The sequence below is a fragment of the Mustela putorius genome, unplaced genomic scaffold, assembly GCF_011764305.1.
Source record: "Mustela putorius furo isolate JIRA1106 unplaced genomic scaffold, ASM1176430v1.1 tig00003896_pilon_pilon_pilon, whole genome shotgun sequence".
Lineage (NCBI taxonomy): Eukaryota > Metazoa > Chordata > Mammalia > Carnivora > Mustelidae > Mustela > Mustela putorius.
In genome coordinates this window covers 15,005,341-15,077,429 of record NW_025422045.1, presented here as the reverse complement: position 1 = coordinate 15,077,429, position 72,089 = coordinate 15,005,341, and the positions used below count along the sequence as shown (strand labels likewise).

Sequence of the window (72,089 nt, the reverse complement as noted above, 5' to 3'; positions counted from 1 at the left end):
AAACTGAATCCAAAGTAAAGAACTGGAATTTAGAGATCTGTGGGGCACTATAGAAAGTAACATACAAAGTATACACATACATATATTAGTATATATAATGTGCATATATGTTTTATATATGTATATAAAATATATTCAAATTTACCCTTTCAGTTTTCCTCCCAAACTGTCTACAAATACAGTACTTATGATCTTATATAATGGCAACTTTATCCTTGGAGTTTCTTAGGCTACAATACTTGGAATCATGCTTGACTTCTCTATTATAATTACAACCTATAATAATCTTCAGGTAGTCCTGTTAGCTCTAATTTCAAACTGTATCTGTAGTCTGACTGCTTCTGTCTTATAGTGTACATTTGTGAAATGAGCCGTCATCAGAGCTGGTCTGAATTAGTGAACTTGCTCCTTATCTAGCCTCTAGCTTCCATCCTTGTGTTTTCCAACAGGAGCAGTTAGAGCTGTTCTAATGCCTATCCTCTACTCAAAACTCACACTCACGACTTCACACAGAAGCAAAAGCCATGTGCTGGTAATGTCTTACAGGGCCCTATAGGACTTTTGCTCTACCCACAATTGTTTATCATCCCAACCACTCTCCATCTTATTCCACTTCAGTCCCAGGAGTTGTTTAACAACCTCAGGCAGTAGCCATCTAAGTGTTTCCGCACTGGCTGTTCTCTCAGTGTTTTGCTTTTCCCAGATGTACACATAGATACTCCCATGTCCTCCTTTAAGTCTTTGGTCAAAAGTCACCTTCTCAAGGAAACCTATTCTTAACATCCTATTAAAAAAAAAAAAAAAAAAAAACCCTCTGGCATTCCCACTATCTCTTATCCTGCTTGATTTTTTTCCATAGCCTTATTGTAAATTACCATCTTGGTTTTGTTCATGTATCTGCATTTTCTGTGAGAATGTAAATACTGTGAGGGAGACAATGGTCAATTTCATTCATCAATGCTTTGGAGAATGTGGACTACATGTATAGCTTGGTGTCCTTTTTTAAAAAACAAAACACCATGAACGTTTCTTAATATATTGAAATGTGTGTTGAAAACATTATTTTTGTTATTATATTCTATCACATTGATCATTAATTCATTTTATGTATTTGGGAAAAATGAAATGGTTATATTTTTCATATATTAATCCAACTCTTTGGTAGACATCTTTTTATTTTAAGACTTTTTATTTATTTATTTGACAGAGATCACAAGTAGGTAGTGAGGCTGGCAGAGAGAGAGGGAAGCAGGCTCCCTCCTAAGCAGAGAACTCGATGTGGGACTCGATCCCAGGACCCCGAGACCATGACCTGAGCCAAAGGCAGCGGCTTAACCCACTGAGCCACCCAGGCGCCCTGGTAGACATCTTTTATCACAGAAATACTAGGTAGAGGTCTACCGGCATTTTTCAGGGAGCCCAATTTATATTTCCCAAGTGTCTGTCCAAAAGTTGTACTGACTTACATTCCTCTTAACAGTGAGGGAGTTGGCCTTACACAGCTTAAGAATATAGATTCTAGAGCCCATGCACCTGGTTAGAACATCAACTCTGCTACTGGCAGTGTGTGTCCAGACACATTAGCCTCGGTCTCCTCATTTATAAATCAGTAATGATGGAGTCTCTCTCATTAGACTGTTTTGAAGATTAATTGAAAGAATCAACTCGACATAGCACTGGCATACAGGAAGTCCTCAAGAGATGTCAGGTGTTATTTAAATTTGTATTGTTACTTTTATTGTGGAATTATCCATTTCCATTAGACCTGACCATGAGTTTGATGTATTTATTCCAAAACTAACATATGGATAAAAGTATGCCTTTTTAAGTTTTATTTATTGAGAATAACTTTCTAATGTTTATTGGCCTATTAATCCTTTTCCTTTTAAAAAATTTATTTTCCTAAATTCTTTCCACTTCTTTCCCTTCAGGTTTCCTTCACTTACTGATTTATAAATACTTTTTCTGTCTAAAGTATATTAGGGCTTGGTCATCAGGGCTAAAATAGCCACACTGGAACTTTGTATAAATTAGAAATGAAGTGCATCCAAGGGGAAAGCCCAGGCCTGTTTAGGATATATTGTTTGTTGGATGGTTGGGGCACAGGCTGGATGTCAGCCCTGATGGGCCCTTTGTCTAGTAGGCCTTGAACACTTTAAGTCTACACAACTCTCAGTAGTGACTTTGTGGGTCTCAAGATTGGAAATCAAGTTTACAAACTTGTGGTTGGATTTATACTGCTTTTTGTTTGTTTGTTTGTATGTTGTGGTGCTTCCTAAAATACAAATCTTTTAAAATATTTACATATTTTTGTGTATTGTTATTTTACTTTCTGAATTTTTCTATTACTGGCTTGATAGTTATGGTATCTGTCAGGGTTTTCAGGAAATAGAAGAGGAAAGGGACAGAGAGAGACAGAGACATAGGAAGAAAGGGAGAGATTTATTACAAGAAATGACTCATGTGTTTTTCAGAGCCTGCAAGTCTGAACTCTGCTTTGTGGACTGGAAGGCCTGAGTCCCAGGAGAGCTGATGGTACAGATGAAAATCAAAGACCATGTACTGGAGAGTTCTTTTTTGCTTGGAAAGGTGAGTCTTTTTGTTCTATTCAGGCCTTCAGCTAATTGGATAAGGCCCACCTATCTTTTTTTTTTTTTTTTTTAAAGATTTTATTTATTTATTTGACAGACAGAGATCACAAGTAGGCAGAGAGGCAGGCAGAGAGAGAGAGAGGAGGAAGCAGGCTCCCTGCTGAGCAGAGAGCCCGATGCGGGACTCGATCCCAGGACCTTGAGATCATGACCCGAGCCGAAGGCAGTGGCTTAACCCACTGAGCCACCCAGGCGCCCCAAGGCCCACCTATCTTATGAAGGAAAATATGTTTTACTCAGAGTTCACCTGTTTCAACTTTAATTTCATCCAAAAACACTCTCCCAAAATGACACATAAAATTAGTCATCATGTTTAGGCAACATTTCCCTACCTCTATGCAAATATTCACTTGTTTTAGCTGTCATGAGCTTCTCCATTATTCTTGGCTTGACATAGTTTATTTGTACCTAAATAACTAAATAATGACTATATATCAAAAACAAATAACATTGATACACAAAGTTTACTTCTACAATTTTTATCATTTATGGTTTGTGTGCTTTAAGTAGAGAAACAACTTAGAAAAGTTTTGTGATTCCTTTTAAGTGAAATAAACTATCTGAAGCCAATATAGAAAATGATACTTTATACTACACCCAGATACTGAATTGGCAGTGAAATGTCTCATAAATGCAATTGTGCTTATATACACAATTTAATATGGAATTGATGTCATGTCAGTCGTTGTAAATGTGATTATCAATATAATATGGAATTGATGTCATGTCAATAGTTGTAAATGTGATTATCATTCATCAGAACATTCAAGATATTTGTAATCAGCATGCAGCCTTTAGCAGAAGGGCCTGAATTAACTTCAAAATGATTTGAGGAGGTAAGTGGATAGCAATTATAAATAATGTGCAAAGTAGCCTGGATACCAGGAGATTTCATTATTCATGACTATATGAATCTGAAGAAAGCAAATATTTTGGCACATACCAATGTGATGTCTCAAAGTATTGTGCTTGATGAAAGTTACATAGAATAATGTGCAAGGTTGTCAGATTTTCAGTATATTTTAAAACGTAACTTGTTAACCTATTGCTAAAGGAAAAGTACATTTTACAGTGTATTAACTAGATAAAGATACATATTATCCTGCTTAAACTATTAAAATAATTGTACCTGTGTTCATAGAATCTGACATCTTTAAAATCTTTCTAGCTTTGTCACTCAGGGAAATGAACGTGACTTATTAGCAAAAATTTCCACTTGAACATATTCCTCAAGCTCCATATGGTAATTGGCTATCAATGTCCCATCTTTAAGGGATTCTTAATTTGACAGGAGAGAGAATATAGATATTTCTGTCTGAAGTCCAAAGAAGACTCATATCTGAAATCCTCTAACTTCTTCTTTTTTTTTTTAATTTTTATATCCTCTAATTTCTTAAAGTGATGATTTTCTGGAACTGTTTTCCAGGAGGAGGAGAAAGAACTTTTTAAATCCTCTACAAAATAAAAAACTCTTATGCTTTCAAAAGTTCTGTTCAGGGAGAGGGGTTATGGACATTGGGGAGGGTATGTGCTATGGTGAGTGCTATGAAGTATGTAAACCTGGTGATTCACAGACCTGTACCCCTGGGGATAAAAATACATTATATGTTTATTTTAAAAACTTAAAAAATAATTTTAAAAAGTGCTGTTCAGGTGTAGATTTGAAATATAATTCGAGGGACCGGCAGCACCAGCAGTGAGCATCTAACTCCAGGTTAGTAAACAGCCTTTGATAGACATTTAGTGAATGTGTGTCTGAACATACAAGTCAACCAGAGACCAATTCATTCCATTACTTTTTACATTAAAATCATTGGAGGAAATAACATTAACTTGTCAGGTAAACAAATTTTGTCATTGTTATATTTGTTTCCTAAGTAGCATTTGCAGGTATACAAAATTAATCTCATTTGTTTCTGATTATAAATTTAATATTTTAAAAACCTCTAAATGGCCTTGGTAAATCATGAAGTGCTTTCTGAAATCAGAGCCCTATTTAAGTTCATTTAGTCTCACTTCTTTAGACATCCATTTTTACAAGAGCTTGATTGATATAATTTACGTACCACAACGTTCACTCATTACCACTGCATAATAAAATGACTTATAGTACATTTACACAATTGTGCAACTATCATGAATATCAAATTTTAGAGCATCTTTAATTTAATAGCAATTAAAAAGATTTCTTTGGTTTTTGTTTCCTGGGTTTTCCATTTGATTGTTTTGAGTTTCCACTCATTTAATTTCTAAAACACACTAAATGAAACCCAGTTATGTTTTAGGTTTACATGTGAAAACTTTTGTGGCCATAAAGGAAAAGAATACCGATAAAGAACAGCCATTATGGTCTGTAATAATGTATGCTAGCTAGTGTCAGTGTCATCTAACAAAACTTGTGAAGACATCCTGAATTATGATTATATCCATTGTGTACACAGCACTCTTTAACTTCAGATATATAATCTCATTCTAAAGAAGGATAGCACCTATTCCTAAGAAGTCTTGCAATTAAATCTTTTAATATAATCCATTTATAAAAGTTTAAGAGGAACAAAAGAATCTGAGTCTCTGTTATCCTTACAAAAACCTGGTTGAGACTGGTGCTATTCACTAAAACAGGTATAATAAACATGAATTCCTTTAGATTTTTTATTCTATCACAGTATCATATTCACATCATTAGAATATTTCAGATCTGGGACATGTAACTTTAGCTCCCATAAGAAGACTTCCCAAACTATTACTCCATGTTATAGTCCTCAATTTCGTAAAGGGCCAACATAATAAAAGTTCATACAAAGGACAGTTCTGTGTCATTTGTGAAATTACTCATGAAGAATTCTGTTCAATGTCTTTATAAAAACGTTTATACAATATCTTACTCTTAGGGAGAAAACTGGTGTACCACCTAATTACTCATGATATACTGATAATGAAACCTATCCATCCCATCCCTGTTCTTCTGCAAGTTCAGAGCTACATTCATACTCAAATGCTGAACTTATCAGTACTCATGTATACTGTGAAAGCTACCCTATCCCCCAAATTATTGGGTAGGTTTTATGCTCTGGCTCATGTTGAGAGGTTTTGGAAAATATTTCTTTCATTGAAGCCATTCTAAAATATTTTCTTAAGTAGTTTATACACAAGAAGTCTACAAATGAATTGGATCATTGGCTTTTTAATCCCAAAACTAACTGATCAATAGAGATGACAAGAGCAGTAATAAAAATGTGGGATTGAGAGAACTGTATGAGCCTTAGTTAATTGATTTATTTCCTTTCGTACTGATGGCTTTATTAACTGAATTAAGTGGGAATGGAAAACTGTCAGTGTTTCATAGACATGGTCTGAATGAGTGAGCTTGTGAATGAACAAATAATATGGAAGGAGGAGATAGTTCCACTATTATCAGAAGTCTGTGAAGGAGACTGGGCTGTCTGGAGGGTAAAGATTTCAAAGCAAGCATTGTGGAGACGGGCTGCATAACTCCATAAATTTGTTAAAAAAGCATTAGTTTTTACACTTAAAATGGGTGAATTTTGGTAGGTAGGAACATTTTATCTTAATAAAGTGGATAGTAAAAAATTTTAAAAAGCAAGATTTTAAGCAGCCTTAACATGGAAGACAAGTAAACTGTTGTTGGGAGTGGCTTTATCATTTTTGTATTATAATTTATATATGGTTTACAAATTAAAATTACATTCAGATAAAATTAGGTGATCACTTTCATGTGCCTGGCAGTTGACAGGCCCTTTCATGTCCACCTCCTTTCTTTATATAGACTCAGGACACAATCTGAAACTTGAGATAATGGAGCTGCAGAATTATGCCTTGTGTCAGAATTTGTGTTGTATGGACTCTGCACTTAACAACACTTCCAGCATTTTTTCTTTATATTTTTCTCTGGGATCTATGTGGCCACTGTGCTGGGTAACCTCATTGTGGTCACTGTAATTTCTGACCCCCACTTGCACTCCTCTCCTATACACTTCCTGCTGGGAAATCATTCTTTCTTAGATATACGGCTAGCCTCATTTGCCACCCCCAAGATAATCAGGGACTTTCTTAGTGATCGAAAGCTCATCTCCTTTAGAGGATGTATGGCTCAAATCTTCTTCTTGTACTTTATCAGTGGGGCTGAGATGGTACTTCTGGTTTCCATGGCCTATGACAGATATGTGGCTATATGCAAACCTTTGCATTACATGACCATGATGAGCCGGAATACTTGCATGGGCCTGGTGTTGGTTTCATGGGTCATTGGATTTGTGCACTCCATCAGTCAAGTAGCCTTTACTGTGAATTTACCTTACCGTGACCCCAATGAGGTTGACAGCTTCTTCTGTGACCTTCCTCTCGTGATCAAGCTTGCCTGAATAGACAGCTATGTCTTAGGTATACATATTATATCAGACAGTGGGTTGCAGTCCATGAACTGCTTTGTGTTCTTCTCGGTCTCTTATATTGTTATTCTCACCACTGTCTAACAGCGTGCTGCTGGTGGTGTATACAAAGCACTCTCTACTTGCTTTGCACAATCATGGTAGTCACACTCTTCTTTGAGCTCTGCATTTTCATTTATATGTGGTCTTTCAGTCAGTTCTCTGTGGACAAGCTCCTGTCTGTGTTTTGTACCATTTTTACTTCACTCTTGAACCACCCCCCTTATCTACACAATGAGAAATAAAGAGATGAAAACTGCTATGAAGAAACTGGGTAACCAACACATGACTTTTCACTGAATTCCAGCTTTCCTTGGACCTATGTGTTCTTACTCATTCCGGGGATATGCTTTCTTTAATAGGATTCTGCTTAAAGATCTCATTCTGATGTTTTATTGATATAAATTGTATTGTGTTATACTACAGAGAAATAGTTGTGGATTACAACAAAAATCATGTATATAGTTTTATTCTACATAAATTTATTCTTTAAATAAAATTTTATCATATAACTATAGTATTGCTACTTTATAATGTAAGATTCATATTACATTATAATAATAATTTTATAATATTTATGTGTAATTTATCAATATAATATAATGACATTGCAATATCATATTAGTATAATGGTATAGTAGTTAATATATAATATATATAACTTTATGTAAACAGACATACATGTTCATACACATCCAATCCATACATTCACTTTGGAATGGACTTGGCAATTTTCTTTCTCTTTTTGTTAAACTGAATTTCTCTTACTAGTTTATTTTGCCTAAAGTATGTGTACAAAATGCATTTTAATGTCCTAATCATAGCTCAGTATAGGAGGAGCTATTACTTCACAGGCATTCAAGACATGAGATACTCAGCAGAAGAAAGCTAGTCTGAGAATGAAATTCCCTATGAATCTTTCCCTGTTTTTCAAAGTCTGTGAGGAGAAAAAAGACATGAAATCCTATTGATTTAAAAAACACATTTTTCATGAGACCAGGTATTATGCTTAATCTTTTTATTGAAAAAGTTAATGTATGCCAGTGAAATTCAATTATAGAAGTTACTTTCCACATGAGAAAAATCTGTGTTTTATGACTCAGTATTTCATGTTGTAAATTAAGTTATTGGTTGCTACTTAATTTGGATTAGGAAATGAATCAGGTTTTACCCACAGACTTTAAAAAATACCACATCTACACTGTATCTTACTGAATTGATTCTGTCCCTTGTGGACAGAATGGAGCACAGGGTGTGGTGCAAAAATAATGAATACTGTTACTCTGAAAAAATAAAAAATTAAAAAAAAAAAAAGTGTGTTTGAGTACCGCAGAGTCAAATCTTATTCTAAGTTTTTAAATATCTTTACATCCTAAAACGACAATCATAAGCAAGAGTTAACTTTTGTATTAACTAATCATCAAATAATTCATTCCATTTTCTTGTATGTTGATTCTGAAACGTAAAACAAAAGGAGATAATTGAGCAATGACTGGGTTACTTGAGTAACCGAATGAAACTTGCAATAATTTTGGACAATGTTTTCAATAAGAGGTATGCTCCTGGGTTCTTATGGCTTCTTATATGACTGTAATCACATGCATTTTCATAAACACTAAAAGAATACAGATTTAAAACTGCCTTGGGATAAATTTCACAAGAGTCCTCTTGCTTGCTATTGCAATACTACTGTGTTTTGATTTTACAGACTTTGGACTTGTCAAATTTTATGACAAATTACACCCCTGTATGTGAACAATTAAAGAGCTTAAAAGCTCCACTCTATTTTCACTACTGCATTATTTACAATAGCCAACATACGGAAGTGACCTGTGTCCAAGGGGAGAGAAATGGATAAAGAAATGGTGTGTTGTATGTGTGTGTGTCTGTGTGTGTGTGTATGTGTGTGTACGTCTTTGCTGCATCCCAAAGATTTTGGACAGATGTGGTTTAATTTTCAATTGTTTCCATGAATTTTCTTTCCTTTTATTTTTTAAAAATTTATTTATTTTTTTCAGCATAACAGTATTCATTGTTTTTGCACCGCACCCAGTGCTCCATAAATATGTGCCCTCTATAATACCCACCACCTGGTTCCCCCAACCTCTGACCCCCCGCCACTTCAAAACCCTCAGATTGTTTTTCAGAGTCCATAGTCTTTCATGGTCCACCTCCCCTTCCAATTTCTCTCAACTCCCTTCTCCTCTCCATCTCCCCTTGTCCTCCGTGTTATTTGTTATGCTTCACAAATAAGTGAAACCATATGATAATTGACTCTCTCTGCTTGACTTATTTCATTCAGCATAATCTCTTCCAGTTCTGTCCATGTTGCTACAAAAGTTGGGTATTCATGCTTTCTGATGGAGACATAATACTCCATAGTGTCTATGGACCACATCTTCCTTATCCATTCGTCTGTTGAAGGGCATCTTGGTTCTTTCCAAAGTTTGGCAACAGTGGCCATTGCTGCTATAAACATTGGGGTACAGTTGGCCATTCTTTCACTACATCTGTATCTTTGGGATAAATACCCAGTAGTGCAATTGCAGGGTCATAGGGAAGCTCTATTTTTAATTTCTTGAGGAATCTCCACACTGTTCTCCAAAGGGGCTGCACCAACTTGCATTCCCACCAGTAGTGAGGAGGGTTCCCCTTCTCCAATCCTCGCCAACACATGTTGTTTCCTGTCTTGTTAATTTTGGTCATTCTAACTGGTGTAAGGTGGTATCTCAATGTGGTTTTAATTTGAATCTCCCTGATGGCTAGTGATGATGAACATGTTTTTCATGTGTCTGATAGCCATTTGTATGTCTTCATTGGAGAAGTGTCTGTTCATATCTTTTGCCCATTTTCTGATATGATTGTCTGTTTTGTGTGTGTTGAGTTTGAGGAGTTATTTATAGATCCTGGATATCAACCTTTTGACTGTACTGTCATTTGCAAATATCTTCTCCCATTCCTTGGGTTGCCTCTTTGTTTTGTTGACTGTTTCCTTTGCTGTGCAGAAGCTTTTGATCTTGATGAAGTTCCAAAAGTTCCTCATCGCTTTTGTTTCCTTTGCCTTTGGAGACATCTCTTGAAAGAAGTTGCTGTGGCTGATATCGAAGAGGTTACTGCCTATATTCACGTTTAGGGTTCTGATGGATTCCTGTCTCATGCTGAGGACTTTATCCATTTTGAGTTTATCTTTGTGTATGGTGTAAGAGAATGGTCGAGTTTCATTCTTCTACTTATAGCTGTCCAGTTTTCCCAGCACTATTTATTGAAGAGACTGTCTTTTCTCCACTGTATAATTTTTTCCTGTTTTGTCGAAGATTAATTGACCATAGAGTTGAGGGTCCATATCTGGGCTCTCTACTGTGTTCCACTGGTCTATGTGTCTGTTTCTATGCCAGTACCATACTGCCTTAGTGATCACAGCTTTGTAGTAAAGCTTGAAATCAGGTAACGTGATGCTACCAGTTTTATTTTTGTTTTTCAACATTTCCTTAGTGATTTGGGGTCTCTTCTGATTCCATGGATTATTTGCTCCAGCTCTTAAAAGAATACTGGTGGAATTTTGATTGGAATGGCATTAAAAATATAGATTTTGCTCTACGCAGTCGAGACATTTTAACAATGTTTTTTCTTCCTATCCAAGAACATGGAATGGTCTTCCATCTTTTTTTTTTGTCTTCTTCAATTTCTTTGATGAGTGTTCTGTAGTTCCTCGAGTACAGATCATTTAACTCTTTGGTTAGGTTTATTCCCAGGGATCTTATGGTTCTTGGTTCTATAGTAAATGGAATTGATTCTCTAATTTTCCTTTCTGTATTTTTACTGTTAGTGTATAAAAAAGCCACTGTTATCTGTACATTGAATTTGTATCCTGCCACGTTGCTGAATTGTATGAATTTTAGTAGTTTGGGGGTGGAGTCTTTTGGTTTTTTCATATAAAGAATCATGTCATCTACGAAAAGAGAGAGTTTGACTTCTCCATTGCCAATTTGGATACCTTTTAGTTCTCTTTGTTGTCTGATTGCTTTTGGTAGGACTTCTAATACTATGTTGAACAAGAGTGGTGAGAGTGGGCATCCTTGTCGTGTTCCTGATCTCAATGGGAAGGATGCAAGCTTTTTCCCATTGAGGATGATATTTGCTGTGGGACTTTCTTTTTTTTTTTTTTTTTTTTTTTTTTAGATTTTATTTATTTATTTGACAGAGAGAGAGATCACAAGTAGGCGGAGAGTCAGGCAGAGAGAGAGAGAGAAGCAGGCTCCCGCTGAGCAAAGAGCCCGATGCGGGGCTCGATCCCAGGACACTGAGATCATGACCTGAGCCGAAGGCAGCGGCTTAATCCACTGAGCCACCCAGGCGCCCCGCTGTGGGACTTTCATAGATAGATTTTATGAAGTTCAGGAATGTTCCCTCTATCCCTATATTTTAAGCATTTTAATCAGGAACGGATGCTGGATTCTGTCAAATGCTTTTTCTGCATCAATTGAGAAGACCATGAGGTTCTTCTCTCTTTTCTTATTAATTTGTTCTATCACATTGATTGATTTGCAAATGTTGAACCATCCTTGTATCCCAGAGTTGAATCCCACCTGGTCATGGTGGATCTTTTTTTTTTTTTTAAATTTTTTATTTCTTATAAACACATATTTTTATCCCCAGGGTTACAGGTCTGTGAATCTCCAGGTTTACACACTTCCCAGCACTCACCATAGCACATAGCCTCCCCAATGTCCATAACCCCCCAACCCCCCCCTCCAGCAACCCTCAGTTTGTTTTGTGAGCTTAAAAGTCACTTATGGTTTGTCTCCCTCCCAGTCCCATCTTGTTTCATTTATTCTTCTCCTACCCCATTAACCGCCGCATGTTGCATCTCCACTTCCTCATATCAGGGAGATCATATGATAGTTGTCTTTCTCTGCTTGACTTATTTCGCTAAGCATGATACCCTCTAGTTCCATCCACGTCATCGCAAATGGCAAGATTTCATTTCTTTTGATGGCTGCATAGTATTCCATTGTTTATATATACCACATCTTCTTTATCCATTCATCTGTTGATGGACATCTAGGCTCTTTCCATACTTTGGCTATTGTGGACATTTCTGCTATAAACATTCGGGTGCACATGCCCCTTTGGATCACTACGTTTGTATCTTTAGGGTAAATACCCAGTAGTGTAATTGCTGGGTCATAGGGCAGTTCTATTTTCAACATTTTGAGGAACCTCCATGCTGTTTTCCAGAGTGGTTGCACCAGCTTGCATTCCCACCAAGAGTGTAGGAGGATTCCCCTTTCTCCACATCCTCGCCAGCATCTGTCATTTCCTGACTTGTTGATTTTAGCCATTCTGACTGGTGTGAGGTGATATCTCATTGTGGTTTTGATTTGTATTTCCCTGATGCTGAGTGATATGGAGCACATTTCATGTGTCTGTTGGCCATCTGGATGTCTTCTTTGCAGAAATGTCTGTTCATGTCCTCTGCCCATTTCTTGATTGCATTATTTGTTCTTTGGGTGTTTGTTGAGTTTGCTAAGTTCTTTATAGATTTTGGACACTAGTCCTTTATCTGATATGTCGTTTGCAAATATCTTCTCCCATTCTGTCAGTTATCTTTTGATTTTGTTAACTGTTTCCTTTGCTGGGCAAAAGCTTTTGATCTTGATGAAATCCCAATAGTTCATTTTTGCCCTTGCTTCCCTTGCCTTTGGCGATGTTCCAAGGAAGATGTTGCTGCGGCTGAGGTCGAAGAGGTTGCTGCCTGTGTTCTACTCAAGGATTTTGATGGATTCCTTTCTCACATTGAGAGTCCTCCCTCCATTCGGAGTCTATTTTTGTGTGTGGTGTAAGGAAATGGTCCAATTTCATTTTTCTGCATGTGGCTGTCCAATTTTCCCAGCACCATTTATTGAAGAGGCTGTCTTTTTTCCATTGGACATTCTTTCCTGCTTTGTTGAAGATTAGTTGACCATGGAGTTGAGGGCCTATTTCTGGGCTCTCTATTCTGTTCCATTAATCTACATGTCTGTTTTTGTGCCAGTACCATGCTGTCTTGATGATGACAGCTTTGTAATAGAGCTTGAAGTCCAGAATTGTGATGCCACCAACTTTGGTTTTCTTTTTCAATATCCCTTTAGCAATTTGAGGTGTTTTCTGGTTCCATATAAATTTTAGAATTATTTGTTCCATTTATTTGAAAAAGATGGATGGAACTTTGATAGGAATTGCATTAAATGTGTAGATTGCTTTAGGTAGCATAGACATTTTCACAATATTTATTCTTCCAATCCAGGAGCATGGAACATTTTTCCATTTCTTTGTGTCTTCCTCAATTTCTTTCATGAGTACTTTATAGTTTTCTGAGTATAGTATCTTAGCCTCTTTGGTTAGGTTTCTTCCTAGGTATCTTATGGTTTTGGATGCAATTGTAAATGGGATTGACTCCTAAATTTTTCTTTCTTCTGTCTTGTTGTTGGTGTAGAGAAATGCAACTGATTTCTGTGCATTGATTTTATATCCTGACACTTTACTGAATTCCTGTACAAGTTCTAGCAGTTTTGGAGTGGAGTCTTTTGGGTTTTCCACATATAGTATCATATCATCTGCGAAGAGTGATAATTTGACTTCTTCTTTGCCGATTTGGATGCCTTTAATTTCCTTTTGTTGTCTGATTGCTGAGGCTAGGACTTCTATTACTATGTAGAATAGCAGTGGTCATAATGGACATCCCTGCCGTGTTCCTGACCTTAGCGGAAAAGCTTTCAGTTTTTCTCCATTGAGAATGATATTTGCGGTGGGTTTTTCATAGATGGCTTTGATGATATTGAGGTATGTGCCCTCTACCCCTATACTTTGAAGAGTTTTGATCAGGAAGGGATGCTGTACTTTGTCAAATGCTTTTTCAGCATCTCCTCCTCCTCCTCCTCCTCCTCCTCAGCATCTTTGAGAGTATCATATGGTTCTTGTTCTTTCTTTTATTGATTGTTGTATCACATTGACTGATTGGTGGATGTTGAGCCAACCTTGCAGACCTGGAAAAAGTCCCACTTGGTCATGGTGAATAATCCTTTTAATGTACTGTTGAATCCTATTGGCTAGTATTTTGGTGAGAATTTTCGCATCTGTGTTCATCAAGGATATTGGTCTATAGCTCTCTTTTTTGATGTGATCCTTGTCTGGTTTTGGGATCAAGGTGATGCTGGCCTCGTAAAATGGAAGTTTTCCTTCCATTTCTATTTTTTGGAACAGTTTCAGGAAAATAGGAATTAGTTCTATTTAAATGTTTGGTAGAATTCCCCCGGGAAGCCATCTGGCCCTGGGCTTTTGCTTGTTTGGAGATTTTTAATGACTGTTTAAATCTCCCTACTGGTTATGGGTCTGTTCAGGCTTTCTATTTCCTCCTGGTTCAGTTGTGGTAGTTTATATGTTTCTAGGAATGCATCCATTTCTTCCAGATGTCAAATTTGTTGGCATAGAGTTGCTCATAGTATGTTCTTATAATATTACTTTGGTGTTAGTTGTGATCTCTCCTCTTTCATTCATGATTTTATTTATTTGGGTCCTTTCTCGTTTCTTTTTGATAAGTCTGGCCAGGGTTTTATCAATCCTATTAATTCTTTCTTAGAACCAGCTCCTAGTTTCGTTGATTTGTTCTATTGTTTTTTTGTTTCTATTTCATTGATTTCTGCTCTGATTTTTATGATTTCTCTTCTCCTGCTGGGTTTAGGGTTTCTTTCTTGTTCTTTCTCTAGGTCCTTTAGGTGTAGGGTTAGGTTGTGTACTTGAGACCTTTCTTCTTTCTTGAGAAAGGCTTGTACCGCTATATATTTTCCTCTCAGCACTGCCTTTTTTGTGTCCCACAGATTGTGAACCATTGTGTTTTCATTATCATTTGTTTCCATGAATTTTATCAACTCTTCTTTAATTTCCTGGTTGACCCATTCATTCTTTAGAAGGATGCTGTTTAGTTTCCATGTATTTGGGTTCTTTCCAAACTTCCTCTTGTGGTTGAGTTCTAGCTTCAGAGCATTGTGGTCTGAAAATATGCAATCTTTTGATACCGGTTGAGTCCTGATTTAGGACTGAGGATGTGATCTATTCTGGAGAATGTTCCATGTGCACTAGAGAAGAATGTGTATTCTGTTGCTTTGGGAAGAAATGTTCTGAGTATATCTGTGATGTCCATCTGGTCCAGTGGGTCATTTAAGGCTTCTATTTCCTTGTTTATCTTTTGCTTGGATGATCTGTCCATTTCAGTGAGGGGAGTGTTAAAGTCCCTTACTGTTTTTGTATTATTGTTGATGTGTTTCTTTGATATTGTTATTATTTGGTTTATATAGTTGGCTGCTCCCACGTTGGGGCATAGATATTTAAAATTGTTAGATCTTCTTGTTTGACAGACCCTTTGAGTATGATATAGTGTCCTTCCTCATCTTTTATTATAGTCTTTGGCTTAAAATCTAATTGATCTGATATAAGGATTGCCACTTCTGCTTTCTTCTGATGTCCATTAGCATGGTAAATTCTTTTCCACCCCCTCACTTTAAATCTGGAGGTGTCTTCAGGCTTAAAATGAGTTTCTTGGATGCAACATATAGATGAGTTTTGATTTTTTATCCATTCTGATACCCTGTGTCTTTTGATTGGGGCATTTAGCCCATTAACATTCAGGGTAACTATTGAGAGATATGAATTTAGTGCCATTGTATTGCCTGTAAGGTGACTGTTACTGTATATTGTCTCTGTTCCTCTCTGATCTACTACTTGTAGGCTCTCTCTTTGCTTAGAGGACCCCTTTCAATATTTCCAGTAGAGCTGGTTTGGCGTTTGCAAATTCTTTCAGTCTTTTTTTGTCCTGGAAGCTTTTAATCTCTCCTACTATTTTCAATGATAGCCTAGCTGGATATAATATTTTTGGCTGTTTGTTTTTCTCGTTTAGTGCTCTGTATATACCATGCCAGTTCTTTCTGTCCTGCCAGGTCTCTGTGGATAAGTCTGCTGCCAATCTAGTATTTTTACCATTGTTTGTTATAGACTTCTTTTCCCGGTCTGCTTTCAGGATTTTCTCTTTGTCATTAAGACTTGTAAATTTTACTATTAGATGATGGGGTGTGGGCCTCTTCTTATGGACTTTGAGGGGCGTTCTCTACACCTCCTGAATTTTGATGCTTGTTCCCTTTGCCATATTGGGGAAATTCTCCCCAATAATTCTCTCCAGTATACCTTCTGCTCCACTCTCTTTCTTCTTCTTCTGGAATCCCAATATTCTAATGTTGTTTCATCTTATATTGTCACTTATCTCTTGAATTCTCCCCTCATGGTCCAGTAGCTGTTTGTCCCTCTTTTCCTCAGCTACTTTATTCTCTGTCATTTGGTCTTCTATATCACTACTTCTTTCTTCTGCCTCATTGATCCTAGCAGTGAGAGCCTCCATTTTTTATTGCACCTCATTAATAGCTTTTTTTATTTCAACTTGGTTAGATTTTAGCTCTTTTATTTCTCCAGAAAGGGCTTTTATATCTCCCGAGAGGGTTTCTCCAATATCTTCCATGCCTTTTTCAAGCCCGCCTAGAACCTTGAGAATTGTAATTCTGAACTCTGTATCTGACATATTACCAATGCCTGTATTGATTACGTCCCTAGCCTTCAGTACTGCCTCTTATTCTTTTTTTGTGGTGAATTTTTCCATCTTGTCATTTTGTCCAGATAAGAGTATGTGAAGGAGCAAGTAAAATACTAAAAGGGTGGGAACAACCCCAGGAAAATATGCTTTAACCAAATCAGAAGAGATCCCAAATCATGACGGGGGAGAAAGGGCATAATAAGAGGTTCAGAAATAAAGAAAGAAATAAAAGAAAAGAGTTAAAAAAAGAAAACAAATAAAGAAAAGTATAAAAAAGAAAAAATACATATATATTAGATAAACCAGTTAAAAAACGTAAAAAAAGAAAAGGGTAAAAGTTAAAAAAAATTTAGCAGAAGAAGAGGAAAAAAAATGAAAAAGAAAAAAAATTAAATTAACTGCAAGACTAAAGAATAATAGGGAGAAAGCCATGAGTTCCGTGCTTTGCTTTCTCCTCCTCTGGATTTCTCTGCTCTCTTTGATATTGAAACTGCACACCTTGGTAAGTGAACTTGGTCTTGGCTGGATTTCTTGTTGATCTTCTGGGGGAGGGACCTGGTATAGTGATTCTCAAATGTCTTTGCCCCAGGTGGAATTACACCACACTTACCAGGGGCGGAGCTGTGTAATTGGCTCGGGTTTGTTTTCGGGAGCTTTTGTTCCCTGAGCACATTCCGTAGAGTTCTGGAGGACGGGAATACAAATGGCGGCTTCCTGGTCTCTGGCCCGGAGGCCGGAAGCCCGGGGCCCACTCCTCCTTGCGTCCTTAGAGAACAGCGCCCAGTAACTCCCGTCTGTCTGACCTCCGGCAGCGCTCCGAGCTCACCGAGCCTGCGACTGGTTCAAGGTAACCCCAAGCTGTGAGCTCACTGTCAGCTCTGTCTCTGTAGCCAGCTTCCCTGTTCTAATACCTGTAAGCTCTGCAACACTCAGACACCCCCGATGTTTCTATGACCCTGTGGGACCTGAGGCCACACTGACGCTGCGTGGGCTTCACCCTGGTTTAGCCTCTGGAGCGATGTCCCTCAGCGGAACAGACTTTTAAAAGTCCTGATTTTGTGCGCCGTTGCTTCGCTGCTTGCCAGGAGCCGGCCCCTCCCCCCAGGTTCTATATTCCCGTTGCTTTGGATTCACTTCTCCGCCAGTCCAACCTTTCAGAAAGTGGTTGTTTTTCTGTTTCTAGAATTACTCTTCTTCTTCTCTTCAATCTGCCAATGGATTTGTAGGTTTTTGCAATATTTTGATAAGCTATCTAGCTGATCTCCTGCTAGCTGAAGTAGTCTCAGCCTGCTACTTCTCTGACATCTTGACTCCTCCCCCACCTTGACCATTTTTTAATTGAGTTTTTTAATATTTTTACAGTTGTAGAAGATCTTTATTCTGGGTACAAGTTACTTATCAGACATATACTTTGCAATTTTTTTAAAAAATCTATTTGCTGCCTTTTTACTTTCTTAATTGTGTCCTTTCAAATTTTGGGTTTTGATGTAGTCCAATTTATCCATTTTTTTACTTCTGTTACTCATATTTATGTTTCTTGGGATATTGTTATTACATATATATGATGTTATTTCATTGCCTAACCCATGTTCACAAAACTTACTACTGCATTTATTTATATTTTTATGTTTTGTTGCAGATGACTTTTTCCAATTTTTGTATTACTTGGTTATTTTATAGGAATTTGTTAAGAGAGGAATCAAATGCATGCTCCAAATCACTTTTTTGAAATAAAAGCTCTTCAAACACTTGATGACATTTTCAAATATGTCACAAAGTTTATAGAGTCATATAAGTCAATGTATAATCATTTTTTTTTAATTGTAAAGGTTTTGATATCCCTGAATAGATTGTTTCATAGCACACATTTTTAGGAGGAGTCTGCTTATGTATTTGTCAAATCTTGATCTAATCCTTATCATGATAACTATACTCTTAATCTTCTTCACCTGTTTCATCCATCCCCACTCACCTACCCTCTGGTAGCCATTAGTTTGTTCCCTATAGTTAAGAGTATGTTTCTTAGAATAAATGAAACAAGATGGGATCTGGAGGGAGACAAACCATAAGAGACTCTCAGTGTCACAAAACAAACTGAGGGTGGTGGAGGGGTGTGGGGGTGGGAGAGGGTGGTGGGGTTATTGACATTGGGGAGGGTATGTGATATGGTGAGTGCTATGAAGTGTGTAAACCTGATGATTCACAGACCTGTATCCCTGGGGCTAATAATACATTATATGTTTATAAAAAAAAAAAAGTTTTAAAAAGCATGGTAGAATTCTTGAAAGAATTCATGTTGTACCTTCTAATCTATTATGAAATTGTAGTAAATGTGGCATAAGTGATATTTTAATCAATGGTGATATCTATAAGCATCAATGTACTTCTTTTCTCAATTTATGGTAAATTAAACTAAGGTCTACACTAAGTGATATGATAGTCATGTAAATGTAATTGCTTTAAAAGTAATAATAATTATCTCTGGAAAAATATATAGTAAATAAATGAAAGCAAATGAACCTACAAATATGAGAATTTGTCTGAACAAAGATATTTTTAGAAAAATAATTGAATTTGAAATACACATCACTGACTGGGACAAATAATAGAATAAGAGTATGTTTCTTGGTTTGTCCCTTTTGTTTTTCTTTGTTCATTTGTTTTGTTTCTTAAATTATACATATGAGTGGAGTTATATGGTATCTGTCTTTCTCTGACTTTTTTCACTTAGCATTATACTCTCTATCCCTCCTGTTATTGCAAATGGAAATGTTGCATTTTTTTTATGGTTGAGGAATAAAATTGCATTAAATATATATACCACATTTTATTTATCAATTCATCTATTGATGAACATGGGTTGCTTCCATATCATCACTATCTGCTTCTGCATCACTAATGCTGCAATAAACATAAGAGTGTATTTATCTTTTTGAATTAGTGGTTTTGTATTCTTTGGGTAAATACTCCATAGTGGAAATAATGAAACACAGAGTAATTCTATTTTGAATTTTTTGAGGAAGCTTCATACTGTTTTCCACAGTGGTTGCACTGGTTTTTGTTCCCACCAATAAAACCACATTTGTTGTTTCTTGTGTTTTTGTTTTTAGTAATTCTGACAGGTGTGGGGTGATACCTCGTGATTTTGATTTGCATTTCCCTGATGATGACAGCTGTTGAGTATCTTTTCAAATGTCTGTTGGCCATCTGTATATCTTCTTTGGAGAAATGTCTTTTTAAGTCTTCCACCCATTTTTAAGTGTTATTTTATGGGGATTTTTGGTGTTCAGTTGTATGAGTTCTTTATATATTTTTTGATACCTACCCTCTCATTTGCAAATATCATCTCTCTTTCAGAAGATCCATGGTGATCAGCTGAGGGGACATGTAACCACCTGGAAAAAGTCCTACCAAAGCCAGCTGGAATGGAAGGGAGAGATTTGCAGAAGTGTTCTAGGGTGGGGCACACTGTTAGCAAGCTGGGGAAAGTGTTGGAACTGTGCTGATTCCTGCAGTTGTCCTTGTATCTAGGCTAGGGTGTAGGGGACGTAAATGGTGCCAGCATACTCTTTGGTTCTCAGAGAAGTCTCTTAAAGATCCCTTGCCCCTCCAATACATGCTCTCAGAGGAGGAAATAAATCTTTCCATATACCCCAGGCATGTTTTAAGCTGCTGCCTCTGTGCTGTGTCTCAGTGGGGCTATTTGTTCTGCTGTCCCTTTAAGTGTGGGGTCTCCACTCTCTTGGCAAGAGCACTGATTTTTAGTTCCAGATGTTAAGCCCCCATTGGTTGTTAGGCTCCTCTTGTTTTCAAAGCCAAATGTTCTGTAAACTCTTCTTCCCTGTGTGGGTCCCTTTTGCTTGGGGTAATCAGTGTGAGGGCCTGGTCCTCTCTCCTCTTCATACCTGCCTGATCATTCCCTCCTGCAGACAATCCTGGGGATCATCTTAGCTTCCAGTCTTTTCTGCCCTCCTACCCTCTTCTCTGTGGCCTCTTTTCTACAGTTAGTTGTGGAGTGTCTCTTCTGCCAGTCTTCGGGTCAGTTTCTGGGTTATTGTTACACTGATGTGTGTGTTACCTATTTGCATTCATAGAATGAGGTGAGTTTGAGATCCTTCTACTCCACCATCTTCTGTGGAAGACTGTCAGTTCCTCTTTAATATTTTATAGTGTTTACCAGTGAAACTGTCTGGTCCTGTGCTTTTCTTTGTTGGCAGTCATTTGGTTACTGATGCAATCTCTTCACTTGTTATTGGTATATTCAAGATTTCTGTTTCTTCATGATTCAGTGTTTATAAGTTGTAGTTTTTTCCCAGAATGTATCCATTTCTCCTAGGTTATCCAATTTGTTGGCATGCAGTTATTCATAGTAGTCTCATGATTCTTTTATATCTCTGTTGTATCATTTATAATGTCTCCCCTTTTATTTCAGATTTTATTTGTCTTCTTTCTCTTTTTCTAAGTCTAGCTAAGGCTTTGTCAGTTTTCTTTAACTTTAAAAAAAAACAGCTCTTAGTTTTATTGATCATTTCTATTGGGTTTCTGTTCTCCATTTCACTTGTTTCAGCTTTGATTGCTGTTATTTTCTTCTTCTATTAACTTTGGGCTTAGATTATTCTTTTTATAATCCCTTGAAGTGTAAAATCATGTTTTTTATTTGATATCTTTCTTCTTAATGTATGCCTTTATCTGTAAACTCATCTCTTAAAACTTTTGCTGCTCACCATAAGTTTTAATATGTTGTGTGCACATTTTCATTTATTTTAATTATTTTTTATTTATATTTATTGAGAGAAAAAGAAAGAGGGGGAGAACACAAATGGGGATGGGGAGGGGCTTAGTATCACAACTCTGAGATCATGACCTGATCCGAAATCAAGAGTCAGATGCTTAAAAAACAGAGCCACCACCCAGGTGTCCATTTCAGGGTGGTTTTTTGTTTGTTTGTTTTTGTTTTTTGTTTTTTTTTCCCCTTTCGATTTCTTCTTTTACCCATTGATTGTTCAGGAGTGTGTTGTTTAATTTCCACACATTTGTGAATTTTCTAGTTTTCTTCCTGTTACTCATTTCTGGTCTCATGTCATTATGGCTGGAGAAAATACTATTAATTCAATCTATTTTAAGGCTTGCTTTGTGACTTAACTTATGCTCTGGAAAATATTCTATGTGTGCTTGAGAAGAATGTGTAGTCTCCTGGTGCTGGAAGGAATAATCATGTAAATATTTTCCATGAATATTTCAAAGCATTTATCAATGAAACTGCTTAGGCCTGGAGTTTTTGGAGATGGTTTTAAGTTAAAGATTCAGTAGCATTAATATGCTTGACATTGTTAAAATTTTCTATATTTAATGGCTTTAGTTTTGGTCTACTCTGCATTTCAGATTTTTCATTCATTGTCTAAAAGTTAAAATTTACTCAAGGGATGCCTTGGTGACTCAGTCAGTCAGAGTTTCTCATCCCCTGCCCCCACTCTTCTGGCTCTCTCTCTTAAAAAATAAATTTTTACTGAAGTGGTTCATAATATTCTCTTATTAACCATATAGTGTGTGTAGGGCTTGTAGTGATGCCCTTTAAAATTTTCTATTCTTAATATCTGGGGTTTTCCTTTTTTCTTTTTTTTTTTCTTTTTCAGTATTGTTAACTTTATATTACAGATTTTCTACTTAATTCTACAGTTGTCTGAGAACATAAAATCTATGCTTTTAAACCTTGTTAAGATTTGTATTTTGGACCAGAAAAGTGGTTATTTTGGTAAGTGTTCTATATGTCTTTGCAAAAGATTGTGCATAGTTTGCATTGTGTGCAACTATAATTCTACTTTTTACATATGTCAGTTTAAGTTAGTTACTCATGCTAATACATCTAAAATCTTACTGGTATTTTTTTTATCTGTTTTCTTACTTACCAAGAGAGGTGTGTTAAAATCTGAAGTGATTAAAAAATTTCTATCCTGCTACAACTTTTGTTTACGTATTTTGAAATTATGTTATTAGCTACATGCAAATTTGGAACTGTCATTTCTTGATGATTAATTGGTCTTTGTATCATAAGAAAGATCTATTATTTTCTTAAGTGTTGTATTTCATTTCTTTTTCCATCCTTTTATTTCAACTCTTTCTGTGTCTTGATGTATAAGGTGTGTTTCTTAAACAGCCTATGGTAATAATCTTTTTTTAAAAATGGAGTGTGAAAAATGCCTATTTTTTATGCAATTATCAATATAATTCAGTTTATCAGTTTGTTGGTTTTTTTTAATATTTCCATCTGCTCTTTATTTCTTTATTTCTCCTTTTTTGCTTAGTTTTGCATTAACCAGTGACTTCATATATTTAATATTCTCTGTTTTGGATTTTTATTTATAACCTTTCTTGCTAATACATTGTATATAATTCACAAATGTATTACTTAAAACTTAGAAAATGGGAAAATTTTTTTAATTTCATTTAGTCACACATGTTTTTATTGTCTTCTTTGCTTTTACATTTATTACAAATCATAAAATTGTTTTATTGTGGCATTGAGCAGCCAACTTTTACCCAATATTTATGTTTTCTACTTCCCTTCAATTCTTCCTCAGTGTTGTGTTTCCCTTTGGGGTCATTTTCTCCAGCTTAAAGGATTATTATTTGTAGTGTGATAAATCTTATGGCAAGAAGTTCTTTCTTTTTTTTTTTTTTCTGAAAAATTTTTATTTTTTTGCCTTCACATTATTTAGGTTGGTTAATTTCTCTTTTCTTTCACCACTTTTTAAATATTTATCTACTTCTGTACTCAATTGTTCCTGTTGAATAGTTGCCATCAGTGTTACTACTTCTCCTTTGAAAGTAATATTAATGAGGGAGCAGGAGGCTGGCTGAGGAAAAGCAAAAGCTGGCGCCTTGCACTGCCTCTTCACCCTTTCCCCTCCATGTGTGTAGCATCCCTCAGGCAGCCCTGACTGCCATGAACAATAAGCAAATAGTTAACTTGCAGAGCTCACAATCCTGCTAGACAGGAGTCTCCCTTGGCTTACAAATGTCCTAAATCTCACTAACAAAGACAATTGATAGCAGGATTGTGACACCCCACCAAAAAGTCTCCCAACTATATTAATGTTAATGGCTGGTCTAAAGACAACATTGATCCAGCCACAAGGGCAAGGCCTCTGGAACATCCTGGCACCTTGTAGGCCCTCGTTAGCATATGAAAACTCCACTGAAACCTCCCTTCCTCTCACCTATATACTGCAGGGTATATAACATGCCTACCCTCACAACCCGGGGCAGCCACAACTCCGCCTGCCCACAGGCTCTGTCCCCATGCTCTAATAAATCACCTTTTGCATCAACGACTTCTTAAGAATTCTTTCTTTAGTCGTCAGCTCCGAACCTCCTCACCCCACCAAACCTGACTTAGGTTCTGGGACTTCATCAATATGACTTCCCCCCCCTTTGGTTTTATTTTTTTTTTTCCTTTGTCTTTGATTTTTAACATTTTTAACATTAGCCAAGTGAAATTTGACTTGTTTATATAATACTTGTGATTCTCTGGCTCTCTTAAATGTGTAAGTTATGTATTTTATTATGTTTGGGAAAATCTCGGCTACTATTTCTTTAAATATTGTTTTTATTTGGTGATTTTTTCATTTATATAAAGGACTTTAATTACACATATATTAGGACTTTTTACTATGTCCTGTATTTATATTACATGATGGCAATATAAGTGCTGTATATATTTCATACTTCTTACAGACATTTTTTGTGTGTGTGTGTTTGTTAGGGTTCTTCTTTTTAATTTTATTTTTATTTCTGGTATGTATTCCTTGGTTCTTGAACTGGAGCCTCATTTTTAAAATTGGTATTTCTGGTCACTGAAATGAAAGAAAGGAAATGAAAATTAATCCATAGATTTTTGAGCTCCTTTTCTTTAGGTTCCTTCTCTTCAGGACCATTTCTCCCAAATGCCTGCTACTTTGCCAGCTTCAAACTCTAGGGCAGCTCCTTGCCCAGAGACATTCACTGTTTCCTTGGATTCCTTTTCTTCTGGCTTGTTGTAGAAAATGCCCTCAAAGGATATGCTGGAGTCAATTTGGATCTAATATTATAAATTTCCCTTTTGTCAAATATTAAGACTTACCTTGAAGGATACCGAATTCATGTAAATTTGTATATAATTCATAAAAATTTTTGTAACTTCTGGTGTCAGTGCAAATTAGTGGCTTCTATCTCATGGTATACCCATCAAAAATTCTATCTTTGTTACTTAAGATGGTTAGTGGCACTGTTTTACTTTTCAAACATTTAACTTTTATGAAGTCAATGAATGTTCATTTGTTCTGTTACAAAGCCAGGTTTTGAATCTCTTATACAAAAGTTTTTCTTATACTAAGATATAAAAGTATGTATTTTTTTGTGTGTTTTGGTCAACCTTTTGAAGTTTATCACATGTTTTGATCTAGGTTATTATCTGTGTATGATAAAATGTAGAGTCGGAATTTAATTTTTAATACTTTGTATTTAATCTTTTATCTTTTCTCCATATTTGAATTGAAAATAACCATTACTAGAATCTTAACTCTGTGAAGTTGAGTATTATTTCGTTTTATGTATTCTCTACTTGGTCAATTAATTATAACAGTTCCTACCACAGTTTTAAGTAATTTTGTTTAAATATAATTTATAAGGTAGGCCTAATTTTACCTCATTATTCTAGTTTTCCAAAATACATGTGACATCTTGAAAAATAAACAATCAAGCTTTTTAAATCTTTGTAAAGTTTAAAATACCTATAACAATACTTTTCACACAGTCTGATTGGGATATGTCTAAATTGCATTGACTTTGTATATTGACTTATGTTAATTATTTATCCTTGACACTAACTAGCTGATCAGTTGAGCAACATGGTATGCCTTTCCTATTAATCAGGTTTTCTTTTATATACCAATGTAAAGATTTGTTATTGATAATGCTTGCAGTTATCTTGCAAACGTTTTTCTAGGTTATTTTGACTTTGTGTTGCTAATGAAAATGAAATAATTTCCCTACATTAATTTACACATCCTTGCATCCATAAAAGGAAGATTGTATTTTCTCTTTATTTTTTCAGTAATCAATTTATTGAATCATCTTATGTTTAACATAGTTGGTTCTCTTGTTCATCATAGACATCATTTCTTCAGTCAGTAATTAAAATTTCTCTCTTCTAATAGTCATACCATAAATTATTTTTGTCTCATTGGTGTGGATAGGAACAGTCATGATGATGATATCAATTGCTTTTCCCAATTTATGTTATCATAAAAATTACCAGTAAATATCAGTGACTAATAGCAACCTCCTTTTTCTTTCTTAATCATATTACTTGTTGGTTCATGGTTGGTTCTATATTTCTCTTTCATTCTTGGATCCACGACAAAATAAAATTACTATTTTCATTACATAGGAAAAGGAGCTATGGCATATTTGCATAATGGTTGTTATAGGTTTTCTTTAAAAATGAGACATTTATGGGACACCTGCGTGGTTTAGTTGGTTAAGCATCTTCCTTCAGCTCAGGTCATGATCCCAGGATCCTGAGATCAAGTCCCACATGAGGCTCTTTGCTCAGTAGGGAGCCTGCCTCTCCCTCTGCCTGCTTCTCCCTCCCCCTGCTTATGCGCTCATGCTTGCTCTGACAAAAAATAAATAAAATAAAATCTTTTAAAAGAAGGGTATATTTAAATTTGTCATACATTACATTGGACAAACCAAGTTACATTGGCTAGTGTAACATTTGTGAGACATGGATATATAATCCTTTTACTGGAAGGACAGTGAATCACTTGAAACAGTAACTCTGTTTACTATTGTGGCCATTCTTGTTTGAATTTGATTTTAATTGGAATGCTTTCAATTTTATTATTATAGAATGTTTTAGCCACTTATTTCTGGTACAGAGATTCTTTACCAAGTAGAGAAATTTTCTTCTATCTCTGATTTATTATGAAGTCTATCAAAAATGGGTGTTCAATTTTATCTATGACTTTTTTCTACCATTAGTAAGATGTTCCTATATTTTTCTATCAATCAATGATTTTAAAAAGTTATGTTTATATGTTATATTCACATATGATGTAAATGATGTAATATTGAATATCTTTTAAAGTACTAACCTCTATTTGATCATATTTTATTATTTGGAAATACTCTACTCAAGATATATGTTAATATTCGATTTAAAATCTTCATAGCTCCAATTATTATACCAAAGGTATAATAAATGAATAAATATTATACCAAAGGTATAATAAATGAAAAATATTATACCAAGAGTATAATAAATGAATAAACAAAATTTACATAATGATCCCCAAGTTTTTGAGAAAACTTGGGGATCATTATGTAAATTTTGTTTATTCATAAAATGTTGATGCTATACTATGGAGCCATTAAAAGGCATTAGCAAAGTACTTAAATTCAAGGGAAATTTCCATAAATGTCTTTCTTATTTAAAGAATTTTACTCATAGTTAAAGAATGCATCTCAGTGTTTGTGATTGTGGTGAGCTTGTGGTGGGACAAGCAAATTGAAGTTAAGATGATAAATAGTCTGAAACAAAAGAAGAGAGTCTTTAATATGCTTAAGTGCACAGGCTCCTAATCTTTGTGTTAACCTACATTCCATAGTCTTTTCTCTAAGAATGGAAAGAAGTCTCATTGCCAGAATCACAACTTTTTTTTTTTTTTTTTTTTTTTTTTTTTTTTTTTTTTTTATCATGATGAGGGATCAGGAGCCTGGCAGAGGACAAAGCAAAAGCTGGCACCTTGCACCCCCTCTCCACCTGCTCCCCTCAGCAATGTGTGTGACATTCCTCAGGCACCTCTGACTGACTCACTTATGACTGCCATAAGTGAGAAACAAATAGTTAACTTGCAGAAATCACAATCCTACAAGACAGGAGTCTCCCTTGGTTTACAAATGTCCTAGAGATCTACAAACAAAGAATTTACCTTATCAATAGCACAATTTCCAGAGGCAAATAACTCAGTTCCTCAAGCCCTAAATAAAGTTAAATTTCTTCTAAACCCAAGTCTCACTAACAAAGATGCTTGATAGCAGAAATGTGAATGGCTTGCCAAAAGACAACATTGATCAAGCAGCAAGGCCTCCAGTATCCCAGCACCTTGTAGGCCCTCTTTAGCATATGAAAGTTCCATTGAAACCTCCCTTCCCCTCACCTTCCCCTAATGGCAGGGTACATAACCTGCCATCTCTCACAACCCCAACCAAGGGCAGCAGCTCTTCCTGCCCATGGGTTCTGTCCCCATGCTTTAATAAACCACCATTTTGCACCAAAGATGTCTCAAGAATTATTTCTTGGTCATCGGCTCTGGACCTCAGCCCACCGAACCTCATCTAGGTTCTAGAACTTCATCAATCAGAGAGAAGATTACTTCTATCATAGTTAAACAGAAAACTAATACCTGCCCAGATAATTTTATGTGTTTGTATTTCTCTTGTTTCTCCAAATAAAAAATTGTGTGAATTAAAGTAGGAAACGTGTTTGAATTTGAAACAAATTACAGCATGCTGAGTGAGGAAATGGGGCCATTGTTTTATAAATTCGCTCTCTAGAGAGCCACTCCCCAAAGATGATCCTCACAGAAAATAAAAGGGCTTCCTATTTCAGTTGTTCATTTTTATTCTGTGTAGATCATGAGACTATGATTCTCTTTTCAACTGTCAAGTTTCCTGTTGCTTTGTCAGTTTATTTAAGCAAGAGAAGTATAAGAGGGCAAGCCTGAAGAGGCCCATGACTGGTTTTGTAATTTTCTTCTCCTAAAAGGGTCTGCAGTTCTGTGAATCCCCACAGCAGTGCATGGAACACTATTATATTTGTTCTTTTTCTGAGATCTGAGACTAGAGTTTTCACTGTGATATAGAAGATGGTGTTCAACCATACAGATTTCTATGATACCCATCTTGTATCTGCAGGTAATGTAAAGCTCACATGACTCCAAGCCCCTCTTTGTCCCCCTTCCACCATTCCTAGTTTTATATTCCACCAGTTAACACAAGAATTATGAAAATATTTTTTTCTTCAGGATCAAAGCCAGGCATTTTTTTAGAGCTTATAAGCAAATCTATTAGAACTCTTAAAGTAGTTTGCTAGTTCCCCATTTGTATTGCTCTGTGTAGGAGTTGGGATCTATAGGTAGAGAAAATTCCAGTAAGTGAATGTATTTCCAGTAAGTCAAAGTTTCCTTCAGTGAAACTCAAGTGATATATTGCCTATTGCCCTGCTAATTTCTGTTATTTTTAGAGGATAAGAAAGAAGGAAATTTTATTCATGTTTTGCAGAATTTAAGGATCAGCCTCTTTGAGCACAGTGAACTTTGCCATAGCTTTATGAATGATACATATTTAACTTTAATGTCTAGTAAGTAATTTGTCTTTTCTAAGCCTTGTTTAATGATGTTTTCTACTATGCAACATTCTACTTTCAAGATATCTGTATTTTTTCTATTCTGTATTTTTAAATTTTGGTACTCACATTCCTGTCCTTATTTCAATCTGCAAAATCTTTTCTATATGTTAAAGATGAGGATTTTTATGAATATATTTAAGGTTTATTTCCTTTAGAGGGACATCTAGGTGACTCAGTGGGTTAAACACCTGCCCTTGACTCAGGTCATGATCCCAGTGTTCTGGGATCCAGCCCTGAATCAGGCTCCCTGCTCAGCGGGGGGCCTTCTTCTCCCTCTGTCTCTCTGCCTGACATGCTGCCTGCCTGTGCGCTCTCTTTCTCCGACAAATAAATAAGTAAAATATTTTTAAATTTCCTTTTAAAGAAAGACAGTGTTTTGCACATCAGTTTTTCAACTTGAAAATATTTGTAAAAATACGTCCTCTCTCATTCCATAAATATGTGTAATATGTATATATATATATGTGTGTGTCCATATATAAAATGAAATATATTTAACTTTCAAACATATTCAGTTACACTGGACAAAGAGATTACAAAAAGAGAAGGTAAATACAAAGTTGGGGAAGGAGGCAAGAGAAAGAACTTGATTGACTAGAAAGCTAAATTCCAGGCAGTTGTTTTATGAAATCTGGAGAAGATGTAATCACATGTGAATAAATTATAGATATGGAAAGAATTGCAAAATATTCACACATACACACACACACATGCATGCATGTACTCAGAAAAAAGCCAAATGAAACAAAGAAAAATAGGTAAACACTGAGATGTTTAGAGACATTTCCACACATACATAAAGAAATAGTAGAAATAATGAAGAAAAACACAAAGAGGGAAAACCCAAAGTTGATGGCAGAAGTATTAGGTGATTATTGAGGGTTTACATGGGCTGCAATTTTGTAACACTGTGCTACATACTAAATCCAGGGCATCAGTCTGGGTTCTTACCTGTGATTACTTTGGAATTTAAATGAAATTACTGTTTTAGAAAAATTCTTCCTAAGTATGAGTCTGTTACTTTTCAAATTTCAAAGTTTTTTTTTAAGAAAAACCTTAAAAGTACATAATTCCTTTAAAGACTATGAATATATGTGAATTCATGATTAAGACTTTAGTACTATGGATTAATTTATTTTTCTTCTTTATTTGCTCTTAATTTCCAAACTGTCCTATTTTATAGTTTATTTTTGCCAACTTTATTGAGGTAAAATTGACAAATAAAAATTTTATGTATTAAGGGTACAATGATATGATTTGATATGCATCATAAAATGATGGCCACAGTCAAACTAATTAACCAAACTAATTATCCATCACCTCTTGTAGTACTTTTACTTTGCTTCAGTTACAAGATAAGTAAGTTCTAAGATCTCATGTACAGCATGGTAGCAATAGTTAATAATAATAATGTGTATAATTGAAATCTGCTATGTCCTCACAGCATTATTTACAGTTTAACATGCAACTATCTATGCAATTCCAAACCCAAACCAAACCAAAGCAAAATATATAATCTTTTCATTTTATTTATAGATAGATGTAATTTTTTGCAAATTAGTGGTTTTCAAACTTGATGATTTCAGGACCCCTCTAAATCTTAAAACTCATCAAATACCCCAAAGTGGTTTTGTTCATATGAGTTATAGCTATTCATATTTACCATTTAGAAATTAAAACAAAAAATAAAGTTTGTACTAAATTCCTTTTAAAGTGGCAATAATAAAGTAATCAGATTACCATAAATGTCAATTCAAAGATAATTGCTTTTGTCAACATAACAAAAATTTATGGAGATTGTTGTGTTTTTAAATATTTTAATAAATTTCTATAATGTTTACTTAAGAGAAAACAGTAGGATGTTGTTTGGTTTGAGTCACCAAACATTTGTTGTGAGATCAAACATTTTGGCAGGAGATTACCCATCATGCAGTCTAGAAAACTCCATTCAGTAATCAAGAAAAAGTAAGAGTGAATAAAGCAAATGATATCTTAGCATTATTATGAAATTACTTTTGACCTGAATGCCCTGAAACATCTTCAGAGATCATCAGGAGTTCCTGACCATACTATGAAAACCACTATTTTCTAGACATAACTTTTGAGTCTTTGTTCTTTCGACATAAAACACCTGAGAGTTGAAGACGTACCCTCCTTACCAATCATACAGCATTGAAGAACCTCACTGAATACTGTCCTTACTCGCTCATATTTAAATTAATGATGATGATAACACTGATTGTTAGACAACCAACTTAAAGAAAGTATCCTTGATAGTATTTGTTATTAGAGCAGAAATTTTTAAAATTGCATTTCCTTCCTATAGGAAGAATTGTGAATAGGAAACATACCATTTTCTTGGGCTGTCTTTGTTGACAAAAATTCAATGATTGTGATCTCTTTGACATTCTGTGCAGCATCCTAAGTACTGAAATGCATGAACATTTTTTAAAAAAACCCATATACATGTAATATTTTTTAAAGACTTTATTTATTTATTTGACAGACAGAGATCACAAGCATGTAGAGAAGCAGGCAGAGAGATTGGAAGGTAAGCAGGCTCCCCACTGAGCAGAGAGCCTGATGCGGGGCTCAATCCCAGAACCCTGGGAACATGACCTGAGCCAAAGGCAGAGGCTTTAACCCACTGAGCCACCCAGGCGTCCCTACATGTAATATTTTTAAGAGTATATTTTTACTATTTTTACTGAAGGGAGCAATTGATATTTAAAAACTTTCTTTTTCAGATCTAATACTTTTATTTTTTTATTATGCTCAATTAGCCAAAAGATACTACATCATTAGTTTTTGTGTAGTGTTCAATGATTCATCAGTTGTATATAATACCCAGTGCTCATCACATCATGTACCCTCCTTGATGTACCACCTCCCTTCCATTACCCTAAGTTTCTTTCCCAGAGTCCAAAGTCTCTCATGGTTTGTCTCCCTCTCTGATTTCTTCCCATTCAGTTTTCCCTCCTTTCTTCTGCGGTCCTCTGCAGTATTCCTTATGTTCCACATATGAGTGAAACCATATGATAATTGTCTTTCTCTGTATGAATTATTTCACTTAGCATAATCCCCTCCAGTCCCATCCATGTCGGTGTAAATGATGGGTATTCATCCTTTCTGGTGGCAGAGTAATATTCCATTGTATATATGGACCACATCCTCTTTTTTTTTTTTTAATTTTTTATAAACATATATTTTTATCCCCAGGGGTACAGGCCTGTGAATCGCCAGGTTTACACACTTCACAGCACTCACCAAAGCACATACCCTCTCCAATGTCCATAACCCCACCCCCCTTCTCCCAATCCCCCTCCCCCCAGCAAGCCTCATTTGTTTTATGAGATTAAGAGTCACTTATGGTTTATCTCCCTCCCAATCCCATCTTGTTTCATTTATTCTTCTCCTACCCCCTTAAACCCCCATGTTGCATCATCACTTCCTCATATCGGGGAGATCATATGATAGTTGTCTTTCTCTGATTGACTTATTTCGCTAAGCATGATACGTTCTAGTTCCATCCACGTTGTCACAAATGGCAAGATTTCCTTTCTTTTGATGGCTGCATAATATTCCATTGTGTATATATACCACATCTTCTTGATCCATTCATCTGTTGATGGGCATCTAGGTTCTTTCCATAGTTTGGCTATTGTGGACATTGCTGCTATAAACATTCGGGTGCACGTGCCCCTTCAGATCACTACGTTTGTATCTTTAGGGTAAATACCCAGTAGTGTAATTGCTGGGTCATAGGGTAGTTCTATTTTCAACATTTTGAGGAACCTCCATGCTGTTTTCCAGAGTGGTTGCACCAGCTTGCATTCACACCAACAGTGTAGGAGGATTCCCCTTTCTCCGCATCCTCGACAGCATCTGTCATTTCCTGACTTGTTGATTTTAGCCATTCTGACTGGTGTGAGGTGATATCTCATTGTGGTTTTGATTTGTATTTCCCTGATGCCGAGTGATATGGAGCACTTTTTCATGTGTCTGTTGGCCATCTGGATGTCTTCTTTGCAGAAATGTCTGTTCATGTCCTCTGCTCATCTCTTGATTGGATTATTTGTTCTTTGGGTATTGAGTTTGCTAAGTTCTTTATAGATTTTGGACACTAGCCCTTTATCTGATATGTCGTTTGCAAATATCTTCTCCTATTCTGTCAGTTGTCTTTTGATTTTTTTAACTGTTTCCTTTGCTGTGCAAAAGCTTTTGATCTTGATGAAATCCCAATAGTTCATTTTTGCCCTTGCTTCCCTTGCCTTTGGCATTGTTCCTAGGAAGATGTTGCTGCAGCTGAGGTCAAAGAGTTTGCTGCCTGTGTTCTCCTCAAGGATTTTGATGGCTTCCTTTCTCACATTAAGGTCCTTCATCCATTTTGAGTCTATTTTTGTGTGTGGTGTAAAGAAATTGGACCACATCTTCTTTATCCATTCATCTGTAGAAGGACAACTTGGCTCCTTCCAGTTTGGCTATTGTGGACATTGCTGCTATGAACATGGGGTGCTGGTGCCCCTTCTTTTTACATATGTATCTTTGGGGTAATTATGTAATAGTGCAATTACTGGGTTGTAGTGTAGCTCTATTTTTAACATTTAAGGAACTTCCATACTGTTTTCCAGAGTGGCTATAACAGTTTGCATTTCCGCCAACAGTGTAAGAGGGTACCCTTTTCCCCACATCCATGTCAGCAACTTTTTGCTTCCTGTCTGTTAATTTTTTAATTTTTATTTTAATGTTGACTTATAATCTATTCTAAAATAAATATGAGTATTGTCCATAACCTAACAATAAAATTATTTATTAATTAATAAAACATTAATTGTATTACATATAGTACTTAACAAATTGGATATTGTCTTCAAATCCACTTGACATTTTTCTCTCACAAATAGAACAAAGATTATAGAATATTATTATCTTAATATCTTCATATGTTAAAAATGCTGAGTTATCTCTTAGCTGTATTAATTCAGTCTGTATTCATTAACTGCTTGACCAAACTTTGTAGATCTCTGAATATAGAATTGCTTATTGTCAATACCAAAAGTTTTGATTGTAACGCACAGGATGACAGGCAAGTATCTGTTCATTTTATATTTGTTATATCTAGAATAGGACTACGAATAGTTAAAAATGATTAAGATATATGAGTTATAATATTATTTTATTGAAATGCAGAGTGGTGTAATCATAATCAATATATTTGCCTTAATAAGTAATACTAAAAGGCCGTTTATCTTATGGAAATTTGTTGTTTCTACAGCATTACAAACAAATGAATATTCAAACACAAATAATTGCTCTAGCTCTGTGAGTGAATTCATTCTTTTGGGCTTCTCTTATACCTGTGAAATTCAGGTTTTCCTCTTTTCAATCTTCTCTGGGACTTATATTCTGACACTAACTGGAAATCTGTGCATTATCTGTGCTGTGAGATGGAACCATCGACTTCAAACTCCAATGTACATCCTGTTGGCCAATTTTTCTTTCCTGGAGATCTGGTTTATCACCTCCATTGTCCCTAATATGCTAGCCAACTTACTCTCTGAGACCAGCACCATCTCCTTCTATGGCTGCTTCCTCCAATCCTACTTCTTCTTCTCCATGGGTGCCACTGAGACCTTCTTCTTGTCTGCCATGGCCTTTGACAGATACCTTGCTATCTGCAGGCCCCTGCACTACCCCACTGTCATGACTATTCAGCGCTGCATCAGAATAGGAGCTGGGTGCTGGATGTGTGGCTTCCTATACTTCCTCTTGCCTATGAACCTCATCTTTCAACTCCCATTTTGTTGTTCCAAGAAGATTGATCACTTCCTGTGTGACCCAGATATCCTTATAAAACTGTCCTGTGTGCCAGCTCACGCCACTGAGATCATCTGTGCCATCTACAACTCAGTAATCATTTTCTCCACCTTCCTTTTTATTACCAGCACCTATATCCTGGTGATTAGAGCTGTGCTGAGGGTCCCCTCAGTAGAAGGTCAGCATAAGGCCTTCTCCACATGTGGCTCCCATCTGGCTGTGGTGTCCCTGTTCTATGGCTCTATCATGGTCATATATGTAAGCCCAACAGCAGGCAATCCAGCTGAGATACAGAAGATTCTGAGTTTGTCCTATTCTGTTTTAACTCCTCTTTTCAACCCCTTGATCTATAGTTTCCGAAATAAGGAGATGAAAGTAGCTCTGAGAAAATTATTCAGGATTGTGAGATTTAGTCAGAGGTATGGAAGAAATCTTTGAAGTACTTTTGTTCACAACTAAAAAAATGTATGTGAATAAATAATTAAAAGCTTGATATTCAGTTGTATAAATGGAATTAAAAATTTTTGGGTTGAGGAACATTCATTGTAATAGAATGTTTATAAACTGTATCCATCTCTTCATTTTTATTATTATGGAAAATTATTAATAGTAAAATCCTTCAAATTCAAATAAAAATTTTAAAAAAATCACTAATCTTTCTGATCCTTAGATTTAATACTAGTTAAAATTTTGCTGCTAAATCACACACACATGCTACATGCAGTCAATCTGACCTTTATTTTACCTTTATTGATAAAATTTTCTCAAATGAGTCAAAAGTTATGTATGCTGAATTTAGATGATGAACATTTGTCATGTGTCTATTAGCCATTTGTATGTCTTCTTTGGAGAAGTGTCTGTTCATATCTTCTGCCCATTTTTTGATGGGCATATATATACATATATATATATTTTTTTTTTGATTATCTGTTTTGTGTGTGTTGAGTGGAGGAGTTCTTTATAGATCTTGGATATCAGCCCTTTGTTTGTAATGTCATTTGCGAATATCTTTTCCCATTCCATGGGTTGCCTCTTTGTTTTGTTGACTGTTTCCTTTGCTGTGCAGAAGTTTTTGATCTTGATAAAGTCCCAAAAGTTCATTTTTTGCTTTGTTTCCTTTGCCTTTGGAAACATATCTTGAAAGAATTTGCTGTGGCCATTGTCAAAGTGGTTATGCCTAAGCTCTCGTCTAGGATTTTGATAGATTCCTGCCTCACATTGAGGTATTTTATCCATTTTTTAAAGATTTTATTTATTTATTTGACAGACAGAGATCACAAGTAGGCAGAGAGGCAGGCAGAGAGAGAGATATGGAAGCCGGCTCCCTGCTGAGCAGAAAGCCCAATGTGGGACTGGATCCCAGGACCCTAGGATCATGACCTGAGCCAAAGGCAGAGGCTTTATCCCACTGAGCCACTCAGGCACCCTATTTTATCCATTTAAATTTAATATTTGTATATGGTAAAAGAGGATGGTTGAGTTTCATTCTTCTACACATAGCTGTCCAATTTTCCCAGAAAAATTGATTGAAGAGATGGTTTTTTTTCCACTGTATATTTTTTCCTGCTTTGTCGAAGATTATTTGACCATAGAGTTTCAGGTCCATACCTGGGCTCTATATTCTGTTCCATTGGTCTATGTGTCTGTTTTTTTGCCAGTACCATGCTGTCTTGGTGATCACAGCTTTGTAGTAAAGCTTGAAATGAGATTTTTTGTTTTTTCTTTTTCAACATTTCATTAACAATTTTGGATCTTCTCTGATTCCATACAAATTTTAGGATTGTTTGTTCCAGCTCTTTGAAAATGTCAGTGGAATTTTGATCAGGCTGGCATTGAAAGTATAAGTTTCTCTAAGCAGTATAGACATTTTAACAATGTCTATTCTTCCAATCCATGAGCATGGAAAGCTCTTCCATCTTTTTGTGTCTTCTTCAATTTATTTCACGAGTGTTCTGTAGTTCTTCAAGTACAGATCCTTCACCTCTTTGGTTAGGTTTCTTCCCAAGTATCTTATGGCTCTTGGTGTGATAGTAAATGGAATCTACTCTCTAATATCCCTTTCTATATTTTCATTGTTATTGTATGAGAAAGCATTGATTGATTTTTAAAGCATTGATTTTTAATCCTGCCACATTACTTCATTTCTGGATGAGTTCTAGTAGTTTGGGGATAGAGTCTTTCTCAGACCACAATGCTTTGAAACTGGAACTCAACCACAAGAAAAAAGTTTGGAAGGAATTCAAATAATTGGAAGTTAAAAACCACCCTGCTTATGAATGTTTGGATCAACCAGGAAATCAATGAGAATGAAAATACTTTGGTCCAAAACTTAAGGGATATGGCAAAGGCAGTCTTAAGGTAGAAATACATAGCAATCTAACCCTCCCTCAAAAAAAAAAAAAAAATTAAAAATTCAGAATAAACCAGCTCTCTTTACACCTTTAATAACTGGAGAATCAACAACAAATTAAGCCAACCCCACACACAAGAAGGGAAATAATCAAGATTAGAGCAGAGATCAATGAGACAGAGACAAGAGGTACAGTAGAACACATCAATGAACTAGAAGCTGGCTTTTTGAAAGAATCAATAAGATCAATAAACCATTGACCAAACCAATCCAAAAGAAAAGAGATAGGACCCAAATTAATAAAATTATGAATGAAAAGGGAGACATCAAAACTAATGTCAAGGAAATAGAAACAGTCATCAGAAATTATTATCAACACTTATATGCCAGTAAATTGAGAAACCTAGATGAAATGAATGCATTCCTGGAAACCTATAACTTTCAAAACTGAATCAGGAAGAAATTGACAACCTGAATAGATCAATATCCAATAACAAAATTGAAGTAGTGATCATAAAACCTCCCAAAAACAAGAACCCAGGACCTGATGGATTCCCTGGGGAATTCTACCAAACATTCAAAGAAGAGATAATATCTATTCTCCTGAAGCTGTTTCAAAAAATAGAAACAGAAGGAAAACTTCCAGACTCTTTTTATGAAACCAGCATTACCCTGATCCCCAAACCAGGCAAAGACCTCACCAAAAATAAGAATTCAGACTAATATCCCAGATGAATATGGATGCCAAGATTCTTAACAAGATACTCGCTAATAGGATCCAACAGTACATTAGAAAGATTATCCACCATGACCAGGTAGGATTTCTCCATGGGATGCAAGGGTGGTTCAACATTTGCAAATCAATCAGTGTGATAGAACAAATCAATAAGAGAAGTGTGAAGAACCACATGGTCCTCTCAATTGATGCAGAAAAAACATTTGACAAGATACAGCATCCATTCCTGATTAAAACGATTCAAAGTATAGGGATAGAGGAAACATTCCTGAACTTCATAAAATCTATCTGTGAAAAACCCTCAGCAAATATCATCCTCCATGGGGAAATACTGACAGCCTCCCCTTTAAGATCTGGAACATGACAAGGATGTCTACTCTCGCCACTCTTGTTCAACATAGCACTAGAAGTCCTAGCAACAGCAATCAGACAATAAAAAGAAATAAAAGGTATTCAGATTGGCAAAAAAGAAATCAAACTCTCTGTCTTTGTAGATGACATGATACTTTATATATATGCTGAATTTAGAAAACAACATTTAAGTGTTAATTCTTGTGTCAATACTAAAAACAGGACAAGATATAGTCTTATGAAAGGTGATTCCTCATTGATCATAATTACATGTCTTCCCACTGTCTCACCAGGTTTTAGTGAAACTACTCTGAATATTTAGATCCAGATGGTTGCCAATGCAATTGCCAATGCAATTTTTCCTTTATATATTTACTTCTAAGAATTTATTTTTCAAAGATTTTGTTGATTCATTTGACAGAAATCACAGGTAGGCAGGGAGGCAAGCAGAGAGAGAGGGGGAAGCAGGCTCCCTACTAAGCAGAGAACCCGATGTGGGGGCTCTATCCCAGGACCCTGGGATCATGACCTGAGCCAAAGATAGAGGTTTTAACCCCCTGAGCCACCCAGGCACCCTCTAAGAATTGTTTTTGAAAAGAGCTTTATTTAGGATGAACCATGCTTTTCCTTTTCCTGATATGCCCATTTTTGCCTACTGTAAGTTAGGGTGTAATGACTAGTAGCTGTCAGGTACTGCTATAGTTGCTGGAATTACTAGATATACCTTTACTCACAGTCTCAAGAACACTATATCACGTACTCTCAACTAGAATTTTCCTTTTCCTACAAAGAAAGCCTGTATGCAGTAACTCTCCCTTCTCTCAAATTCTTGCAACCACTGTCCATTTTACTTACCTAATCTGGACATCATATAAATGAAATCCTACAATATGTGGCATTTTGTGACTGGCTTCTTTCTTTCCCTTCAAATAATGTTTATAAGGTTCATTTATGTCACAGCATGTATCTACTTTGTTTCTTTTCTTGGCTGTATGGCATTCTATCTTTTGGATATAAAGCATTTTCCTTATCTATTCAACAGTTGGACATTTGAGTAGTTTCTGTTTTGTGCCTATTATTAGTAATGCTGCTGTGAACAGTCATGATCTTTATTTGAACCTTTTTCACTTCCATAGGGCATATCCCTGTGAGTAGAACTGTTGGATCATAAGTTAACTGTAAATTGAACATTTTGAGGAACTGTCAGACTATTTTCCAAAGAGACTACAACATTTTTATATCATACTCACAATGTACATAATGTGGATTTCAACTTTCTCTGTATTTTCACCAATATTTGTTATTTTTTTGCTTTTTTGACTTGAGTCATCCTGGTAGGTGTGAAATGTTCTCTTTTCATTTTCATTAACATTTCCCTTAATGTTACTGGCCTTTGTTTCATGTGCTCATTTTGGCCATTTGTTTGTCTTCTTTCAGGAAATATATATTCAAATCCTTTGAGCACTACTTTGTGTTGTCTTTTTATTGTTGAATTGTAGAAAGTATTATTAACATATTTTAGACATAAGTCCCTTACCAGATATGTAATCTGCAATTACTTTCTCCTAATCTGTAAACTTTTTACTTTCTTGAATATATCCTTTGAAGTTTTGACTTTTTTTGTAGTTTTTAAATATATATATATGTATGTATATATACATATATATATATATTTTAGATTTTTAAAAAAATTATTTGACAGACTGAGATGACGAGTAGGCAGAGAAGCAGGCAGAGAGAGAGAGGAAGAGAAGCAGGCTCCCTGCTGAGCAGAGAGCCTTATGCAGGGCTTGATCCCAGGGCCTTGAGATCATGACCTGAGCCGAAGGCAGAGGCTCAACCCACTGAGCCACCGAGGCGCCCTGTAAATATATTTTTAAATTTATTTTTACTTGAATTCAAGTTAGTTTTGCAGTTCTTGTTGATTGGTAAACTTGGTCTTGGCTGGATGTTCTTGCTGATTTTCTGGGGGAGGGGCCTGTTGCATTGATTCTCAAATGTCTTTGCCTAAGGTGGAATTGCACTGCCCTTGCTAGGGGCCAGGCTAAGTAATCTGCTCAGGTTTGCTCTCAGTAGCTTTTGTTTCCTGAAATCTTTCCACCCAGCTTTAGAGCATGGAAATGAAAATGACAGCCTCCCTATCTCTGGCCCCAGAGGACCCGAGAGTTTGGGTCGCCACTGGTCAGTGAGCCCTCAGAATAAAGCAGTCACTCCTATCTCTCTGGTCTTTGGCTGCACTCTGTGTGATCAAGCCTTGTATCTCTGGCACATGGCCCCATTTGGAGTCTTGGTACCCACCAGATTCCTGCAGTGCACTCCCACACCACTCCTTCTGGGGAGGAAAGGGAGTCTCCAATCTCCCTGGACCTGATGCTTATTAAGTCCCTGCTCAAAGAGCAGTGGCCTCACTGTGTCACGGATCACAGTTTATGGCATCCCTGAGTTGAGATGCCACTCTTCAGCTCACTCTTTGAAGCCAGTATCTCTGCTCCAATACCTGGAAGCTCTGCCACGTTCAGGCACCCCTGGCCTTTCTGTGACCTTGAGGATTCTGAGACCATACTGTCCTAGCTAGGGTTTCACCACCTGCTCAGCCACCAGAATGATGTCATCAGTGGAGCAGACTTCTAAAAGTTCTGATTTTGTGCTCCTCTGCTCTATCACCTCCTCCCCCTCCCCTGCAATCTATCTAATACTGCTGGAGATTTCTCAACATTTCCCAGAGCAGGCAAAAAGAGCCTCTTTAGAAAGAAACACAACAGCAAAGCACACATAGCACACATCAGAGACATTTGCTGAAGTGCCACTTCCTGGACACTATATGATCTCTTCTTTATACGGCCACTATTCTCAGGATCAGAAAACATAACAGGTTTTTCTAAAACAGAGAGGAATTCAGAGACTTAGACAAAATGCTGAAATGGAAACTTTCATCCCGAATGAAATAGTAAGATAAGGTCATGGCCAGAGATCTCAGTGAAACAGATATGCTGGATGGAGAATTTAAAGCAACAATCATAAGGATACTCACTGGGCTTGAGAAAAAAATTGTAAGAGTTATGGGAGGGCCTTACTGTAGAGACAAAAATAATTAAGAAACAGGAATAAAAAGTGGAAAAAATGAGATTGGAAACAGGCTTGATGCAATGAACACAAGGCTGGAAGAAGCAGAGGAATGAATAAATGATATCACTTCTATATAAAGTACAAAAGAATGGACAATAATAAAGCTGAACAAAAGAGAGAAAGAATTATAGAACACAAAAACAGACTTAGGGAATACATCCATCAAATACAGTAACATTTGTATTCTAGGAGTCTCAGAGGAAGAAGAGGGAGGAAAGGGGGCAGAAAAATTATTTGAAGAAATAATAGCTTGAAACTTCCCTAATCTGGGAAAGGAAACAGACTTCCAGATTTAGGAGGCACAGGAGCTCCATCAAAGTTAGCAAAAGCAGGCCAACACCAAGACATGTTGTTAAATTTGAAAAATACAGTGATAAAAACATCTTAAAACCAGTGAGACAAAAGAAGTCCCTAACTTACAAGAGAAGACCCATAAAGCTAGCTGGAGATTTCTCAACAGAAACTTGGCAAGCCAGAAGAATGTGGCATGACATTTTCAAGGTGCTGAATGGGAAAAATATGTAGTCAAGAATACTCTATCCAGCAAGACCATCATTCTGTCATTCAGAAAAGGAGAGATAAGTAATATTCCAAACAAACAAAAAACTAAAGGAGTTCATGACCACCAAGCCACCCCTGTAAAAATTATTAATGGGAACTCTTCAAGTGGAAAGGAAAGATCAAAGTCACAAAGACCAGGAAGAAACAGAAAATCTCCAGAAACAGTAACAGAACAATAAAATGGAACTAAATACATTTCTACCAATAATTAATGGGACTAAATGTTCTAATCAAAAATGTAATAAAAAAATAAGGTCCATCTATGTGGTGCCTTTAAAAAACTAATTTTAGATGTAAAGACACCTACAGAAGGAACGTGAGGTGATGAAGAAATTTTTGTAATGTGAATGGATATCAAAAGAAAGCAGGAGTAGCAATACTAATATCAGACAACCGAGACTTTAAATCAAAGACTGCATATATGGCATGAAGAAGGGCAATGTATCATAATAAAGGGGACTATCCCAAAAGAGGATCTATCAATACTAAATATTTATGCCTCAACATGGGTGCACCCAAATATATAAAACAATTAAGAACAAACATAAAGGAACTCACTGGTAATAACACAATAATATGCAGAAACTTTAATACCCATCTTCTATCAGTGGACAGATCATCTAAGCAGAAAATCAATAAGGCAACAATGGCTTTGAATGACACACTGGACCAACAGACTTAACAGATACATATTTAGAAGATTTCGTCCTATAGCAGCAAAATATACATTCTTTCAAATGCATATGGGATATTCTACAAAAGAGCACATGCTAGGTCATAAGGCAGATCTCATTAAGTACAAAAGTATTGAGATAATATCATGCATATATTCAGACCACAACAGTATGAATCTTGAAGTCAACTAAAAGAAAAATATTCGGAAAGACCACAAATACATGTAAGTTAGATAACATACTACTAGGCCCAAGATGGCAGTGGGGTAAGAGATACGATTTTGGTCTGGTCCCAGGAATTTGGCTAAATAACTATCAAACCATTCTGAACACCTGAAAAATCAAATGGAGAGCAAAGAAAAGAATGGCAGCAAATCTATGAACAGAAGAGCGAGGTCTTTCTGGAAGGTAGGATATGCAGAAAAGTGAATCTGAGGTGATATATGGGAAGATAGGTTGCAGGGGAGAGGGAGGAGGTGATAGAGCAGAGGAGCACAAAAGTTTAGGATGATTTGATAGTTATTTAGTTGTGTTTGTGGGAGGAGCTGAGCCTAGGATCCTTATACTCCTCCACCATCTTCTCTCCCTGCAGTTCTTTATATGTTTTTCAGTATCAACCCCTTATCAGATATATGATTTGCAAATATCTTCTCTCCTTCAGTATTTTTATGTATGGTATAAGAAGGTGGTCCAGTTTCATTTGCATGTAGCTGTCCAGTTTTCCCAATACCATTTATTGAAGAGACTGTCTTGTTTCCATTGTACATTCTTTTCCTTTGTCAAAGATTAATTGACCACATAAGTGTGAGTTTATTCCCAGATTCTCTATTTTGTGCTATTGGTCTATATGTCTATTTCTGTGCCAGTATCATACTGTTTTGATTACTACAGCTTTATAGTATATCTTTAAATCTGGGATTGTGATACCTCCAGTCTTTTTTTTTTTTAATATTTTATTTTTTATAAACATATACTTTTATCCCCAGGAGTACAGGTCTGTGAATCGCCAGGTTTACACACTTCACAGCACTCACCAAAGCACATACCCTCCCCAATGTCCATAATCCCACCCCCTTCTCCCAACCCCCCTCCCCCCAGCAACCCTCAGTTTGTTTTGTGAGATTAAGAGTCACTTATGGTTTGTCTCCCTCCCAATTCCATCTTGTTTCATTGATTCTTCTTCTACCCACTTAAGCACACATGTTGCATCACCACTTCCTCATATCAGGGAGATCATATGATAGTTGTCTTTCTCTGCTTGGCTTATTTCGCTAAGCATGATACGCTCTAGTTCCATCCATGTTGTCACAAATGGCAAGATTTCATTTCTTTTGATGGCTGCACAGTATTCCATTGTGTATATATACCACATCTTCTTGATCCATTCATCTGTTGATGGACATCTAGGTTCTTTCCATAGTTTGGCTATTGTGGACATCGCTGCTATAAACATTCGGGTGCACGTGATCAGTGTCAGTTTATTTAGGTAACATCCAATGAAGTAACCTCAAACATGGAAAACTAAATATGAAAACTACAGAGTACAAGGACTCATAAAAATCTGAGACCTAGATCTGGACCAACTAGTTTTCCACTGGCTTCCTATTCTATCCTCCAAATTGCCTTCTTTGTATGAAACAACAGTAGAATTTACCTGGAGATTAATGCTCTGTGTGCTTGTATTCTCCTTAGGGCACTTACTGCATATGCTAGCCTGTTAAATTTTTGGCAAATGGACACATATGGTAAGAACTAGAACAATAATGGTCTGTTACAATCTGTTCTAACTCGTAAAAACAAAACCATAATCATATCTTCACTTCAAAAACCACAGATTTGAACTTAAAGATGACATAAATTGAGTAAACTCCTCATGGCATGGAATCAGTGATGCAGTGATGATTCTGTGACTAATAATGGACTGAATCAATCATGCTCACCTTCCTTCTCCTATTCTTTCCATGATATGGTAGGATCCTCCTCAAGTTGCATTTAAAATTTGAGAAAAATAAATGCTACACGATGCTTTTTAAAACAATGCCTATATAAGGGGAAAAAACTACTTAGGAATTTTAATATATATAGTTGATTGTTTCAGGGAAGATGAGATGAGCCTTAGAGTATTAGAACTAGTATCATATGAGATTTTGCACTGCATTTACCAGCTTTAGATCACCAGATGAAGGTCCTCTAGTAGCAAAAGACTAATTGTGACAGAAACACAATAATAAAAGCATACACGCTTTGCAAAGGACATTAAGTATGGATTTGTGTTACAGCTTCACAGTTGTCTAAAAGACTTCCTTGGAACCCACATGTCAGTTCCTTAGATTTTCCATGGCTTCCTTTACATCTTTATTCCTCAATGTGTAGATCATGGGGTTATGGACAGGAGTAAGGACAGTAAAAAACACAGAAATAAATTTATCAGTTGGGAAGCTTTCCAAGGGCCAAATATAAATGAAGATTAATGGACCAAAGAACAGAACCAAAACAGTAATGTGGGCAGACAGGATGGAAAACGCCTTGGACATGCCACCAGAGGCTTGGTGGTGGACAGTAGCAAGGATAATAATGTAAGAAATGAGCAAAAGGAGGAAGCAGATAAGCAAGAGCAGGCCACTATTGGTGAGCACCAGGATCTCTAAAACATATGTGTCTAAGCAGGCAAGCTTGATCACAAGGGGAAGGTCACAAAAGAAATTATCTACCTTATTGGGTGCACAGAAAGGAAGATTGACAGTGAATGCCAGTGGTCCAGGATATCCCCATTAAAATAGTGCACACCCTTAGGCTCATGATGGTCATGTAGTGCAGAGGTTTGCATATAGCAATGTATCTATCATAGGCCATGGCAACAAGAAGCACCATCTCACTACCCCCAAAAACATGCAAGAAAAATATTTGTGACATGCATCCCTGGAAGGTGATGGTCTTGTGTTCATTGAGGAAGTCTGCAATCATTTTGGGAGTGGCAAATGTAGCCTGACATGCAAATAAAGGAGAGATTGCTAAGAAGAAAATACATTGTGGGGGGCAGGGCGCCTGGGTAGCTCAGTGGGTTAAGCCTCTGCCTTCAGGTCAGGTCGAGATCTCAGGGTCCTGGGATCGAGCCCCACATCGGGCTCTCTGCTAGGGAGCCTGCTTCCCTCCTCTCTCTGCCTGCCTCTCTGCATACTTGTGATCTCTGTCTGTCAAATAAATAAATAAAATCTTTTACAAAAAAATACATTGGGGAATGTAAGCGAGAGTCTATAATTACTGTGAGGATTATAAGGATGTTTCCCAACACTGGAGCTCCATAAAACACCGAAAAGATAAAGAAAAGGAAGAGTTGGATGTCCCGAGAACTAGAAAGCCCCAACAAAATGAATTCAGTAACCAATGATTTATTGCTCCATCCATTAACCGACTCTGGGTTGCTGAAATTATCTGAAAGAAACACTGATAATTAAAAAGGATAAGGAAACCAGGAGATTCACAGACCAGTACCCCTGGGGCTAAAAATACATCATGTGATATTAAAAATTTTTTTAAAATTAAAAAAAAAGGATAAGGATAAGCATTTTACCACTTTGCAAATGGAGTAGATGCTTCAGTTCTAATAATTATAAAAATAATATAGTGAGACTATAGGACAATGATTATTCACATTACTATTAGGAATTGTTATGTTCCCTGTGATTATTTACATAGTATATGAATTGTTCTTTACTTTTGCACTTAATGAACTGGCATGAGGGGGAGAGAGAGAGGAAGAAGGAGGGAGGATAAAACAGAGCTAGTTATCTAACACATAAGTCAAGATGGAAGGAAGGAGGAAGTTGAGTATTTGCCTTTGTGTTATAAAGTGTTTTTGTAGACGTGTGCAAGATCCCCGTAATACCTTTAAAGACACAAACATTTTACTTACGCATTCAGATTATAAATTGCAGAAAATGAGCCTGGTGCCCTTTACAGAATCTTGAAGGGAGAGAAAAGTTAAACCAAGTACAAAGAGGTAGAAATCAGCCCAGTTACTTTAGTAAATAACAGAGAAAGGAGTGTGATGTGGCCATGTATTTGAGATATCTGCAGTTATAAGAGAGAAAAAAGTTAATTTGTAACAAGTCAAATTAGTGTGAGCAACAGATTGCATTCACTATTCTATATTAAAACAATTAAATTTTATAGCAATGAGCTTTGTGATTTAGCAGTGAAAAATTATCTTCCCAGAACCTCAGAAGCATATATTCTTCTAAATCAAAAATTATTAATTTTTGAAAATGGGAAATGGATGCAAACAAGTATCACAGAAGGAGAACAACAAATGGCCAATAGACATTTGAAACAATGATCAACCTCACTGGTAACCAAAGAATAAAATTTCAGTGAAAAAAATTATCCATCAACAGAAGAATCGATAAAGATGATACACACACAGACACACACACACACCCCACACACACAATGGACTATTACTCAGCCACAAATAGGATGAGATCTTGCCATTTGTGACAATATGCATGGGCATAAGAGGGAATTAGGCTATGTGAAATAAATCATACTGAGAAAAACAAAACAAATGGATAAACAGGCAAACCAATAGTCTTTTCATATCACAGCTGTACTATTTACTTGTTTCAATGTGATTTTTCTTTTAGAATAATTTAATTCGGTACTAAAAATAGTCTGATTAGCTACCTGCTCATCAAATATGAGACTGAAAGCAATTTTAATTAGCATGTTTGCTGATTATATTTGTACTATTTATGTTTGCTGCTGATTTTATAACCTCTTCTTTCTCTAATGATGTTACTATCACAATAACAAAAGTATTTTTCCAAAGCCTACCTAATAGAGTAATTGATGTAATTAATTCATTCAACAAATTCTATAGGTTGCCTTCTCTGTACCGTGAGCTTTTATAGACTCTGGAGACAAAGAAATGGAAAAAAAGAAAAGAAAAGAAAAAGTGTTCAACCTTCATGTAGCTGGTGTTCTAAAGGAAACTGAAAGGATGAGAGAAGCTATTAAAAATAAATAACATATACATTTATGTCAGTTAGTGACAAGTACTAGGGAAAAAATTAAGCAGAACAAAGATATATGGACTAACCAGGTGGTCAGAAAAAGCTTCACTAGGTGGGTTATATTTTCTCAAAGATTGTGGGAAACTGAGAGCAAGCCTTGATACTAAGAGCAGGATAGCTAGCATGTGCAAGAACTTATTTAGATGAAATAAGCATTCTCTTGGGAAATGTCAGTATAATTTTGTCAGTTTTATTAGAAATTAAATGAATGGGACATTGGCTTTTAACCTTATTATGGAATTGACAAATGCATAATTATCTTTTCTGAACAATATTCTACCTCATAGGCTTAAATACATCTACAGTTTTCAGGAACTATAAATTCAGTCTTACAATAAGGACATGCATTTTAAACTAACCTTTTTATTTTCTAGAATAAAATGTGGATATTACAAAAATTGCTTTACAAATTTATATCTTCATATATATGTAATCTATAAGCAGATTTGAAAGGCAATTTTATATAGTCTTGTATTAATATGCTAATTTTATCATTCAAAATAAAATTGAAATGATCTGTGATTTCCAGGACAAATCCTTTGAAATGAAACTCATACCCAGATATCTAGCTGGGAAGACCTCCCTGTGTAACACTTAGCGACAACAAGATGAGATTATTTATTTACTTATTTATGGTATGACTTTCAAATATTGAGTCTATTTAAAATATAAATATAAAAAATAATATAAAACTTGTTAATTACTGTTTTAATAATACACCCATAGACCTTATGCCTGTTGGAACTTTTCTGTATTATTTCTCTGTGTATAAACACCTGACAAGAGTTTGCCAAGTGAGAAATGTATTAAAATAAAGGGATGCCTGGGTGGCTCCGTTGGTTAAGTGGCTGCTTCTTTTTTTTTTAAGATTTTATTTATTTATTTATTTATTTTTGATTTTTTGATTTTTTATAAACATATATTTTTATCCCCAGGGGTACAGGTCTATGAATCGCCAGGTTTACACACTTCACAGCACTCACCAAAGCACAGAACAAAATACTAGCTAATAGGATTCAACAGTACATTAAAAAGATTATTCACCATGACCAAGTGGGATTTATTCCAGGGCTGCAAGGTTGGTTCAACATCCGCAAATCAGTCAATGTGATACAACATATCAATAAAAGAAAGAACAAGAACCATATGATACTCTCAATAGATGCTGAAAAAGCATTTGACTAAGTGGTTGCTTTTGGCTCAGGTCATGATCCCAGGGTCCTGGGATCAAGATTGGCATCATGTTCTCTGCTTGGCGGGGAACCTCCTTCTCTCTCTGCCTCTGCCTGTCACTCTGCCTGCTTGTGCTCTCTCTCTCTCTCTATCTCTTTCTCTCCCTACCAATAAATAAATAAAATCTTTAAAAATGTATTAAAACAAAGTTTTCTGATCTTAAGCTTTCTGATCTTAAGATCTTAAGTTTTCTGATCTGTTTATGTCTCATTAGTTGTATTGAATTGACTTGGTTTAGTTCTAGATTTATAGGCAGAATTTCTCTAAAATCATCCTAAAAGGATTTTTTCCATATTAAGAGATAATCATATTTTTATTCACAGTTATGATATCAGCCAGTCTTCATAGGAATACAGAGTGTGAAAATTTCTACAGTAAAATATTAATAGCACTTGTTTGAGATCAGAAAATCTGGACTTAGTTCCAGATTAGTGTTTGCTCATTAATTCTCACTTATTGAGCACCTGCTATGATACATGTCAAGCATTCTATCGGCCTGCAGATATAATAATGATCACAACAGAGAGGATTCATGCCTTTGTGCAGTTCACCACAACTCTTTGAACTTTGTTGCAGCATACATTTGAAAGACATATATATATATACTATAAAGTGATAACTTTTAGTTGAGTGAGCATACTATTGTATTAAAAATCAGATAATAAAGTTTTACCTCTACTTGGTAAAGCCAATCTAAACAGAAAAATACCTGCTTCTGAGCAGATTAATAATCTAGGAGATTTTAAAAGACCAAAGAATAATGAGGCATATATCATCATGTGAGATATGAAAGAGCTGATGAAAGACACAGAGGAGAAAGAAGATAACTTCACAATAAATATAACCATATTTATATAAGGAAATTGTCTTCTTGTCTCCGTATATAAGTAATTAAATTGGATAAACACTTTTGGATATGTCGGACTTGATTTAGTTGCCTTACCTTATTACATGACTAATAATTCCATAAATATATACCATATAAGAGAGTGCAAAAGAATAGAAGCTGGAAAATGTTCTCTCTCTCAGATCTCTCTCTCTCTCTCTCTCTCTCTATATATATATATATATATATATATGGCATTCTGTACTTGTAAAATGCTGGGAAGAAAGAGCATCTATTAATCATAACAACCAGAATTTTCTTAGTCAACTTCATACAAAGCACCATGCTAAACACTTCATCCATTATCTCATTTCTTCTTACAACAGTGCTCCAAAGGAAGTACTATTATTACCCTACACAGTAGAAACAGCTAAATCCTAGCAGTAAAGTTAGTGTCACAGGGCATAGCCAGACAGCAGGGGTTTGTGTATTCAAAACACACCTGTATGTCACTTAATTAGAGGCCTGATCACTGAGAATCTATCAGATGAAGTCTACCTGGTCGTTACAATGACAGTTTTGTGTCCCATTCTATTCTCTATCCTCATCTCTATTCTTTCAGATTTATGTATCAGTATGCTCACCTTACCTGGGCGTCTCAATCCATCACCTGTGTTAGTAGTAAAAATAATCAGATGGTTCGATACTGTGTTTGATTTAGAATCTCATAAACAGACTCCAAATTCTTATGCTCAAGAGCCCATGTTGTCTTAATTCTAGTGATCACTTTAACCCAGAATCCCTTTAACTTTCTGAATGATGTCATGTGAACTTAATTTTTTACCTGATGTGATTAACTTCCACACACCAATTATGAGAGAAATTCTAGGGGAGTAATAACAGGTTGAAGAAGGGAAACCTCCAAACATTTTCATAAAGACTGAGTCACAAAACCCCAAAAAACAAATGTTTAAGTATCATACCACACACGCATACATCTTGGATAACCACTACCATGAATTGCAATAGCTAATTAAAGAACTTCCTTTGTGAAGTGAAATCATCTTGCAGTGGGAGTTATTAACACAATTTCAGTTGCTTTTCCCAAAAACAAGATGGAACGGATTTTTTAAATGTTGCCCATAATTACACATGAGGCATATATCACAAGGGGGACATTTAGTGACCCAGAAGCTTGCAGCAGCTACATTCACTCTCATTTAATAATCTTTCTCCCTCCATGTGGCTTCCTTTTTCTATACATTTTTTTTTTTCCGGGAAAGAGGGGGTGGGTGTGGGGCAGAGGGAGAAGGAGAGGGAAAGAGAGAATCAAGAGCAGATTCCATGCCAGCATGGAGCCCCCAACATAGCTTGACAGTCATGACCTGAATGAAACCAGGAGTTGGACACTTAACCAACTGAGCCACCTAGGATCCCCTTTCCATGTGGCTTTCCACTGTTTAGAGTGACTGTGCCCATAAGTACTAGGTCACAAGTTCCGGAAAATGTAAATCTGGCAATGGGCCTAAGAGAATTGGAATTTTGTTTTCTCTAATCCTTCACTTCTTTCTTTTCACAGAAATATTTATGATAAAGTTTTTTTAAACTCCATGCTATACAGTATGCCACCAAAACCCCAAAATTTTTCAGTTGTCATTGATCAGTATCTAACCATACAATAGAATCAGAAAGAAAGCTTAGTTGGACATAAGTGGGTAGAACTGTACACCTGTCTTCCTTTTGGACACTGTGGAAAGATACCTAAGAGCAGTTAGAAGGGCTGAAAAGGTCTACAGAGAAGAGCAGGTGACAGAAAGAAAATAGTTAATGTTGAGAAACAGAATAAATGCCCAGAAAATATGGTGAGTCTGAAGAGCCTTGACTTCTCTGAGTTCTTGAATAGTAGACTAAATTCCTTCTTTAGCTCCTTCCTTTTCCTTATTCCCTTTCTAAACCCTGCTTTACCTTACCCCCAAATATTCCCAATTTATCAAATTATTTCCATCTTAACTCCCTGTCTAAATCTTTATTTTCTTTTCCCATTAAGTGTCTCAAAGGGCTTCTAATAGTCTCTGCCTTGTACCATTGATATTTTCCATTCATTCCTCTAGAGTGATCTTTAAAAATAAGATCATAATTGGTCATACAACTTTAAAATGGTGAAGGCATTCCATTGCTCTAGAAATAAAATCAGTGCCCTTGCCGAGTGTGTGTCATTTTACATTTCACATGTTAACCTCAACCTCATGTTTTCTCACTCTGCTCAGTCACTAAACCTATTCTTTTATTTCCTGGAATACTCCTTTTCATATCAGTGAGTTTTGTTTTCTCTTTTTTCTATCTAAATATTTTTTTCTCTGGCTTTCATGTTCTATATCCTCATTTTTAAAAAAAATGTGTATTTATTAGAGAACGTGAGCAAGAGAGCACAAGCGGGGGGGCAACAGAGGGAGAGGGGGAAGCAGGCTCCCCACTGAGCAGGGAGCCTGATATGAGACTCAGTTTCAGGACCCTGAGATCATGATCTGAGTTGAACGCAGACACTTAGCCAACTGAGCCATCCAGGTACCGCTGTGTCCTCATTTTTAAAGTATCAGATGAAATATCATTCTACAGAGCCGATTTATCTGCATACCCTTCTCTCTCTATATACTCCTCCTAATTTTGAATTTTTTTCATCTTGCAACATTATTTGCTACCCTCATAACACTCATTACAGTTTTAATTTTCAATTACATTTGTTTGTGTACATGTTGTTATTTATTTGTCCTCTCGACCCCAAGATTATAGGCTCCATGTGTGCAAGAGCCGAATCTCTCAGACCACTGTTAAACTTGGCACATAACTTAGCAAATGGTAAATGCCCAAATAATTGTATTGATTCAGTGAATAGCTGAATAGGTAATTGCCCATGAGATGGTTACTTTTTATTTTTAAGAACTGCTATAAAGCTTTGTTGTTTTGAGAATATCACATAAATGGGATCATAGGTGTTTCCTCTATATGCTGTTTTTTTTTTTTTTTTACCAACATAATTCCTTTGAGATTCATTCCTAAGTCAATAGTTGCTTCCTTTTTATTCTGAGTACTATTCTAAACCAATTCTGGACTTGGCCATGTGTCTTGTTCTGTCCAGGAGGCTGCATTGCATCTCACAAATGAGAGGCCATGTAGAGAAAACTGAGGTGCCTTTGGCTGATAGTTAGCTCCTACTGCCAACTTGCCAACCACCAAATGTGTGAATGAGGTCATTGTTGATCTTCCAATTTCCAGACTTACCAGACAACATAGCAGAGATTATATATGCTGACCCACACCAGAGAAAGAACCCACTGGGTTTGTGAGCTAATATAAAATGCTTGCTGTTTCTTTTGTTTATTTTTAAAATGCTGGTTATTTTCAATCAATAAATTTTGGAATGGTTTGATACCATTTTCTTCTACTTCTTCTTGCCACATCTCTAAAATTCTAACAGTAGTTATATCCTTGACTACTCAATATCCTATTGTCCCCTTTATGGCTCCAGCTCTTACTAGTTTCATCCCCCTCTTTTGTGCTTCAGGCTAAGGGTGGCAAAAGTTCCTACTGCTAGTTCCTGAATTCCTCATTGAATTCTGCCAGGACTTCTCTATATTGTATGTTATATTAAAAATATCTGCCAAGTGTTCTTTCTATTTACTTTTGTGACCTTAATTTGTATACTTCTTGACGTATTCTAAAATTATCTCAGATTTCTTCATTCCATTAAAACTATTCCCATTTATCTTTTATTTTAGCTGCCTGCTCAAAACTTAAAATAACTTGCAGAAAAGTGGCCTGCCAAGGTACTTCACTAAATAAAAGGCCTTTGGTAATTATATCATCCCAATGTGAGAAGAAGATGCTGGAAATAGTTATGATATTAAATAGGATGTTTTCTCTGTATTGCATATCTGATTACATACTGAGTATATCCACTTCAAGTCCATTATGTACAATACTTAATCGTCATCTTCCCCATATTTTATACATAATGAATATTTTAAAAATTAGTGAATAAACTCCTCTTGAAGTGTATATCATCCTGCTAGTTCCCTAAGCAAGAAATCTGAGAGTCAATGTTGATTCTCACTTACCTTCAAATGCCGCCAATCGATAGGCTTATCTTTAAATACCTCTGAATCTGTTCAGTTATATCTGTCCAACCCTCATCTCCCATTGCAGGGAATCCATTTTCTCTCTTAAAAAGCAGCATCCTTTACGAGTTTCATTGATATTTCCAAAGATAATTTATAGATAGATAGAGATAATTTATAAAAAACATAAATATATAACATCTCCTACATTTATATCATTAAACACAAATGGTAACACTCTTTGTACATGACTCTACATGCTGATTTTTCTGATAAATAATACTCTGTGGAGATATTTCCTATTTGTACATATATAATGCTGTAGTACTTTCTTTGTCTGAAAAAAATATTGCCATTTGCAACAACATGGATGGATGTAGAGGGTATTGTGCTAAGTGCAATAAAAGAAAGACTAATACTATATGATTTCACTTACATGTGGAGTCTAAAAAAGTAAATGATTAAACAAAAAGCAGAAACATATTAATGAATACAAAGAACAAACTGATGGTTGCCAGAGGCGGATGAGGTGAGGCGATGTGCATAATGAGTGAAGGGGTGTAGGAGGTACAGGATTCTGGTTATGGAATGAGTAAGTCATGGGGATAAAAGGTACAGCATCTGTAGTATAGTAAATAGTATTGTAATAGCACTGTATGGTTATAGGGGGTAGCTACACTACTAGTGAGCATACCATAACAGAGTTGTTGACCATGTTGTACATGAAGCTAATGTAATATTTTGTGCCAGTTATATCTCAATTAAAAAAATACTTATTATCTTTTATGGTTTCTGTGTGCTAAGAATTCAGTAATGGTTTGACTGGGCAGTTCCAGCTTATGGTGTCTCAGTCTCATAAAGCTACAATGAAAGGCTTGGCTGGGACTCAATGATACACTTCTCTGGCTGGGAGTTGGTGCTGAAGCTTGGAAAGAGGCCTCCATACCTCTCCATAGACTTACTTGAGTGTCCCCATGATATAGTAAGTGACTTCCTCCAGAGTAAGCATTGTAAAGAGAACAAAATTTTCTGTGATCAGATCTCAGAAATACCTCCTTGTGGTTAGTTTTACCATATTCTGTGGGACACAGAAGTCGGCTCTAACTTAGTATGGAAGGGACAAAAGAAAACATGAAAGCCAGGATATTCAGATCATTGGAGATTGGTTATCACAATTGCAGTATTTAATTTTGGCAGGAATGGGAGGCAATGGGTGCCTTCATATGCTACTGCTGGGTGTATAAATTGGTGTACTTCATTGAAGGGGTGATTTGATAGTGGCTAATAAGATTTAAAATGCACATATCTTTGCATATATTCTATGTCCACTGTAGCAGTGTTTGCAATGACAAAAAGAAAAGGAAAAAATAAATGTCTGTAAATAAGGGAGTAGATCAATAAATTATAGAATACTTTGGAGGATTTAAAAAGATGTGTGCAGATCTAACCCCCTCCCCCCAGCAACCCTCAGTTTGTTTTGTGAGATTAAGAGTCACTTATGGTTTACTTGAATTTTTAACAAAATGTCTTTAACAATTTAAATATTTAAACTTGGTAACAGACTGACAACTTAAGATACCTCTTCTAGTAAAGAATATAGTGTTTAGACTTTATGATATCTATTTTAGCTTTCAGAGCCCCTTTCTGGTTTATAGATTTCTAATTGCTACTACAATTTTGTTGATCTCAGATCAAGTCTTTAGGAATAATTAAGGGAAGAGGGCAAGGTCTCAACTTCAAGCCTTTTACTTATGTTGTTATAATGCATAGGAAGTGGCTGTTAGGTATACAGATATTAAAATATTGCCTCCCACTTAGCCTCAGTTTTATCATCTATAAAGTATAGATAAAATATAACACTGCCTACCATATAATACTACTGTGATCAAATGTGACACTGACAGTTGTTGGCACTTACTAGACATGCAAAAAGTAGCCACTGTTAGTTTAGATCCATTCTACATTTCTTATCAAAACTAAAGCATTGTTTTGGTCAATATGAAGGATGTGACTGAATATATGCTAAGGAGAATGAAACCAATCATGGTGGGTGTTGGTTGACTCTTATTCTTCCCCCAGGAGTATTTAAGGGAGGAATACCACCTGGATCAGAGCTATATTAGCTTATGAGAGTGTATTTTTCTTGGACTATACAATCAAAACACAAAACACAATCTATTGCATTACAAGGGGAAAAAGTCTTTAAACAATTATTACATAAATATTTAAGCATCCATATCTAGATATCTGTTATTAAATTGTTTGGAGGTCATTTATATTCTCTGGGCTTAAATTTCCTTAGTGAAAAAATAAAGAGTCTGGGTTAAATTATCTCTAACAACACTTCCTATGCCAAAAGTCCATGATGAAGTGCTCTCTAGCCCTCCTTTAATCTGGGCCACTCCTTCCTTTTCCTTATAACTAGAATACAGCATAAGATGGTCTCTAGTTATTTTTAATAGCTGTGCAGCATTCTATTTTATTGATGTACCAATAATATATTTTAGAAGTCTACATTGATTGAAATTTAGATTTTTATATTTTGATTTTTAAAATATTTTGTTCTTGGGGCACCTGGGTGGCTCAGCGGGTTAAGCCTCTGCCTTTGGCTCAGGTCGTGATCCCAGGGTTCTGGGCGCCAGCCCTACATCAGGCTCTCTGCTCATTGGGGAGCCTGCTTCCCCCTGTCCCTCTCTCTCTGCCTGACTCTCTGCCTGCTTGTGATCTCTCTCTTTCAAATAAATAAATAAAATCTAAAAAAAAATAAAAAATAAAATCTTTTGTTCTTAAAATCAGTGCTTGCAATACATACTAAGTCCATATTTGCTTTTACATGTGTGTGTGTATATCTGTAAGATAAAATGCTAGAAGTATAATTCCAATTCAGTTATAAATTTTAATAGATATTTATATTTTCCTTCATATATTTTACCAATTTAGAAATTTAATAACAATATTTGAGGTTTCTTTCTTTTTGGGAGGGTTTGAGATTTTATCGGTCTTGTCAACATGTTATACTATCAGACTCTTGGATCTTTGCCAATCACATAGGTAAACAAAAGAATTTTGCTATACTTACAGTTGTATTTTTTCATAAAATAGTTTTACTGTTTATTTGTTTATTAATATGTCCAAGAATCACTTTCATTACATTAGTAATTAATTCCCTATTCATATACTTTGCTAATTTTTCTCCTGCCTTATCGGCACTTATTTACTGACTTCAAAGAGTTCTTTTCAAATTAAAGATATAACCACTACAAATAATCCTGCTTTTCACATAGTTTTATTTTTAATTTTATCATAGGCTTTTAAAACAACAACAACAAAACAAAGCCTCTGTGGAAAATTATGTTGTCAGATTTATCAATCTTTTTTTTTTTAACTTTATGACTTTAGGGTTTTTTGGTCAAACTTGATGTGATAGGTTATGCCTGATCATTCAAAACCCAAGTAGATCTAATAGTGAAGATTCTGAAAGTGGAAGAATGTGTCTCTGGCAGTACAAAGAATTGAGCAAGTCAAATAGTCACTCATTAAATTCTAATGTCCCTCCTCCTGCTGCTGCTGTTCTTATTCCCCCTCTTCTCCATTTTCCCCTTGTCCCATAACCTTTCTTCCCTGGTTGAAGATCAGAGCAGAAAAATGACTTGAATTTTTAAGAGTGCTATCAGTACCCTCCATTTTCACCAGCAAGGTAGAGTTAAAAAGAAAAAAAAAATGGTATCAAGAACGTCATGACTGCATTAAATTTTATTGTGTATTTTTAAAGTTTTTGACACTGTGTAAAAATATATAAAAAGTAGTGAAGTATAAAAGATAATTATCATATTTGACATTGAATGAATGAACCAAAAAGTCTGAATTTCTAAGAAACCTAAAGTTTATAAGCATTATCATGGTCTAAAAAGACTGTGTGTCTATCTCTGAAACTCTGCACGAGGATTTCGCATGCAGAGTTAAATTCTATGCATATAGCCACTAACTTATGTATTACAAGTGAAATACTGAATCCAGAATGAAGACAATTACAAACTTTCTTTTTTATGTTAAGCAATTATTTTCTTCAGTGTTAGAATACATTTAGTCTTCCTTTTACAAGGCCTTTTTCATGATGTAAATCACAGGGAGAAGTACATAAAAATTGGCTAACGAATGAAATACTAATAATAGAATTTTAAATATTTATTATTATACACAAATTTTAATATCCCTCTTCTGGTTTACAAAAAATATGAAAGGATAGATTTCAGATTTGGTCATCAAATAATTTTGGTCACTTTGTGTATCAGCATACTTTAGGTACACATGGAACTTTTAAACTTTTTCTGTGAATAATGAAAAATTCATTATAACCAATTATTTCTACTTAAAATAAGTAAACTTGAAAAAAAGATACATAGACATTTCTCAACTTATGATGGTTTGACTTACAACTTTTTTGACTTTTTGATGATGTGAAAGTGATAAGCATTCAGTAGAAACTGTACTTTGAATTTTGAATTTTGATCATGTCCTGGGCTAATGATACGTGGTATGATACTGTTGCATGATGCTGGGCACCCACAGTTCCCAGTCAGCCAAATAATATGAGGATAAACAACCAATATACTTACTACCATTTGGTATCCCTAAAAGCATTCTATTGTTCACTTTCAGTAGATTATTCAATAAATTACTTGAGATTTGAATACTTTATTATGAAATGGGCTTTGTGTTAGATGATTTTGCCCAGTTGTAGGCTAATCCTAAAATATGCTTTCTGTTAGATGGTTTTTCACAGTTGTAGACTAATGTAAGTGTTCTAAGCATATTTAAGGGAGTCTAGGCTAAGCTATGATGTTCAATAGGTTAGATGTATTAAATGCCTTTTCAGCTTACAGTGGGTTTGTCAGGAAGCAACTCCATTGTACTTCAAGGAAGGCTTGCAGATGCTGCTGATAACAGTAAATATATAGAAAATGCTTTATAATGAGTATAAATGCATATTAAACCATCTAGAAGAAAAACAGAAAAATTGAGATAAGAAAGATGATACATAACCAAATACACTTGATCCTTGAACAATGAAGGTGTTAGAGACACCAACTCCCCACAAAGTAGAAAATCCAAGTATAAATTTCAGCTGTCCCCAAATTTAACTAATAGCCTACTGTTGACTGGAAGCCTTATTGAGAACATGAACAATCAATTAGCACATATTTTTTATGTTATATAGATTGTATACTATATTCTTACAATAAAGTAAGGTCAAGAAAAATATTAAGAAAATCATTAGGAAGAGAAAAATACACTTACAGTATTATACTGTATTTATTTAAAAAAAAATCCACATATAAGTGGACCCATACAGTTCAAACCCATGTTGTTCAGGCATCAACTGTATATATAACCAAATTATAAATTACCAAAATATTCAATACAGAAAGAAAAGATAAGCTAACAAATATACATTAATGAGGTAAAATCTATGTTGCAAGACACATTTCTTTTTACTATGTCAATATATGGAAAGTATAATTAAGTTGAACATATCAAAAGCTCAGTTTGCTTATACATTTTGAGTGCAAGGTATAAAAATGCCATGTGTTCAGTTGAAGAGAATCTCAAGTTTAGTAACATGAGTAGCATTTTATGTAGATTAGAATATCATTAGCAAAACTAATTGGAATGGTGTTGTGATCCAGTAGAAGCTCTTTATTCCCATTCAGGATTACCTCATGGAGATCTCTAGTTTTTCCAGGAGTTCACATGACGGTTTCTCAGTTTTTGCATGGCTGATTTAACATCTTCATTCCTTAGAGAGTAGATGATGGGGTTCAGCAGGGGTGTACAAACAGTGTAGAACAGAGAAAGGAACTTATCTACAGAGAGTCTGCTAAAAGGCCATATATAGAAGTAAATGCAAGGCCCAAAGAAAAGAATCACTACTGTAATGTGAGCAGTTAATGTAGAAAGTGCCTTGGATGACCTGCTGGAGGACCGGCGACGAACTGTGATCAAAATGATGATGTAGGAAATAATTAAAGCCAGAAAACAACCCAGTGATATCAGGCCACTGTTAGTTAGGGTCATAATTTCCATTTCATAAGTATTCATACAAGCCAGCTCTATCACCAGGGGAAGGTCACAGAAGAAGCTGTCTACCTCATTGGGGCCACAGAATGGTAGATCCACTGTAAAAGCCAAGTGACTCACAGAATGAAGAATACCCACAGACCAGGAAATAAACACAAAAATTATACATAGTCTCCGATTCATAATTGTGCTATAGTGTAGGGGCTTACAGATAGCTATAAATCTGTCATATGCCATAGCTACAAGCAACATCATCTCACTCCCAACAAAACTATGAAGAAGGAATATCTGGGCCATGCAGCCTTCAAAGGAGATAGTCTTGTGTTCAACAAAGAAGTCCAAAAGCATCTTGGGAGTGGCAAAATTAGATTGGCAGATATCAATGAAGGAAAGGTTACTGAGCAGGAAGTACATAGGTGAGTTCAAATGGGAGTCAGAGGAAATTATAACAATAATCATGATGTTGCCCAGAACTGATGTCACATATACTAAAGAGAAGATGGCAAAAAAGAAAAGCTGAAGTTCCCAAGATTTAGAAAGTCCCAGAAGCACAAACTCAGATACCACTGATTCATTTGTGTTAGCCATGAAGCCACTCTCCCGTTACCTAAATAAAGGCAAATCAGGAAAGATCACAATGGTGGTACTATATCCAGTATATATACAAAAGAAATATGGTAAGATTTCAATTAAAACTCAGTTTAGTTTAATGAAATTATATAAGTAATCAATTGTCTAACATCTGTGACTTCAATGAAAAGTAGAAATATGGAAAAAAGGGTATGATATGGATGGTTTCATAATTTAGTAGATATACATATAAAAAATTAAAAAATATATATATTAAATCCAAAACAAGCAAATGTGATACATTAACACCACAAATATTAATAAGATGAAAGAAATTATGGCAAAATGGTGAGGTAAGGTATCATGGGATAGCTATCACTTAAGCTAAAACTTCTTAAAAGTTTTGAATTTGCCAGCCAAAACCGAATAGAAAAGTCCATTTCAAGCAAAGGGAATAGTGGGAAGAAAGATATAAAGGTGAAATGGAAAGACATTTTCACAAAGCCATTAATTGAAAGGCCTGACTGGAGGAGGGTATACTAAGGAACAATAAAAATGAAGATGGTAATGACAGATCAGAAGCAAAGCATGGAAGAGTTATTAATGTCTTGAGAAAGAAGCCTAAGTAGATTAATATTCTTGGAATTGACAATCATAAATTGCTTGACATTGTTTTAAGAGGCTTAATGGAAGCAATTTGCCATATTATGAAAAGAAGAGCCAATGTTGATGCTCTGAATTTTCTTTAAAGATCAAAAATGTTTCTTTCATCCATGTGAGTCGTTTACCAGAGTCTACCATCTGTTACATAAAGATCAATTTTGAATGAGCCACCCATGTATTTTCAGTGTATTCTCTCTACCTTTTATCTCTTCCTAAACACATCTGATGCACCAGTATTTATCAAAATCTGTGACACCTTTCATATATCATCCTTTTGGAAATACTCCATATAATTGGTACATTTTGAATGCATGACAGATTTTCAGAAGAGTGAAGCTTAGAGCTTAAATTGCCTCTTGAATGTTTTTGTTTGTTTGTTTGTTTTGTCACTGTGACCATTTGATCCCAGAAAAAAATCCTACATGTCCTCTGGTTGTTCAGGAATCATTTTTGCCTCTAGTCCTAGATACCCACAACATACAGTAGGAATTTATCATTATACTGATTGATTCTGTATGCTGTATTTGGCCATGATTAATATAACTGATATAATAAATATTTTAAACTTTTAAGGTAAAATTGTACAGGTAAACATAAATCAATTAAAAAATGTTATAAGCTTTCATTGTGCTTGTTGAAGCACTAAGTCCTACTTTTTCAAGGGTTCCCATCTTTGCATGTGAATTATGATATCTAGTTTTAAGAAGAGTGACAAAACTTAAGTGACTAAAGAATATAAACAGATCAGTAAGGCATGAACTGACCTCCATATAAACTTCTATTATGGAATTCTTATCTCCATGAGGAAGAGTTGAGCCAATGCTTGAATGTCTGATCCCATATTTACAATGCAAAGGGGAGAGGAGGAGGCAAATAAACATTGAAAAGGAAAATGATTCCTATTTCTAAGATCTAAAGTGCTAAGGAACTATAGTTATGAATTTTTAAAAAAGGTAAGATTAAACTTTCAAATTTAAGAAGATGCCATGAGGGACTACTTACAGTGTTCAATTTATTGTAAAGCCTGCCAACTGTGGTCACCTAGTAAGATAACACTGAAGAGTGAGAGGAGAAGAGAAGGAGGAAGAGAAGGGGAAGCATAATGGTTAAAACATGTTCCAAACTATGGAAAGAACCAAGATGCCCTTCAACGGACGAATGGATAAGGAACATGTGGTCATTATACACGATGGAGTATTATGCCTCCATCAGAAAGGATGAATACCCAACTTTTGTGCAGCATGGACAGGATTGGAAGAGATTATGCTGAGTGAAATAAGTCAAGCAGAGAGAGTCAATTATCATATGATTTCACTTATTTGTGGAGCATAACAATTATCATGGAGGACAAGGGGTGTTAGGAGAAGGGAGTTGGGGTAAATTGGAAGGGGAGGTGAATCATGAGAGACTATGGACTCTGAAAAACAATCTGAGGGGTTTGAAGTGGCGGGGGGTGGGGGGTTGGAGTACCAGGTGGTGGGTATTATAGAGGGCACGGATTGCATGGAGCACTGGGTGTGGTGAAAAAATAATGAATACTGTTTTTCTGAAAATAAATTAATTAATTTAAAAATTTAAAAAAAAAAACATGTTAGATAAAGTTAGTGGTATTAATACAATTTCAAACGATCATTTTATCTTTGAAAAAAGGATACCCTAAAAATAAAATTTTCTACAAATTCCACCTTTCATTATAATACCTAATGAATGTTAAGGTTTGTCAGTTTCATTTTTCAAAATATATGAAGTAACTAGAAAATCCTTTCCACACTGAATTTCCTGTGATCTCTTAATCCAAGGAGAGTATACCAGGTTCAGTGTTAGATCTCATTTTTTTTTAATACTTAAGGTATTATATTAAGGTATTATACCCAATAGAAGAGATACATAATATATACCATTTAGCAGTTATGTGACTGACCTTGGGAGATAGAACTACATTATTTCCAAGGCTGTTTTCATCTCTAAAATTCTAAATGCAGAGGCTGTTATATTATGGAAACATGTGAAGTTTATACAAGTCACTCAATTCCTTGGGCTATGCACAGAACACCCAGAAGCTTCTCCATTAATGGATCACTTGTGTGTTCATCACTAGACTACTTAGAGATAACAAATGTTTTCAGATCAGAAAATATACTGTAAGAAAATCTCCTCTTCCCAATGTAAGACCAAGTCTGATATGTAAAAGTTGATGTTATATCAGTACCCATCTAAAGTATTGCAATAGAATTCCAAAACCATAAACATGCATATTTTTTTTCTTTTCATTATTTCATCTTATAATAGTTGATTACCTATAAGCCTAGCAATAAAAAACAAAGATACCCTTTTTGACCTACTTTGTGTAGCTACTCCTTCTTTATTCCAGGGAAATTTTGATGGTCAACAAATATTTGCTTAACAAATGGCTGAATATTCTCGAATAGAAAGCATGAAGGAAGCAAAGAAGGGACAGATGATGGTTTTAGCATACTTCCCTTTGTTTATCAGATGCTGATCCTATTATATCAGAGCCTCCCTAAGCCAGTATAGTGGGAAATCAACAGAGAAGTAGAGAGCCAGTTATTTGCCTCTTTTAGGTAGAGCTTCCAGCTTGACTGAGACAATAGTGGCTTTTCTTTTTTGATCTTCTAGTTGCTGATTTTGCATCTAGTCGACAGTTTACAAATTATCTAGTCCAAACACAGTGGTCAAATGCATGTATAATGTTTACACTTTTAATGATTTCTCCCAGTCCTTCAGTTCTTCCTTATTTTCTCCAAATACGGTGTCCCACAGTTTCTAAGCTCCTCACTTTTGTTGTGAGTCTTCATGCCTAAAATATTTGTGATATATTCTTGACTTGATGCATTTTAAGTAGGCCTCTGCACTAAGCTGTGCAGAAGCAAGCACCTCAGGTAGTGAGGCTCCTCCTTTCCTCCTTACTATACAAGTGCAGTATCCTAAGGTAAGGCAATATAAAGCCTTCATCCTTGTTCTATGGAACAGATTTCACTGGGGAAGTGAGAAATCACTCACTGGAGATCTGATGTCACCCTGCAGTGGGAGTAATTATGTTTTACAAAATTTTCTTTCCAGAAATGGAAAAGAAAAAAAGTTTTTTTACCAACTAGTTGGTACATAGGAAAGCAAAATATTACTAGGTTTTCACTGACTTCCACTCAGCAAATACTTTTTCAACCACTAACTTTTTGTTAAAATAATGAAACCATCCTGAAAAGGATCACCTAGCCTCAAGGTGGTTTCCTCCAATTGCAGGGAGCTCAGTATTTCCGGAGATAGTTCCATCTATTATTAAATTGCACAACTGATTCTACCATTAATAGTTTAGTAGAACAAATGTGTTCTCACTTCAGCATGATAGGTTTTCAAATACTTGAAGGTGCTCTTCATTTCTTTTCCATGAAAAATCTTTTATTTCTCTAAACATATGTCAGCAGTTCTTCCAATACATTATACATAGTAAGTTTTCTGTATTTCCAAAGCTGGTGATTTAGATGTGAGTTTCAAATGGTCATCTTTAAAAAAGGAAATTGAAAGTAAGTTTCCTTGTATATGCTCTGTATGTCTGTGTGTGTATATATACTGTAGTAAAATGTTCACATACCCAGCAATGCATGAACATTGATATTGCAGCATTGATTGAAGAAGAGAGCTATACTGGAAAAACACCTACATATCTATGAATTTGAGAGTGAAGCAATATAATTTTTTAACATGATAGAATATATTCAATGATTTAAATTATTTTTGTATATTAATTTTAATATGAATTTATGTGTCATTATAAAACATGTCAGGAGAAAGTAATTGGAGACTGATAAAATTATTATGTGCATAGTTTTATAAGTCAAAAAATGAACAAACTTACGAAAAAAATTTAAAATACCCAGTAATATAGATTCTAAACTGAAATGTAAACAAAAGAAATGGTGTGAAGAAATGTATAAAAGGGACTTAAATTGAATATGTAAATATTTTTAGGAGTTTAAGCTATGGGCAAATATACTATATACATAATAGTAGTAAGTTTAGCAAATATTATTTTAAATTTTTTTTAAAGATTTTATTTATTTATTTGACAGAGAGAGATCACAAGTAGATGGAGAGGCAGGCAGAGGGGGGGGTGGGGAAGCAGGCTCCTTGCTGAGCAGAGAGCCCGATGTGGGACTTGATCCCAGGACCCTGAGACCATGACCTAAGCCGAAGACAGCAGCTTTAACCCACTGAGCCACCCAGGCGCCCGCAAATATTATTTTAATATTTTGTTTCTGTATTTTTATATCTTGACTATTTGGCAAAAGTGTGATCGTCAAAAAAGTTAGAAAAATATGTTAAATGAGAAAAACTTTATTAATTTATTTAGGTTTATTTATTTAGCGGGCTCCATGCCCACAGTGGGGCTTGAACTCATGACCTTGAGATGGAGAGTTACATACTCTACTGACTAAGCCAATCAGATGCCCCTAATGAGCAACAGTTTATAAAATTACAAAGAAAATACAGTGAAGGACAGTTTCCATTCACAAAGACAAAATATAAAGTATCTGGAAAAAGTTAATCATAAATATACAGGTTGTACATGTAAAAATTTTAAAACAGTGGAAATATGAAAGGAATAAAAAATACAGGGAGGTATATTTCTTTTTTTGATTAGAAAGACTCAATTTTGCCAAAAATATAATATCTATAAATCTAAATATAATATAAATTTAATGTAAATTGTTTCAGAAAATCTTTATTTTGGGGATACCAGTGTGGCTTAGTCTGTTAAGGGCCTGCCTTTGGCTTAGGTCATGATCCCAGGGTACCAGATGAAGTCCTGCATCAGGGTCCTTACTCAGTAGGGAGCCTGCTTATTCCTCTGATTGTGCCCTCCCTGATTGTTCATGCTCTTTCTCGCTCACTCTCTGTCTGTCTGACCAATAAATAAGTAAAATCTTTTTTAAAAGAAAAAAAGAAAATGCTGTTTTTTAAGAAAGTATTTAATATTTATTTTTAAGAAGGTGTCAAAATTAGAGGCCTAGGATAATGGAGGGGGACAGCAAGCAAGGAAGAAAAACCCATATCTGGAGTAGGAGTCCATCCCAATAAGGATAAATCACTGCCCCCCACATGGAAGAAGGGGTGTGATATATTTGACATGCCAGTGAATGGATGTGGTCTCACTGCGGAATGGCATCATATCAGGTTTTCAGGTGCAGTTCCTTCTGCTGATCAAGTGTTCATCAGGACACTTGTTTTAAAGGTTCAAGTTTTAAAGGTTTGAATATTCTGGGGTATGATACCGAATCCCCTCATGATGGGGGGATCCCAGAATTTAGGAGACTAATCTTAATAAAAGGTATTCCATGCTTTGGTCTCAGATGGACACTGATGTGAGGTATAAAAATCCACACACTTTGTGCCTACTCACATATACCTGTCTTCATTTTTCTCTGCCACATATTCCAATTTTGATCTTTTAAGACATCTATTAAACCAATAAAACTGTATTTCACTGTCCAGGAATTTATATTTACTTCCACATAGAACCAATTTTCCATCCCAAATTTGATAACTGAGTGAAATATTTATGGCTTTTCCTAGTAATAGAATTTTCCCTCACCAGTTTCCATTAGTCATCTGAGTAGACAAGAATGCAGCAGTTGTCCATTTTGTGCTTGCATCAAGACAATCAGATCATTTATAGAAACCCTTCTATGAGACCATAAAATTGATCTGAAGTAAGGGTATTAATGCAACAAAAGTAGGTAATATAGAATTCTGGACTACTTAAGGGTGCTGATTACTTGTGATTTTATACCTGCTTCAGCCTGGTCCCAGAGGAATCAGGTAATACATGTTGGCTTACTGCTGTGACAGCTAGAAATTGTGACTTGTTGATACTTGGTTCATAATGAGCAGTGCTAGTCACATAGTCACTTGAAAACCCATGGTCTCTGACACTAGAAAACTCAGTCTCTGGTAGGGCCCTGCAGCATCCTAGGATTTGCTTTTCAACCACAGTGTAGTTCTCTGCTGTAGGATGCAGGGCTTCTTTTCTAGGATCCGAGGAGCTAGCATTGTCATTCTTCTAAGTGGCTTTGCTAAAGAATCTGCACAGTATTCTTATTTATCATCCCTACCTCTATTTGACTGGTTTTCCTGGTTTGTATAGCATGAGTAATAAGGGCAGCTTACACTCAAGACTAGACGAGGTACAAAAGATTCATTGGAAATTGGAAATTCTGTGTGACTTAACCCAAAATGGCATCAAAGCCATGTTTGCAAGGCAGCTTTATGCTGCCTCCAAGATTCAGTGAGCCTGTAAGCACTGTGTCTCTTTCTCAGTGGTAAGAAGTACAAAACAAAATTACATTTTTGTATGTTCTGAGGGGATTCGGTATCATACCCCACAATATTCAAACCTTTAAAACTTGAATGACTTAACAGATCCTGAAATGTTAGGGATTATCTCTTACCTCTTTTATGTAATTTCTGCTCAAAGGTCCAATCACTATGTGCTTTCAATGTAGTGGACTAGTATGATGATGTATAGATTACCAGGACCATTAAGTTTACTAAGGACTATATTGTGACAAAGTAGGAGAACCAATATAGAAATGGGTCAACAGCAAATGTTTCAGAGGTAAGGGAGTGACTGATGTCTTTTTTTTTCTTTCTTTAATTGTGAAAACTCTGTCACAAAATAGAGTTGAGAGGTTTTCTTCATTGGTATTTCAGTTACTTTGTGGCATCCTTCATGTATTTAGTTCTGATGTAGTTTGGGGAATTTCAAGATACTGGAAATACAGCATATTATATGTCAAGGATCTTCTCCAACGGGGAGTATTTATGATGAAATATAATTTTGTCAAAAAAAAAAGTAAAAATACCTATGATGAAATACTGAATCTTGATGTTATCAGATTCTTCTCTCCCTTTTCAGTCTTCTAAAGACCATCATGATGTGCCTTGTAGTCAATGTGTGTCTCCTGGAGGTTTCTGTTACTGTGCACTTTTGGAAATTATACTGCTAATGCTTTGCTTTTACCCTATGGTGAACATGAATCAAATTATTTCCAGTAATTTTATTTTAATGGAACTAAAAAGCTTCGCTTTTTACCCTGAGCTAGCATCTTGAGGTACACTTACCACTGGCCATATTGTCTCATCTCTCTAGAGTCTGTTCCATCACTTCAGCTCTTCTATTCTCTGAGCTATGCATTGAGTTTCTATTCCTTGTCTGAAGTGTTACTCGTCCACTTAGCTCATACACATAGCAGAAGTAGTTTACATTCTGAGAGCAGAAGGAACAAACAAGTCTGCCCTGGCTTTTGGCTCCATATTTTCTACAAAAAGTCACATTATGAAAAACACTTTCAGGATATGTTCACCTGCCATAGACAAAGTCTCTGTTTTTGTGGAGTTTACTTCCATCAGGGAGAACCATATTACTTAAACGAGGATGTGGGTTAGCGTTGTGATATGAATAGAGAGCCAAGGGCCTTATTAATCAGATTAATGAGGATTGATTTTCTTTTGCCCTAAGAGGAATGCATAGGAATTGGAAGATTTTAGGGAGGGGACCTGATCAAAAGCAAGTAATCTGCTCAAGAGCACATAATAATAATATGGTTTGAGCTTGGATTTGACAAGTCTTATGAGAAAAGTTATTTTCAGATTTCTAAAATGTACTTTTATTTCCCCATTTTTCTGCAGTTAAATTTATGTCTCTGTCAGTTTCTCAGGGGTATAAGAAAAGTCCACAGAGATCTGTAAACTGGACAGAAAAAAAAAAAGTATTTCAAATTATCATTTTAAAATACCTCCATTAAAAAATGTATTACCAAATTATATTAAGATTTGTCTTAAACAAAATATAACATGGGATTCTACTGCTCTTAGTGTCTCAATTCCAGGTGAAATGTATTGCTAGTTACCTTGAATAGTTGGCAGTAAATTAAAAAAGTGTTTGTTTTAGTATTAATGTCTCTCTTTGTTTTACTGGAACTAAAGTAATTTGAAATATTTTATGAAAAAGTTTGCTAAAGTCTCTCTTGAACTTTTGGCTTTATATTTTGTTTGTTTTTATCATTGCATGCATGACACAAAAATGCATTAACACAGAGTGGTGCTGCTTCTGTCTTGGCGATGGTTTTGACCTACAGGGTAAAGATAACAAGCAGATTTATCTTTTCAAATGGAAAGCTCTTCAGTAGGGTCTTCTCAGGAAAAGCAGACTGATGATTAAAACTTTAATACAAACTTTAAGGATTCAGTGTTACATACACTTGAATTTTCCATTTTCCCTCATTAAAGAGCACTATACAAGGTTTCCTATCACATTAAAATGAAATCCATGAATGACTGGGGAAAAACGAATGAGCGAAAACCACACCTTTGCTATGGAAATAGTCACACTGGCTTGGAGCAGAGAGTGAAATTTTATTTTATTTTTTTTAAGTTAGTAAATACCTGATTTGTTGTCTTAGGAAAAAAAAATAAACAGTTGACAAAGGATATCATACACTATGAGTATATAAATAGATGAAAACGCTAACATTTTTTGGTTCAGCCAGCTCTTGAGTTTCCTCATTACGTGTCATATTTTATGAACCACTTTTATATGCTTCTGGCTTTTCAATATCTTGTAAATACTTAAAAGTTTCGGTATCTGTCAGAGTGCCATCAGGAGACAAAAACTACACTGTATTTTGAACAAGGAATGTTCAACATGGAGACTTAGCAACTGGTAGTAGTACAAAAAAGGGATGAAAAGAGAACTCCAAATAATGTTCTAGGGCTGAAGGACAGAACCAGGGAAGGAATAGACTTTGAAGGGGGATCCCCTCCCCAAGGGTGAGTTTCAGAACTCTCTGGAGAGCTTATGAGTAGACCTTTGGACAAAGCTGGTCCCCAAATGGAGGGATGAGGAGCAGGAAATGAAAGGCTGAGACTGGCAACAAAACTTGCTGGAGGGTGAGTGCCATTGGGTAGCCCATGGCAGCTGCAGTGTAGAAGAAAGAAATTAAGGACACTGGAAGCGGGAAGAAAGGCCTCTCTTTTCTGTAGTGTTCATCCAACATCCTTTCATGACAAAGGTGAAAGGTTTGAGTCCAGGTCAGATACCACAAACATGCCAATGAAGGGTGGACTTCATGTCAAGAGACAACAAATTGATAATTTATAGAGCTTCCTTGTCAAGAAATACACAAAGAAAAAAAAAAAAACATGGTTCTTCTCTATTAAATGGAGTATTTTATTTTCAGCAGCTTACTTGCTTTTGTTACTCTTTTGATGAGAGGAAATTCCACACATTATTTTAATTATTGCTCTCTTCCCTGCCATGCATTAGTAGAAATTATTTTAACAGCTCTGAAATTGTGTCTAAGAAAGCTGTCAACTTTGTCAACATTCAAAATGTAGGACTTTGAATATCCAAGGGATTATACCAATAATTGAGAATAAAATGTATGTGTGTGTGTGTGTTTTATTTCTTTTCAGCGTAACAGAATTCATTGTTTTTTGCACCACACCCAGTGCTCCATGCAATATGTGCCCTCCATAACCCACCACCTAGCTCTCCCCAACCTCCCACTCCCCACCCCTTCAAAAAAAAAAAAATGTGTGTTTTTCTCTATTACGAGAAAACTTGCTGGCTTTCCAGGCATTCTTTGGAAGAACTTCACTGAAGTATAAATACATCATCTTTTCTTGAATGAGAACTTACAAAAATAGTTTGTAAGGAACATAAATCGTGCCATGTGAAAAAAATCCAAAGAGTTTGGGAAAATTTGACGTTCTTTCACTCAAGCATTTCCTCTTCTGTAAATATTAGCTATGAAAGTTCAGACTCCATTTTTTTCTAACAGATTTATTTATATGAGAGAAGGGGAGAGAGACAGAGAGAGCACATGTGATTAGGGAGAGGGAGAGAAGCAGACTCCAGGCTGAGCTGGATCTCATCACTCTGAGATGATGACCTGAGCCAAAATCAAGAAACATGTAATGCTTAACCAGCTGAGCTACCCAAATGCTGCCAGACTCCTTAATACTTACTTTATCTCAAGGATTCCAGTAAATGTTTAAGATTAATTCAGTATCATAGACAGCATATACTTTCCTCTGTTAAAGATCACTCTACAGTCATTTTTTTAACTGAAAACCAGAAATCAGTTACTAAAGTAAAATATTAATGTATATCCAGTCTTATGTTTAAGTGTTATGCTGTTGTTTGGGAAGGAGAGCTATGATATTTATCATATTTTCAAAAGAATCTCATAGTCACAAAATGTTATGAGTGCCTGATTAGCTAATAACTGGTCCAGTTAAGCAGATTACATACTTTCTGAATTTCTTAACACATTTATTCTCATTGTTTACCATGGTTAACAAAACATTTTTATAAAATACCTAACAAGAAAGATCTGTTTCATATAATCTAGCATCAAATCATCTATCATTGAAAAAAAGAATGAAATTAATAATCTTTCTAATGAGTTCTGCCACCCTAATACTTTGGTACTATAGGCTGATTAAAAGAAAATCATACAGTACATATAGTCTTTTATTCAAGAAAAAGGGGAATCATAAGGCTGGACCTCATTCCCTGAATAGAAAAACAAAGCAGCCTGCATGGTTTAGAGTTAGAAAACATTGGTAAGACCTCTTCTTTCTGCCACTGTTTCAGATCTAAGCTGCTGACTTTCCCCTCTCACTACTGATGGAATGATATCCTAAAATTAGAAAGAAATCAATGTGTA

General features: G+C 35.6%; 2 protein-coding genes and 2 pseudogenes across 2 annotated transcripts; 2 read left to right on the top strand and 2 right to left on the bottom strand.

The window, feature by feature from the left end:
* The first annotated feature begins 6,413 nt into the window (after positions 1-6,413).
* LOC101691335 lies at positions 6,414-7,399 on the top strand (annotated as a pseudogene).
* A 21,225-nt stretch (positions 7,400-28,624) lies between these two features.
* Positions 28,625-41,376, top strand: LOC101691611 (olfactory receptor 11H6-like). The gene is made up of 3 exons (XM_004782247.3): positions 28,625-28,673; positions 34,442-35,385; positions 41,320-41,376. Exons 1-3 carry the CDS (start codon positions 28,625-28,627, stop codon positions 41,374-41,376), a joined length of 1,050 nt encoding a protein of 349 aa, XP_004782304.3.
* A 3,723-nt stretch (positions 41,377-45,099) lies between these two features.
* On the bottom strand, positions 45,100-45,809 carry LOC123388200 (annotated as a pseudogene).
* A 13,948-nt stretch (positions 45,810-59,757) lies between these two features.
* Positions 59,758-60,693, bottom strand: LOC101693681 (olfactory receptor 4K1-like). The gene has a single exon (XM_004782139.2). It carries the CDS (start codon positions 60,691-60,693, stop codon positions 59,758-59,760), a length of 936 nt encoding a protein of 311 aa, XP_004782196.2.
* Positions 60,694-72,089: the final 11,396 nt, after the last annotated feature.

Excerpts from the sequence above, each read along its gene's own strand:
- LOC101693681 (XM_004782139.2), bottom strand. The coding sequence starts at position 60,693 with ATGGCTAACACAAATGAATCAGTGGTATCTGAGTTTGTGCTTCTGGGA.
- LOC101691611 (XM_004782247.3), top strand. The coding sequence starts at position 28,625 with ATGGTGTTCAACCATACAGATTTCTATGATACCCATCTTGTATCTGCA. Across the intron at positions 28,674-34,441 it reads TACCCATCTTGTATCTGCAG|CATTACAAACAAATGAATAT; the intron begins GTAATGTAAAGC and ends TTGTTTCTACAG. Across the intron at positions 35,386-41,319 it reads TGAGAAAATTATTCAGGATT|AGACTTAGACAAAATGCTGA; the intron begins GTGAGATTTAGT and ends AGAGGAATTCAG.